This window comes from Pinus tabuliformis, chromosome 9 (genome assembly GCF_031772625.1).
Source record: "Pinus tabuliformis cultivar Carrire ecotype Pingquan chromosome 9, CPIR1, whole genome shotgun sequence".
Classification (NCBI taxonomy): Eukaryota; Viridiplantae; Streptophyta; class Pinopsida; order Pinales; family Pinaceae; genus Pinus; species Pinus tabuliformis.
The window spans coordinates 1,836,426,483-1,836,498,571 of record NC_142307.1 but is presented as its reverse complement, the minus strand read 5'-3'; the positions used below and the strand labels follow the sequence as shown (position 1 = coordinate 1,836,498,571).

At 34.0% G+C, this 72,089-nt stretch overlaps 1 protein-coding gene across 1 annotated transcript; it reads left to right on the top strand.

Moving 5' to 3' along the window:
- The first annotated feature begins 36,043 nt into the window (after positions 1-36,043).
- LOC149156140 (scopoletin glucosyltransferase-like) lies at positions 36,044-37,676 on the top strand. Its single transcript, XM_089437927.1, has one exon. It carries the CDS (start codon positions 36,133-36,135, stop codon positions 37,663-37,665), a length of 1,533 nt encoding a protein of 510 aa, XP_089294053.1. The 5' UTR covers positions 36,044-36,132; the 3' UTR covers positions 37,666-37,676.
- The last annotated feature ends 34,413 nt before the right edge of the window (positions 37,677-72,089 follow it).

Sequence of the window (72,089 nt, the reverse complement as noted above, 5' to 3'; positions counted from 1 at the left end):
ACTATTGTGCCTCAATGAGCGTTGGGTCCAACGCATCTCTGGGAAGCGACAGAGGTGGTGCAGTGCACCATCATTTCTGGGAAGGCAAACGTTCAGGCAGAGGTGCCAGGCAAACGTTCAGGCAGAGGCGTTATGGCCAGAGGAGTTACAAGGAATCTGGGACCTGCGCTCTGATACCATGTCAGGCCAGGGTAACTCCAGAATGGACAGAAGAAATATGATTGATTATTTCATTAGATAACTATCATTTATATACATAAATGGGACGGATTAGTTCATCTTCTTGATGACTATTCACGTTCCAGTTTACCCAACCGTTGAAGATTAGGTGTGAACACAATTTATGTAAGAAGGGAATTTTCCCAAAGGGGTTGTCACAAACCCTTCCTCCTTGGAGGAATACCGTCCTTAGTGTTCTAATCCTGAACACAATTCAAAAAAAGCTTAGTCCAACATGACCACTATGAGCTTTATAATGAATTTCACCTACAATTGCATTATATATCTATATATATATATATATATATATATATATACATATATATATATATATAGATATACATACATATATATATATATATATATATATATATATATATATATATATATATATATACATATATATATATACAAATTTCTCAGTCTGTAATTAATTAGACATGAAAATTTTCCCAATCAACCACTTTTTGTGGCTCCTTGGAGTTTTCTTGGTGCTTTTGTTGCGCATTCTGATATATACAAGTTGTTTCTTTTTTTCCTGCAACCAGCTCCATTCACCCAGACTGAGTAATTCCCATGATTTTCCTATAACATGGAATACAATATATTATGAGATCCACCATAAAGAAATTGTAAGGATTTACATTATAAGTCATGTCTTGTCCATCAATCTATCAAGGGAGTTCAAAGGGATTCCACCTCCACCATTTTCCAAAGTAGGAGAATCCAAAGGCATATGCCTCCACCCTCAATTAGTAGCAAGGGAATTCAGAGGCTTATGCCTCCATCCTTAATAAAAAATAAGTGAATTCTAGAGGTTGCTGCATCCACCATCAATAAACAATAAGGAAATTCCAGAGGTTGATGCCTCCAACCTCAATCAACAACAAGAGAATCCATAGGTTGATACCTCCACCCTAAATTCAACAAGGGAATCCATAGGCTCATACCTCTACCCTCAATCAGCAACAAGGGAATTCAGAAGTTGATACCTCAACCATTAATCAGAAACATGGGGATCCAAAGGTTGATACCTCCACCATCAAGGGAATCTAGAGGCTTATGCATCCACCCTCAAATCAACAAGGGACAGAGGACATGGGCCCAGGAAGTCCCATTCCTACTTGTCCCAACACATACAAAACACATATATACATACGTGGGGCATAATACAACACCTGGTACATAAAACATATACACATTTACAACATGACATGTACACTTGGAACATCACAACATGTACACAACATTGTAACCGACTGCAATCCCACAGTCTCATATAAATTAGGAATCCAAAGGATACAAGGCCTCCACCCAAACTAGGAATCTATAGGTCCTTTTTCCTTCACCTGAACATTTCCCCTTTTTTTTCATGTTTTTTCTATGTGCACCCACAACCCAAATCCCAGGTCCGTGGCTCCTTCAATTGTCCATGCTTATCCTAGATGTTGCATATCACAATGCTTTTGTTCTGTTGATATATCCTTCAACATTCCCTGCTCATAATGCAACATGGGCACAATATAAGAATCATATTCACATGATATTAAAATCATAATCAACCAGGGCTCCTTTTTCCCAATAGATTCCTCATATAACTAGAAATCATAAAAATTTCATTCATTCATATGTTAAATGCATAAGCATGATCAATCATTCTTTCACAAGAATGATCCAAATAGTAACATGTCCATCACAAAGGCATCATATACATTTATTCATTCATCAGCATGATCATGAACACAACACAATTACATGTGTCCATAAGGTCGAGGTCAAGATAACTTCCTTTATCCATACAGATCATGCACAACATTAAGAACATCAAATCCCAATTTGTCCAAGTAGGTTGTTACCAAAAATATGGTTATTTTACCTTTTCTTTATGTTACTATTAGCACTATCAGCTGATATCATTGTTGCTGCAATGACCAAAATTTTTGTGAACTTTGTATTTCTTGTTCAAGTTGTTCACACTTAGGAACATCATTCAATCAGATTTTTTGGAAACAAACTTTCCAACCCACTTTTTCAATAGTGTTCCATGTTTCATGAAACCCATTAAGTAACCTCACCAATTACCTAAACATGGAAATCACAATTTATGTCATTCATATTGTCATATTACTTTTTTTTAGGATAAATTGCTTGTCCTGCTATTGTGGTGGTTATCGACTAAAATCCTTTCGTACTAGCCAAAATAATCATTCCCTCACTATATCATAATAAAAGAGATGCATTATATAGATATATAGTCCGTGCAATTGAAATATTAGAGAGTTTCCCTTTACGACCCTTGTCATGGTTGTTCTACCACTTTCCATTTATTCCTATGGACTCAACCAGCCAAAATGGTTGTCATATTTTTCCTTCCTTCCTTCAATTTCCCTTTATTCATGTGTTAGGTTAATCCAAGACTTACATTTCATGTTGGGTTCCACTTATCTCTCCCCAATATCATTTAGTTTTCTTTTTCCCAAACATATTCCAAAGACACCCGAAAACATTGAAGGCAAGAATGAGAAGAAAATTAAGAGAAACATCATAAAAGCTCATAACAAAAATATAAAAACATAAATAAGGTTGCATGGCCATGCACAATCAACAATAAAAAAATGAAAATCAAACATAAAATCAATTGAAGAAAAAACATCAAATATTCAACAACCACAACCACTCAATCCCCATGAGTTCCAATGTTTTTAATGCTTCATGAATAAAAGCTTAGTCCCATCCTTCTTCAATATTTCATGGCAGCCCTTTTAAACTTGTAATTCCCCTCCAATTTCTCCCAGGAGGATTCCTTCGATACTTATCAGAGGGTCTTGAGGGAAAACCCCCTACTCTTCCCTCTCTTCCAGCATTAGAATTTGTTGTTTCAAGTTCTTGAGAGTTCTTGCAAGATATTTTCTTCTTGTTGTACCGATATTTTAAACACTGCCACTTACATTTATTTGTTAGGATTTTTAATGTGAATCACATATTAGTTGTTGCATGCCATGTTATATCAAGCATGCTATCCTGCAACTAGACATATATCTTGATATATTACTTAGTGACATGTCTCAAAATCTAGGACATGATTTAGGCATACTTTGTATTTCAGCATAATTTTAAAAAATTAGAATTTATATGCAAATGTATGTGTCGACTTGTTTACAATCATGTCTTCACGAGTTTAAAATCAATCCATATTCCATATCAATAGCATAATTAAAATCGTTTTCTTTACTAGAGCCCATATTATCGCATTTTAAAATCATCCTTCATTATCTTCATTTAGTCTCTTTACTGAGACCATCAACACTAATCAATACATCAATTTTTTCCTCAAACAACCATTACAGTAGATGTACACTCAACCTCTTTATCCAAGGCCAGTAATAACAAAGCATCTACAATCTCAAAGGTCAATTAAAGTCCATTTAACATATAAGCATTTGCCATTTTATAACTTATAACTTTTCACATTTATGAAATGTGTCATGTATATGCAAACAATCTCATAATTAATGTATCTATATAGCCATCCAATCACAGTGCTACACCCAACACCTACTTCCGCAGGAAAGTAATCAAAATTCCATTTACATTCACAATGACACAACCAACACAAGAAACCAACCATTAGGCACATCACTCTCTATCAGAACCATAAATCCTTTATATACAAAGTCTACACAAGACCTTTTCCTTTGAACTCATCAAGTTCAAGTGTTGAACATGGATTCTCTATCTCATATTGAGATAACAACCTTTACAAGTTTCAACCAACCATTTCCATATGTTACATCCCATTGGTTAAACAAGGAAGGCATTAACCACAAAGGACAAGCATTCGTAAGGAAAAACACAATAACTAAAATCATCATATAGAAGCATTCAACCTCTGTTGAGGTTCTTTTCCATATAAAAATTTGACGACGGGACTCTCACATCCCAATAAATATATACATATACATATATTTACATTTTATTAGAAATAAGCCATGTTATCATATTACAATCAACAAAGGCATTTCCCCATATCTCTCATATCACAGGAACATTCACATGCACACTTATTCCAAGTGTGTAAGAATACACAACTTAACCAGTAATGCTAGTACTCTTCAAACGATTATACTCAAAACCATGAAAGCATGAAAGCATTTCTATTATTAATGAATAATCAACATGCATGCATAATCACAACAACACACTGTCCCGACCTCCAGAATGCTTAATAAGAAAAACTTGCAATACCATTTAAATTTTCAATAAAATCAATCATTACGAGAACACCTTGCAATAAACAATACGAATCATGATCAAATGTTATAAATAACATGTAATCATATCCACATTCAGCTATAACACTCAAAGTTAGAGCTCCACCCTATCTCCAAAGATCCATGCTAGGTTGAATGCTTGTACTTACTACCTTTTTAATTTTGTAATAGGACACAAAATTATCCCCAAATGTTTATAGTTGAACCTTTTGTCTACGTTTATTATGCAATACAACCCATCCATTCCAAATGATGAACCTAGAAGCTCTTATACCACTTTGTAACATACCCTCTACTAACCCTTTCCCCAACTAAAATTATCTAGAGGCAATTGCTAAACTGACCCAACCTCCAATGTCCCATTATGGAAATGGGTTCTAAATTTTTTGATTGCCTCAAAACCTAAAACAAATGGCTTTGGTGTGTTCATCTCATTGAGACCTTTCGAATGACATAAAAGTTACTCCAATCTGACTCTCAGATCCAAAAATATGGCCATTTAAAATCTGACCTATCTAATAATGTCATGTCATGTAACCTGCCACATGGTGACCACATGGCTACCCTATTGATATGCCACATCATGCCAAGTGGCAACTCCCTACCTGCCCATGACCTTCCACACTCATAGGAACCCATATCCATGACTCACATGGCCCAAACTATAATATAACGTATATAACACATATTTCATTAAAATTGGAAAAAAAATGATTACAAGCTCATCATTAGATTAATTGTTTTGGTTATTTTGAAATTCTAAATCCACAATTTAGTTCCATATTTTGTGTGTGTGTGTGTGTGTGTGTGTGTGTATATATATATATTTGATTTCTGCGGGTGCGGGCCCTCTATGGTCACGTCACCCCGGGAATATAATCTCAGTGGGGTCCAATGTTGTTCCCCACTAAAACGACTAAGGATGACCGTCTAGGCTATATGGAAAGATACTTCTTGCACTAGCGCTTAGCCTCGCCCTTAACTAGTAGACGAAAGTGCTCATGCCACACCACACTTGTCCCCACTAAACAAGCCCACACGCCACATCATCCCAGGAATTAAATCTTAATTTTTCTACCAATTCCTCTACTCAAAGTCTCGGAGATTCAGTGTTTTGAGGTGATTTCACCGATCGTAAGTGTCAGGGTGACATCATCCTTTGTCACAATACATAATTGGGGGTCCCACCACAAGTTCCAAACCCTTGTACGCACATTTTTCATGTCATAAATAATTTGGGGTTTCCCTCCATTTCTTTGTACTTGGTGTCCAACCAGCCTCACCGCTACATCATCTCAGCGAATATATCCTATGTGGAATCAAACCATGCCTCCACTTAGAACTTCTAGGCAGATATCTTCCTGGCCTCATCTAATGGCCATGAGTGTTTTCCCATTAATGGCCTAGATTTCTCCTAACTAAGTGTTTGATCACCACACCTGATCACATGATCAAAGAGGGGTTAATTCATTCCTTTTGAAGTCCTACACTCCGAACTCAAAGAATCTAGCCCCGCAAACTTAGGTATAGTTAATGTGCTTTTAAGGGCCTTCGCTTAGACCTCCAACACATAGCCTTTAACATACAAGGGCATAATCCAACCCTTTCAGGTTGTCCCTCCTAAGCTTTGCTGAGACCAAGCCATGACCATGAGACTACTGTACACGCATGTTCATATATATATATAATCTCTTATGAGATTTTTAATTGAACACCTGCCAATCACAGCCATAGAAATGATCAATTTTGTTGTTAGCAAATAATAATAATACAAAGAGCATAAACAAGCACTAATATATATGAACCTTCAAGTATTACCCATCCCTCATCATTTTCATAGCATTCGACATGATTTATTCACATAGAAATTTTAACATTGCTCAATAGTAACATAGGCACTAAACTTGCACATTACCCTGTGCAAAAAACCTAAGCCCTTATAGGCTTATATAGTTAGAAACAAAACCTATTAGCATTCATTTTAAAAGGGTATATTCATTATATAGATTTACCCATCTCTTCAATGTTTAGGCATTCAGACCATATTTCTTATTCAAGCACTGACAAGGTTCACACATTCCTTGCATACAAGCAATTTAGACTAGGATTATACTCAATTTAACACAGGAATCTAGACCATTCCATATCCATTCCTTTAAAAACAACAATGTTTATTCAAATAGGAATAGTTCATTCCTTAACATTACATGCCATGATAAATCATCACATTAAACAAGTATAAATTATTCAAAACATGAGGGTTATAAGAAAACACTTATCTTTGATAGACTGAACCAGGAAATTTAGATTGAGACTTCAACTCTCCACCCAACCATAGACACACTACAACCAAGCCTTTCATGCAGTAGTCACCCCCGAGCCAGATTCCAGAGCTTAAGGATTAGTGCTTGAGATATTAACCAATTATGCCACCTGAAATAGGGACTCCAGACGACCATCCACCTCCACCCACCAGCTACCTCATGCATTCAATATCTCATAGGGAATCTAAAGTTCCACCACCTCCACCTTTCAGCTACTTTAATAATAACTGTGGTTCTACCAATATAGGTTGGAATAGGGAATCCAAAGGCTCACGACCTCCACCCCAAATTGAATGAGGGAATCCAAAGGCTCAACATTTCTACCCTCAACAATTCTTTTACACAATGGTTCCACCCAATCCTAAGAATCCAGAACCCACTGTAAAACCAGAAACAGGCAGAGGGGGCTAATGAACTCTCTCCTCACCATGAATTCAAGGAACAAGGCTCCACCCCAAGTTGTCAAGGGAATCTAGAGAAAACCATCTCCACCCTCCAGCCATACATGGAATCTAGAGACTATTGTCCTCACCCAAGAGATGACCTTACCACCTCCAAATGCTCAATTGAAGTATTACTCCCATCATTTCCTTATCATAGCGACACAGATATTTATGATCCTTTCCTCCTGCACTATGCTTTCTATTCTCTGTAGCACAATCTTACTTCTACCATCCTCTTCTTAAGAGTTTTTCCTCCTTTTTCTTCATATTATTTTTCAACAATGCTCCCCTGTGTTCTTTGTTGTTCTCTTCTCCATACACCATAATGATTTCTTTGTGAATGCCCCCTTCTGTGCCATGTCTGGAGTGTCATTCGGGAGAATTCTTGTCTCCATACCAGCATGTGAAGTGTGATGGTCTTCCCCATTATGCAGCTGCCACCGTTTTGGTTGCATGGGTGTACATTCTCTATCACCCCCCCTTTTGATTCTCGATCATAGTTGTTCTATGAGTTCACATGGTTGTGCGGAGGTCATTGTGCCATATCTCCCTTCCACGTCCTAGTTGGTTTAATTATAGCTATCCCATCTACCAATGTAGTCTATCACTCTTGAATTTTTCCCTCTCTACCTAGTGGATTTTTCCAAATCAAGGATGGCTCCTTGTCCTTCTTCTTCAACTAGATTAATGGCATAACTAGTCCATTTTATCACACACCTACCAGCCTTCAATGTCTATCATGAAATAGTCAAGCTTCCTACAAATCCCAATCCATATTCTACCTCAAACTTTGGAATCCATGTCCAAATTCTTAGGCCTTTTTATTTATAATCAAAATAGATGAAATATTTACAATGTATGTAAGAGGGGAATTTTCCCAAAGGGGTTGTCACAAAATGATTTTATAAGATTAAAATCTCCACCTATTACACACATGCCCCCTTGAACAAAGGGTTATAGACTGCATATATAATAAAGGAACATGTGTTTGTCGCTTATTAGATGGTGTCAATAGACATTAGACATAAAACCTTGTTCTTTTGTAGCTACTAGGTGAAATTCTGTAGTTAGGATACGAGGGGATACAAATATATATGCTAGGGTGACCTTATCCAAGTTACATAATATGGAAATTCCTTTATCATCTCTTGCGACATCAAAAGATATATATTGACAGTCTCTCCATATTTTATGGCTAGATCTATAATTGTTTCATGAGAAGATTTGGGTTCTTCCACACGACCATCATAAGTTGATCTTTGTTGATTTTATTCTTTAAGGAGACTTTTCTTACCCTGAAATTTGAGTCCCCTATATTCGAAGAGAGAGTATTCATGTGAATTTAGAGTAGTTGGAGAAAAATACCTTCGTGATAATCAAAATTTTACGAGAGTTTATGAGATTTTCTCCTAGCTCTTGCAATCTTTGGTTGTTGGATTTCCTTCCTCTCTTTTTTCTGGCTTGCATATATTGGAAGGGTCCTTGAAGAAGTGGGTATGTAGCCCATGTTTAGGAGTTTGAGATATTGATCCTTAGGGTTCCTAAAGTTATTGGTTATTTTCTTTAAGAAGTGTTCTCTAGATCAACTACACCTAAGGTTCTATAATAGAGAGTGGATCTTTACCATGCCATGATTTTGATAATTATAATAGATGTGGATCATCCAATTCCATTTCCTTTGGTGAATCTTGAGTTTCAGTGGCTAGGTCCTCCCCCATGAGCATTTTCAATTGCTCTATTTTCTATTGGAAATTATCAATCCATGTCTTTATCTTTTTGGGAAGAGGATCTTCATATTGATTATTCTTATTTATCTTAGGCTAGATTAGATCTTGTTCATTATTCTCTATAGATTGAGAGGAGTTTCAAAGTGTTTTTTAGGTGCAACATTGACTATTGATTCATATTGAATGAAGTACGAACGTTTCTCTTTTGAGTGCCAACTCAAGTGAAGCCATCTCAATTAGTTTATTGAGTTTGTGACTATGGTGTTAAATTGGGCATGAGAGGGAAATCTCAAAAAAATATTTTTGTATTCATGGCATCTTTGAAATCTAAATAGAATTTCCTTGTAATATATATATATATATATATATATATATATATATATATATATATTACTTCCACACTGAATCTTGATAATAAATATCAATTTAGGTCTAGATCTAGTAACTAAATCTAGAACAAAACAAACATGAACAAGAAACTTTCCCTAGGTTTTATTGTAATCAAGTAATCAATGAAAAGGAGAGTGGGATGATCTCATACATTTTTATGAAGGTTATCCTCACTAGTTTTTTGTTGTAGCTTCTAGTCTCGTCCTCAATGCTCAAAGGAAAGACCAAAAAATAACACAAACAAACAAATCATCAAAACACATATAATCCAAAAATTAATTGATCAAAACCCATGTATACGATCAAGGAAGTATAAACCAAATATTTTCAAACAAAGAGACAAAGATTTTTGGGAAAAAAACATTTAATTGTATTATAATGAAGAAAAGGTTACAACCTGAAGCCAACTTGATGTTGTAAACTGCTTTCTAGTTTTTCTCTATTCCAATGCCTTGCCTTCAAAAGTCTAAAGATAAAAGATTTGATATTTCAGCATAGCTTCACCAAATCCAAAATATTTTATGATATTTTCTAACTAGCCCTCTCAATGGGAGATGGTTGTTCTTGTAGGCATGGGAAAGGATAGGAGGTGGACAAGGGATGAAGGTTGAGATCCAAAAAGGTAGGGATGCGAGTCAGATTCACACCACTCAAAGAAGATTCCATCCACAAGGATTCTATTCTAGAAGTTTCTCATACCTTTTGAAATTTACCTTGGTTAAAAAAATCTCACACCTTTTGAACAGGAAAAGTATGATAATATTGCATCACAGCAGGTATGCAACTTATGAAAACCTTGCAGTGTCACAACTTATCATGGTCTAACCTGTGGTATCGTTTTAAATTAGGGTCTTTTAAAGGTATTTTCACAAGATTATTATCTTCCATATAATGTTTCTTATTCCAACTTCTTCAGGGATTAATGGAAATTATGCTCTGAATAGTGAAGGATAGGGGTACGAAATCAATTGCCATGAATGCCACAAAATAATGTGTAACAAGAAGGAGATGGAAAATATCCATATAGACACAAATTTCGGCATATTAAGCGTAACGACACATCATAGAAACATCTAAAATTTTAACAAACAATCCCGGGCCATTACTTATACCTTTAAGGATATCTTCCTCCCATAATTCCTTTGGAAAGGAGGATAGCCATAAACATATTGGTGTTTATTTGAATTCTTCGTTGCTGAGGCTAAATTGTTCCATCCAAAAGTCTAAAAGTAAACTAGCTAAAGTAAAGGAACTAGGGAAATTTTCAAAAATTTGATTATGACATTCAAGATTAGAAAAAATTATAGTAAAGAAATCCTTTTTCCCTTAATTCCATATCAATATGGCCCTTAGGTTTTCATTGGTTTTGATCCAACATATAAGGGTTTTTCCTAATGTCCAAATACCTAAACATTTCCCAATCAATGCATGTTCATGCATATATTGAATATATTCTAACATTTTAGAGGACTTAACTTCAAACTTTGGATCTTTTTCAACAATTATGAAGGTAGAAATTTGCATTTTGGTGTTGTCATGTCGCGCATACTTGGGGATTCAATATTGAAGTGTTTTTGGAACCAAACATGGTTGAGTGTGCATTATGGTGAGGGATATGTCAAAAATTTTCACATGTTATGAATTCACCATAAGAGATGCCATAAATCCCTCCCCTTGTTATGATAATATGTAGGTTCACATGGTTAATAGTCAAAACATTTAAAGAACTATAAAACCCTAGCTTTCTCTTATGAGTTGATATTGCTTTCATTAGAAGTTAGCATCCTTTAATCAAATACAATTCCTAATATTGAAATATATTAGCTAACACGTATAATAAAATATTTTATTTAAGGCATGCATTAGTATCCTTCATATTGGGTTGCACTATCAATTATTATAGATCCATTTAACTATATATCTACTAAGCGCTAATAGGGATGATAAATCTCAAGATGCAAACCTATTTTTGAGTGAAAATTTTGAGGAAAGGTTTTCAGCTTGAGAGATTTGATTTCTCTAGGCCCTTGGAATCTTGGTGCTTGGTATATTTGGAGTTAATATGGATCTATTCTAGTTTTTAATAATACTATTTATATTATATACCAATACATATCCATCTGAACTCCATATCTACAAAACACCAAGAGGGATCAAATCTCTCAAGATGTAAACCTCATTTTTAGTGTAAAACTTATGAAAATGTGTGCACATCAAGAGATTTGATTCCTCTCATCACTTGGTAAATCATCATTATTTAAATTTACTTTAATGTAATATGCATATAATTATATTTTTTTATGAAATTTTTTGTAATTCTATTAATAAAAATATAAATTGAAATATAACAAATTAAATTGAATCAACTTATTATTTTCATTAATAATTTTATTACTGGTTACTTTTTATTTCTTTTTAATTAAGATGACAGCATCATCATCATCATCATTATTATTAATGAGGTGGCATCATCATCACCATTATTATTATTATTATTATTATTATTATTATGATGGTGACATCATCATCACCATTATTGTTGTTGTTGTTGTTGTTGTTGTTGTTGTTATTATTATGATTTTACTACAACATCTCATCTAATTAGTCATTATATCATCTCCCCTATTTTATCATGGTTACAAGCATAAATAATCATTATTTAAGTTTGCTTTAATCTCATATACATATTATGAATTTTTTGAAATATTTTTCTATAATTTCATTAATAAAAAACAAAATTGCAATATGACAAATTGAATTGAAGGGACTTATTATTTTTTAAATTGAATTCATATAATGTTTTATTATTATAATATTTAACTTGATTTAATGTTTTCTTATAACATCTCACTTAACACAACAAAATTGCAATATGACAAATTGAATTGAGGAGACTTATTATTTTTTAAATTGAATTCATATTATGTTTTATTATTATTTTATTTAACTTGGTTTAATGTTTTCTTATAACATCCCACTTAACACTTTTTTTGCCGGGAATGAAAGTACATGAAAACTTGAGCACTTTTCTATATTTCATGGATGGTAAATTAGGTAAACTATCCACCCCAATTACGGGGTTTTCCCCAAGGGAATTGAAGAGAGTTGATCAATGACAACTAGCACCAATATAAAAAACTTCACGTTTGGCTCCAAACCACTTAATCTAACCCTTGGGGCTAACCTCTCATCTAACACTTCAACAAAACATCCCATCATACTTGAGTTATAGGACACCTATCCACGTTTTATGTATAACATATTTGAAAATAAAATATTTCATAAAACTTTTAATAATGTGTAAATAAAGATTTATAATTATTTTTGTGCTTTGTATGAAATTGAGAAAGAGAGTTAAGATAGTCTTAGTTAAAAGATTTTAATAGTGTATAACATAATATAAAGATCAATATAATTTATTTATATCCATTTTATACATAAAATAATTGAAAATAAAATTTTGGAAATGGAATATTTGTTATAATTAAAACATTTAAATAATATCTAAATAAGGATTTATAATTTTTGTGATGCTCGCCATTAATTTGAGAAATAAAGTTCAGATAATGTTGATTAAAACATTATATTAATACGTGACCCAACCATCTTCCATGGATGCGAGGAAAGAGAAAATGCATAACTGTAATTGAAATAGTGAACCCACGTCCATGGCTATGCATGCTAAGAGAGAGAAAATGTATAACAGGATTTTCATGAGGGAAATTTTGATGTAAAAATGGGTTTCAAAATGAGAAATGTATTATTAAAATCAATTTTAAAATAACCAATGGGATTCAAGATTATGATGTCATCTCTTGGGTAAATATTTTTTTGAGTAAAATAAAAAAATACTTTTTTTAATTGTATTTTCTACTAATCTCCTTATAGATTTACTCAAATTTCTGTGGTTACTTGGATACAAAATTATATTCAACATCGAAGAAGGATTGTCTTTGCATACCTTTGAGTATACCCAATTGAGAGTTAAAAAATGTTTTTTTTAATTGGACGTTGAATTTAATTTCGGATTCCATGAATTCCACACTTGAAATTTGAGTAAACCTATAAAGATATAAATTGAAAATACTTATTTTTCTTTTTAAATTCATAATTTTCCATATTATTTTATTATTTTCATTCAAAGACCCATTGTAGAACTCAAAATTTTACAATAAATTATTGATGTTGATTATGGTATTCAATTTAAATTTAAATGCAATCATAGCCATTAATAAAATAACTAAATGCAATCATAACCATTAATAAAATAAGTAATTGAAGTAATGTGAAATTTGTGAAAACTAAAAGATGTAAAGTTCAATTCCGCTGATTGTGGCCCAATTTACATAGAAAAGAAAAAGGAAAAAAATCCATAAAATTAACTCTAACTTCTTGTTAACACTAGATAAAGGTTGCGACATCCCATACTTAGATTTACAAAAGTTTTACAGACGCAAGTGGCTTGGCTGGTTGGGATAAGATGAAATATTATACCCCTTACTATGCAGAGTTAACCATTTATCTAGAATCACCTCATTATTCTAATTTCCTAGCAACTTAAAATGCTTAGTAATAAGAATAGAATTAGCTGGTTAGGATAAGATGAAATATTATACCCTTACTATGCCGAGCTAACCATCCATCTCGAATCACCTCCATTCTAATTTCCTAGCGGCTTACAATACTTGGATATAAGAATGAGCTTCTTGAGACAAGATGAAATATTATACCCTTATTATACAAAGTTAACCATCTATCTCGGGATAATCTCCATTCTAATTTCCTAACAACTTAAAATGCTTATTAATAAGAATTGGATTGTTGCTATAACATGAAATATTATACCCCTTAAAATGCTTATTAATAAGAATTGGCTAGTTGAGATAACATGAAATATTATACCCCTTACTATGCCGAGCTAACCATCCATCTCGAGTCACCTCCGTTCTAATTTCCTAGCAGCTTAAAATGCTTGGTAATAAAAAAATTTACCATAAAATCCCGCGCAATGAGTTTTTAACCATATACTCAGCCATGACATGTTTTAACACTGCCTCTAAATACCAAGTTGACTCAAAACGATTTTATGTGTTGAAATTTTAGCTCTTACGTGTCGAAATTTTTGTGTGTTAGCAGTTTTAGCTTTTTCGATTTTTATATTTTGTATAGCAAGAAAGACTGAGAAGGACCAAGCAATGAAATACAAATGGAAACTGTTTTAATACGATGTAATAAATCAATGTAATTGATTTTATATTAAATAATGTGATAAGGAAACCAATCGTAACGATTATAGAGGTGCCCGTTTTTATAAGCAACGGTTGTGCAAAAAGCAAAAACTTCATTAAAAAAAAATAAATGAAACGTGGCAGTTGGTTTTTAAAGAAACAAGTGTCCGAAGATACAATAACTTCCTTAAAAAAATGAATGCACTGAAACATGAACGTTTAAGTTAGACAGTGACGGAATGAGAATGAGATGAAGAATCTTGGACTGCTGTCACATCGATAAATTGTCGAATAATTTCGGACCAAGTTGCAGGTTTGAACGTTTTTGCATTTTCAATAGCAAAACGGCATCGAGTGGAATTTTCATGTTATTTATTTGTTTGCGACATATTTTTTTACTAAAGAGATAGACTGTGTATGTTTTTATAAATTTAGCGGTCAAATCACTGTATCGAAGTGGGTTCTACAAACAAAAGAATCACATTCACCAATTTGGTGTCTTTGGCTGTAACCTTAAAAATAGATATTATTATTATTATTATTGATGGACACAAAAATAAATTTACAAGGGAACTTAAATTACACTTCTAGATTTTTTTTGAGAAGGTGCAAAAACCCATCAAACTCAGTGGACAAACCAGCAGTGAGGACAGTCATCTCTGGCTGCTATCCCTGACCTGTAATAACCTGCTGGTGGTCCGTAAAGGCGCAGGCTATCACTCAGGCTATCACTCCTGCCAAATGCCTCTGGGTCTTGGGCCGTTAACCTGTTTACTTACGTCCGAGGAAGACGAGCTCTTAGCCAAGTAAATACAGTTTTCCGGCATACTCCAACGCCTTTACACTTCTAAACTTACATGTCACAAATTTCCTTACAAACTAAAATATCTACCTAAAATACCCCATCCCGAGGTTGCCACCATTAAGCGAGCTCTAGACTTATAAAGTCAGCCTTCTCTTTTATGTTTATTTAAAATGCGGATTTAAAAATCAAGGAAAGATCAAGAAGTAAATTTGTATTGTTAGAATCTATGTAATATTTTGCGGGTTTACCAATAACCTAAAAATCAAGATGTAAATTTTAGTACTTAGATTTTAGGTATTTTTTCATGATCGACAACAGTTGGGCTTCTCTTTTTAGATTTATTTTAAAAGTGGTTTGCCACTTCTGGAAAGATATGGGTGTAATTTTTATAGTTACATTTTATATATTAATGTTTTTATTTATATTCAACCAGTGTTGTGTCATTGTCTTTTAAAAGGAGATAAAAGGGTTAGTTTACGAGTATATTTTTAAATAAATAACATTAACTTTTATTTTTAAATGGCATTAAAAAAATCAAACTATATAACAAAAAGAAAATTGAAATATTTTAAAAAACAATTGTATATAACTAATTATCATATATATAAAAGGTTAGGAAGATATTTAGTTGTTAATATATAATATTATTATATTTATTTATATGGGTTTAGTTTCCACTAGGTTATTGGTTCAAATCTTATAGGGTAGTTGAACAATCACAGGGGATTCTAAACTTGACCAAGCACATGTCATTGGTGGGCATATCGTTCTTCAATCCAACTTTGGGGTTAGTCACACTCATCTTTCTATTTTTGAGGTCCTTTTACTATATTTCTTTTCAATATTTCTAATTTACTAGCATTGATTGTGTAATAAGCCTTCAATTTTTTCACCAAATAAACTATAGGAAAATAAAATTTTAATATATCATAAGGATAAAATAAAAAATGTTTCTGTAATGTTTTAGATTAATAAATATGTAATTATTTATAATTAGATTTTACAGTGCAAATTCATGTGGAGAGAGAAAGATTGCTCGATTTGAAACAATTATGGGTAATTAGCAATAGGAACAATTAATTAATTAATTACAAGGGGGTTTTGAATGTTTGTTCATAAATAATCTAATCTTAAATAAATTTAAAGGTTCAATATTCAAATAAATTTAAAAAATGAATTGATAATAAAATAATAAATTAGAAATAAGGGTGGGTAAGACTGAGAAAGGAAAAGTCATAAATAATTATTAAATAACTAAATAAACTAAAAACTATACATACAAAATTCATATATGCAAATAAGAAATGACATGCCACACAACTATTTCACATGCCCAAACCACTTTATATTCACATAATCCATATATGCAAATAAGAAATGACATGCCACACAACTATTTCACATGCCCCGACCACTTAATATTCACATAGCTCTGAGAACATGGAGATCTTTTGTACTTGGTCCAATTGGTACATGTCTACTCCATATCTTCTATGTAAATTCCAGGGTTTTGTTTCCTTCATAAATTGCATATGTTTTCTCCATAAATTTTGTACTCGTTTGATTAACACTTTCATAAGTAAACATATCACCATATCATTTCAACTAAACAAACTAAAAACTACATGTACAAAATTCATTTATGCTAAAGAGAAGTGACATGCCACCAGGTGGCTCTTGTCCTTTAAGATTTACTTAGGTTTTTAGAATATTAAGTTTTCGTATTCATTTTATGTGAATTGGATATTTACTACACAATTATATTTAAGCCTTTTTTTTCATTTTATGTGAATTGGATGTTTACTACACACTTCTATTCAGAGAGGGAGGGAGAAGGTGAATTAACATAAGTGACATAAGTGAATTTTTACTTATTAAAACACTTCTGAATTATAAGAAAATAATTATATATGAAATATATAGCTATAGAACATGGAACACAAGATTTATGTATAAACCCTTGTGGGAGAAACCATAAATGAATAATAAAAATTTGAATAAAAAATAAAATAAAATTTAAAAATTAAAATATATATATATATATATATATATATATATATATATATATATATATATAATTTTTTTAAGTATAAGCTTCTAGAGACATAAATATTCATTGATGTAAATATTTATAGGCACCAACCTATTGGAGACAATAATCCCTACCACTACCAATATTCATAGTCATTAACCTACAGGAGACATCAATCTCAACTTCTACTAATATTTATAAGCACCAACATATTGCACTGAGTTTGCTTGCTACTTTTTTATTCACCAAGTCTACTCATTGTTCTACCTTCACCAAGTCCACTTGCTGCTTCTTCCTTCACCATGTCTACTTCAAAAAAATGGCATTTTCCCAATAACAAACTTGTACAACATGCCAAATATCCAATTTTGCAAATATGATTATGAAATTTTTACCAGAGGCACTTCTATATGCCTCCTTCTATTTCTCTAAATTTCATAGTCTAAAAAGTCTCAGAAAAGAAGTTACAACAAAAATTCCAATCTGAACTATTGCAAACTAATTTTAGGATCATCCGAAAACCCAACCTCCAAAGAGCATATCTCTGAATGTATAGCAAACAAAAGTCTGAAATTTTTACCACAAATATTTAGTGATCTAGCTTTTATCTCCTCAATTTTTCATAGTCTAAAACATTTCAAAAAATAAGTTATAGAGAAAATGTGAAACTAACATTTTTTAAGTTGATTTCAAGACTATTCAGAAACCTTGACTTCCATGGGGAATATCTCCAAAAGTATAGAGAAACAAAGTCTAAATTTGTTATCATAAGTACCTATATATCTCTCCTCTACATTCTCAAGATTACGTAGTCTTAAGCATCTTAGAAATTAGGTTATAGAAAATATATCTCTCCTCTACATTCTCAATATTACGTAGTCTTAAGCATCTTAGAAAATAGGTTATAGAAAAAATTATAAACTAAAATGTTTGAAGCAGATTTTAGGAGAATTTAAAAACCCTAACTTCCATAGGGAATATCTACTAAATTATAGTGAACCAAAGTTTGAAATTTTTACCACATGTACCTAGAGATCTTTCATTTGTCTCTTTAATATTTTATATTATGAAAAATCTTAGAAAAAAATTTAAAGAAAAAAATCCGAACTAACCTATTTGATGAATATTTTAGGAGCATTCAGGAACCTTAAATTCCTCATAACATATCTCTGAAATTATAGAAAACCAATGCCTAAATTGTTTACTACATGTAAGCTAATATCTTACCTTTATGTCCTCAAAATTTCTTGGTGAGAAACATATAAAAAAAAAGGTTGTAGTGAAAATTCCAAGATGATTGATTCACTTAACCAATCACAATTTGGCTCCACCTTTAAAATCCCAACAATATTCCTTGATTTATCTTATGCACCTCAGATATATTATTTCTTAATTTATCCTCAAATTCACTCATCTATGCTTTATTTCTAATATTTTTATGTTCACTTATGGGGTTGACTTGAAAGAATGGTTGGATTGGCCTATACTTTCTAGCTAGGCTAACCTAATAGAATATTTCATATCTTGTCATTCCAATGGATTTAGAGGGAATTCCATATACCATTTGAAAGGTATAAAATTAAAATTTTCAACTATATATCTTATGTTTTCATTTGAACTTGGTATTTAGAGTAAAAATGCCTTCAACGATAAGATATAGAAATTGGGCATCAAAAAAATCAATATTTGAACAATATTTTCAACAATATTCACCTTCAAATATTTATATGGGTCATTTGTAGTCTCCCCTTGTCTTTGACATAAAAAAAAACAATATTTCCACAAATATCCACATTTTCCCCTTAGACAATTATGTGACAATACAATAGTACCCCCCCTGGCTGTAAGTCTCCTTGAATCTGCAATTCTTCCTCTATCTACAAATTTGGCCCCTTTGACATTAATTGAAAACGGATGCTTCCATTAAGTTTGTGCTTCTATTTATTGATGAGATGAGAATGATATCACTCCCACTTTTCTCTAAGATATTTAAATCTTTATATGGGAAGGGTTCTGGTAAAAATATTTGCAACATATTCCTTAATGGAAATGTATACCAAATTGAAAATTTTATTGGCTACATGTTCTTTTAGGAAGTTGTAATTGATGGGAATATGCTTCATCCCTTAATGTATAACATGATAGTTTGAAATGTTAATCGCACTTGTGTTTCCACAACTAATTGATATTGGATTATCATGTTCTACCTTGATATCCCTTAGTGTCTAGTTTATCGAAATAACTTGTGTGAAACATGTTTTTCCTACAATATATTCAACTTTTATTGTGGATAGAGAGATTGAATTTTGCTTCTTTCTCAACCATAATACTAGATAGTTGCCTAGAAATATTGATCCTTGTACTTTTCTTGTCATCAATATTTCATGCCCAATATGCATATGTATATGTTATTAGTGTGACATCTTTACTTTTTGAATACCACAAGCAAAATTCCAATGTTTCGTTCATATATTTGAATATTTGTTTTATTTCTTGTACATGTGTCTCCTTTGGTGCAAATTGACATATTGCAACTAATGCTATTTTTTTCTTGATGTCTAATCTTGATGTTGTCACATAAAGTATGTTTTCAATCATTGACCTATATAGTGTTTGATTTGCTAATGGTAATTCATCATCTTTGCTAAATTTACAACCTCTTACTATGGGTGTACTTATAGGTTCATGGTATTCCATTCCAAATTTCTTCAACATCTCATTGATGTATTTGATTTGAGAAATGAATTTTCCTTTTCTATATTGAGAAATATGCAAACCTAGAAATAATGACAATTCTATAGGCATGGAGAGGTCAAACTATTTATGCATTTCTTTTACAAAATTTTGGATTATTCTTTTAGAATTATTTCCAAAAATGATAACATCAAAACAAGCAACAACTGTTAATAGATTTTCATTCCTTGTTTTGATTTAAAGATTGTTGTCTACATCTCCTCTTTTGAAACCTTATTTTTGTAAGTATTTTTCAAGTCTTGAATCCCAAACTCTAGGAGCTTGACTTAGTCCATAGAGTTCTTTATTTGGTTTGCATACATGATCTTCATTTGTTGACAATTAAAATCCTTCTATCTATTCAATATATACTTCTTCTTCTAGATTTCCATCTAGAAAAGTTGATTTCACATCCTTTTGATGGACTTTTAAGTTCTTTAAACATGAAAATGCCAAAAACATTTTGATTGCTTTCAATCTTGCAACTGGAGAAAATGTTTCTTCAAACATCATATCCTCAACTTGAGCATACCCTTTACAGACCAATCTTACCTTATTTCTTACTACTTGTCCATCTTCATTCAACTTGTTTCTGAAGACTAATTTTGTGTCAAACACATTCTTTCCATGTCTCATTCTTTTGAATCTGATTCAATTTTTCTTCCATATCATTCACTCAGTGATTATCTTCACTAGCTTGTGTAAAATTCTTCAACTCTATTTTGGATAGCAAACAAAATCCTATTGGTTTTGGTGATCTTATTAATCCTCTTCTAGTATGGATTCCTATATCTATATCACCATGAATCTGATCTTTTGGATAACAATTTTGGACAAGGCTAGATGGTGTTTTTAGATATTGGTATTAAATTTATTATTTTTTTCGTTCTTTTCTTCTTCCTCTTCTTTTTCATTTTCTCATTCTCTATAAATTTTATCTTCTAGATTTCCATTTGTTTGTGACTTTCTTTATGAGGTATTGCTTCATCCACTCTTACATCAATACTTTTTACCACCTTGTGAAATCTTTTGTTGTGACATTTGTAGACATTGCTTCTAGATGCATAGCCAAGAAAGATACCTTCACATGTTCTAAATTCAAACTTTGCTAAACTATCTTCATTAATATTTATATATAAATTTCTCCTAAATAATCTGAAGTATTTGAATCTAGCTTGTTTACATTTCCATGGTTCATAAGGTGTCTTAATTTTTTTTCACTCTAATTTGTGTTCTATTCTATATGTAAATTGTTGTGTTGGCCTCTTATCCTATAAGGTGTCTAGTAGTTTGGCTTCATTCAATATCTTTCTAGCCATTTCTCATACAAGTATGTTCTTCCTTTCTACAACTCCATTTTTCTATGGAGTCCTTGTTGTCAAAAAATGTCTCTTGATTCCATGATTCTCACAGAATTCATTAAATTCATTAGAGGTAAACTCACCTCCTTTGTTTGATATTTAATAACTTTAATTTCAAATTAGTCTCATCTTCAACTAGAACTTTAAAAGCTTTAAATCTCTCAAATGCTTCAATGTTTTCTTTATGAAATGTAACCCATGTCATTTTTATGTAATTAGCAATAAACAACATAAAATAACCATCAAATATTAAAGTTTGTTTGCTTGCTCGTGTGCGAATATATGTGTGTACAAGTTCCAATGGCTTTGATGTTGAGTACTCCTTTGTTTGTAAACTAATTCTCATATTCTTCCTACACTGACATGGCTTACAAAGAGTGGCCTTAGGTTTTAAGATCCTTTGAATATCTCTTACTACTTATGTCTTGCTAAGTCTTACTAGATTTTCAAAGTTTATACAACCCATCCTTTTATGGCATAACCAACTTTCATCTACTTGTCCAATACATATTTTTTCTCCTTTGACTTCATCAAGGATGTATCATTGCTCAAGGTTACGTTTTCATTTTCAATTAATTTTCCTAAACCTACTTTCCTTGTCTCACATCCAATCGAATTAAATTGAGGTTCTAACGTTGATCACACATTTGACTAACAATTAGAATATTTTCTTTTAACCTTTCAACATATAATACATTTCATGCTTTTGTCTTTTGATCAGACTAACCATACATTTTCCAACTATCCTTGCAAAGGAATTATCCCCAAAGGTAATGCTACCTAATTTTTCTTCCTTTAGGGTGAGAAATTTGTTTTGATCCCCTATCATGTGTTTTGAACATCCACTATCAATGCATCATTGGCTTCCTTTTTTTTAAGCATACAGTGCAAGTCCAAATTCTTCCTTCTTTTGTTCTTCATGCTTCTTTTTTCACACCTTTCTGTAGTCTTCTCTATGCCTGGTAAGAACATAGTCTTCCTTATTTTGTTTAGGATACTTTATTATATTCCTTCTATAGTAAAGTACTATGTGCTCATATTTTTTGCACTTATAATGTTCAATATTGTAATTAAGTAGGGGAGAAAATAACTTGTATTTTTTAATCAACAAAGCCATGAGAATTTCTATTTTTGTTGCTCAAATAATCATCCGTTGAGGTCTTATATGATCATGTATTTCTATCTCTCACATAATCACTTCTTACATATGCTAAAAAATCTATTGCTTTATGACCAAAATTATTGCAAGAAAAATAATAGCCAATGAAGATATTTTGGTACTAGGTTGTGAAATGCCTTCTTGTTGGAATAACTCATCTGAAATCATCATTATTTTTATTTTGATAAGAACCATGTTTCTATTGGTCCTTATTTCTTTTCTCGACGTTTATTTCATTGTTGATAGATTATTTGAAAATATTAGCATAGCTTTTAGTTTTTTCTTCATTCTCCTTTTATGATGGTTTGGTGACCTCAATGCCTGCTTGTCCCTCTAGGGATGTTTGTTTTTCATTGTGGATAATACTTGTCTTGATGAATGGTGACCTTAGGTAACTAAGAAAATTATCTAAGATTTCAATTTATTTCCTAAATCCAAACTTCTATTCAATTGATGAGTTGTTTTATATAGTATTTTTCTTAAGGAAATGATTTCAACTTCTAACTTCTAGCAAATTTCTTCCTTCTCTTTCAGTTAGTGTTTCACAACTTTTGATATATATTTTTACCTCTTCTAGTGGAGTCTTCAAGATGATAATTATTTTTACTATTACATCAACATCATGATCCTTCTTTTCATATTTATGTAATTTTTGGTTCTACTTTTTATTCTTTTCACTGAGCCTATCTATTTCTTCTAAGGCACTAACAATTTTTGCTTCAAGATTCATTTCTCCATCAATGTATTCTTCTTCTTAATATGGTCTTTTTTATTGTCTTGAATTTCTTTATCAGTGGACTTTGTATCCATGGTTATAAAGAGGAATTATTCTTTTTCAATATCAAAAACATATCAATCACTTTCTTCAGACAAGCTACAATCATATCTATAGTAAAAAAAATTCTTGTTAGATTATTTTCTTATTTTGTGTCTTTAAAGTTTTATTTTATTGTTATGTTCTTATTTATCATCACAATATTCCATTTTTTCATATGGACATTTAGGAGAAAAATATCCTACTCTACCATGATTAAAACATTTGAAGGGTATCTTACCTTTGTATTTGTTGGATCCTCTTTCTAGCTTTCTCACAAACTTTTCTTCTTTTGTATTTAATTCATTACTGAAAAAATCGTAGGATTTGTGTCCTTTTGCCTTCTTTGATGCTTTGAAATATGCTTCCATCTATACTGACTTTTATTTTCATGTCCTCATTTCATATGCAATGAGAATCCCATGCAATTCATCCATTATTAGTTTCTCCAAATGCTTTATTCCTTCAACAACAGAGACCATGACATCAAATCTTAAGGAAAGTGACCTTGAAAACTTTTGTACAATCATTGATTATTTAACCTTCTCACCAATTCCTATGATGATGTTGACAATTTCATCCACATAGAGGAAATATGATGCAACATTTTCTTTAAATTTCATTTTAAAATTATTAAACATTCTTCTATGAGTTTGGAGCTTTCCCTTATTCACCTTGTCATTACCTTCATGGATGTTTTGAAGTTTGTCCCAAATTTCTTTTTTCGATTTAAAATGCATTACCCCAACAAATTCTTATTTTGATAAACCACACAAAATTTAACATTCATGGCTTTTGCATTATGTTCACTAACCTTCTTCCTAGTTGTATCTATTGGAGGAGTTTACAGGGTTGTATAACTAGTCACAATTAATTGCTAAATATCAAACCCAAGATCCATTGGATAATTCTACATCCTTATACTCCATAATGCATAGTTTGTTTCCATAAAAAATGGGGTTATTTTTGTGGAAAAAAATTCTTCATTAGCCATGTGTGCTCCTAAAATCTACCTACCAACAGTTAGATTATTTTTGAAGAAACAATGTTTGATACTAATTTTTTAGCACAGACTCATATTAAAAGGGGGTGTGAATTTTTACTTATTCAAACATTCACGAAAACAATCACATATGAGATCTATTAGTTATAGAATATGAAACATAAGATTTACGTGGAAACTATTTTGGAAGAAAACCACAAAATGTCTTTCTAGGATTTTTTGTAGTCACAAACCTACTGGAGACACCAATCCCAACTTCTAGAAATATTCATAGACAATAGCCTATTGGAGACACCAATCGCCATGGATGAAAATATTAATAGGAACCAACTAACTAGAGACACCAATCCCCACTAATACAAATATTCATAGACACAAACCTAATGCATTAAGTCTGCATGCTAATTCTACCTTCACTAGGTCTACTCATTGCTTCTTCCTTCACCAAGTTTTCTTCTCCCGTAACTTCTTGTTTTTGGCCTCTTCTCAAGAATAAACATGTATATCATGCCATATATCCAATTTCACAAATTTTATTATGAGTTTCTTACCTAAAGTACTTCTGCATGTCTCCTTAGATCTCTAAATATTTCATAGGCTAATAATTCCTAGAAATAAGTTACAAAACCAATTCCAAACTAACCTATATGAAATTGATTTTAGGATCATTCAAAAACTGCAACTTCCACAATGAATATCTCCAAAGGAATAGTGAATCAATGTCTCTTAGAGATCTCACCTTTGTCTCTTTAATATTTCCTAGTTTTAAACATCTAAAAAAATAATTTATAGCAAAAATACCAAGTTGGACTATTTGAAGTTGATTTCAGAACTATTAAGAAACCCTAACTTCCACAAGGCATATCTTCAAAACTATAGCAAACTCGAAAGTATGAAATGTTTACCATAAATAAATATAGATCTTGTCTTTGTCTCCTCAAGATTTCATAGTATGAAACATCTCAGAAAATAAGCTATAGCAAAAATGCAAAACTAGCTTGTTTGAAGCAGATTTAAAAGCTTTCAAAAACCCTAAATTCCATTGGGCATATCTTCAAAATTATATTGAGCCAAAGTCTGAAACTTTTACTATAGATATTTAAGAATATTTTCTTTGTGTACTTAAGGATTCATAATCTAAAACATCTTAAAAAATAAGTTAGTGAAAATTCCAAACTACCCTGTTTGAAGTAGATTTCAAGAAAATTTAGGAACCCTAACTTCTTCAAAGCATATCTCCAAGATTATAGTGAACCAATGCCTAAACTTTTTACCACATATACATGATTATCTCACCTCTATCTACACAAAATTTCATGGTCTAAAACATCTCATAAGAAAACTATAGTGAAAATTCCATGATGACTTGTTCAATCCTCAAATCACATTTTTGTTCCACCTTTAAAGCCGCATTAGTATTCACCATTTTTTTTGCACACCTCAGATCTATTATTGCTTGAGCTATATTCAAATGCACTCATCTATCATTTATTCATATTGTTTCTTCATTTACTTATAGGAACAACTTGCTTGAGCTATATTCAAATCCACTCATTTATCATTTATTCATATTGTTTCTTCATTACTTATAGGAACAACTTGTAGAACTCGCTGGATTGACTTTTACTTTCTAGCTAGACCAACTTGACATAATTTTCATATATCTTCATTCCTATGGAGTTAGAGAAACTCTCATATATTGTTTGAAAGGCCTTAGAATAAGATTTTCAACCATATATCCTATCCTCCCAATTGAGCTAGGTCATAAGAGTACATAAGGCATTCAAACATACTGTATCTAAGTTAAAAAAACAAAAACAAAAATAGGCATTGAAACAATATGTCCAATAATCTTTATCTTGCATATTAGTAATCTCACTTATCTTGCATATTAGTAATCTCACTTATCTTTGACGTCAATAACACTAATATTTTCAACATTTAATTAATGTATTAATTTTAATTTAATATGAATATTTTATGTTTCCATTTTTATTATATTTTCAATTTTTTTTAAATATAGCAAAAATTTATTACAATTATAAATTTAAATTATACGTAAATTATTAAATTATTTAAAAGTATTAAAAAAATTATATGAAAAAAACATTAACTTTAAATGTCTCTTATATATTTAAAAAAAAAATTAAGTAAAATTTCATAAAAAAAATTAATAGTTTTTTTTAACGGAATTAAATAAACTACTCATATACAACTTGAAGAATCTAAAGAGAAATCGTAAATGGAAGAAAACTAATCATGTGATTAAGCACAATTATCATCTAGTTTTGAAAAATATAGGGTTTAATATTATTATTTTTAGTTCATAGTCTCTTGAGGTTTTATTATTGTTAGTATTCAGAGCTAAACTAGACACCAAATTGTTTGTGGGACAAGGTACTCATTTCTGTCCAACGATTTGATTGCTAAATCTGCGAAGGCATATATACTCTACTTCCCTCTGGTTTTGAACTTATGGCCTCTTAGGAGGAAACACGTGCTCTTAACCATCAAGCCGACTCAAGATATATAAATAGCTTAGATTTATCATTCCTTTATTGAGTTTATTAATCTTATTATTTGTATTAGATAGTTTAATATTATTCTCTTGGATTTATAATATCAATCTCTTATATTTATTAAGTGTAAAATTTATCTTTGTAAGATTCAATAATATTACCTTGGTTTACAATAATAATATTACTTACTATAAACTTATTATTATTGTATTATTAATATATTTGTTAATATAGATATTGATATTAAATCTATATTCAATAATGTATATATTACCCACATTTAATAATATAATTACGTCGTAAGGCGTTCCCCTCTGAAATCCATTCCCCTTTTTGCCTACTTGTCATCCTTGGACGCCATACGATTAGATGTTAGACGATTACAAAAACTTCAACCGTTGATCAAAACAGTTACAAATTTGTTGGAAATAGTTACAAATTGGTTACGGAGTGGTATGCATTGGTTACTTCTAACGATTAGCGAAATTCCTTTTTAAACTAAATGCTTTGCGCCTTCCATTCAGCATTGTGGTTGGTCCTCTCATCTTCAATATGAATTCATTCAATTCTTTTACTTGTTATATATGGCTTACATGCGCGCTGTGTCTAGTATTTTCTTTAGGCTAACATGTAACTGATTATTTATATGATTGCAGAAGGAAGACAAAAGCGGGGTTTTGAAATGGTTGCCTGTCCATGTCAATAATGTTGATCATGTTATAGTCTCGTTTATCGAGCCAGCCGACAATTGCAGTCTGGATTTTGTGAAGAAATATGTAGCTAATTTGGCGACAGCCCCTCCCCTGGATCCCTCCAGGCCGCTCTAGCAGATTCATTTTCTGCGCGTTAGATCAGAGGATGCAGAGTCTAGCGTCGTCTTTAGAATACATCATTCTTTATGGGATGGAATGTCTCTCATTTCACCTTTCTTAGCCTGTACCAGAAAGGCCACTGATCCTCTCTCCCTTCCCACAATCCCACGCAAAACTCCAAAATCTAACACAAGGCCGATTAACAATGAAAGCCGGAGAATACTGAATGTGCGGCCTTTGATCATGACCGGGCGAATTGAATACCAAGGATACACCGTATAAGGAGAATAAAAGTTGTGTGTTTCCCAACGAAAACAAGAACAACGCATTAATGTTTAATATATGCTAAGGTCACATTGTATGTTTATGACAATTGATTTTGATATGAATAAATCGGTTAGGGACTATGGTAATAATAATGTCTTAGGATTCTAATATTCTATTTGTATGTACACAAATGGGACTATGGTAAAACAAGGTAAAAGTATTGTATTTAAATTTTTTAAAGTAGGGTTTTTACTTCCTCGTTCAAACGTTTCAAAAATATTCAAAATAATATTTAAAAAATATTAAATTAAATCAAATATGACATTAATATCACTAGAAAATAATTTGAGTTAATTTTTTTTTTAAATACAGAAATATAAAAATATTCTAAAATGTGATAATTCTCAAATTTTATAAGTATGGAAATTTTAAGGGTTAATATTTGTATGAAATTTTATATATGGTTGACTACCCATCTAATTTGCACTTCAATTCCTCATATTAGAGCATAGTTTAGCGATGTCTTCACTTGTGAAATGTTCATTATTTTAGTTTATTAAATAATGGCATTTAATTTCTATGTGCATTACAAAGAAATTCTATATATGGTTGACTACCCATCTAATTTGCCCTTCAATTCCCCATATTAGAGCATAGTGGGAAAAAATGAATTATTACTTGAAGTTAAAATATAAATTAGAAATTTTTAAATATTACTTTGCATAAAAATATCAATTTTTACCAACTACCCATCTAATTTGCACCTCAATTCCCCATATTAGAGCATAGTTTAGTGATGGTCTTGAGTTGTGAAAGGAACTCCCATCATCCCACATCATTATTTCTTTTCATATGCTCGATTGACTTGTGAAAGGAACCCACATCATTATTTATTTTTTATATGCTTGATTTTTGGACGTTAAAACCAATTGATCCATTATTCAAATTATGATATTTGACTGATTATCCATCAAAAAATTCTCGTAGTAACATTGAGGCCAAAGAGAAATATGCACTATGACAAATTGCCAAATTGTTTAAAAGAAAGCACACACAATTAAAATATGTCAAGTTCTACACATAAACATGTCAGTATCATAGCATTCAAATTTTAATTTTAATTTCCATGGAGCTTTCTACACATTCGAAAAGATTGAGATATAGTTGCATATTTCAAGTGAATAACATTCAAACTGTAGTTTTAATTACCATGGAGCTTTCTACACATTTGAAAAGATTGAGCTATAGTTTTTTTTTAATATGGGCCATCAAAAAGTTAACAACCCCTTAAAAAACACCAATTAACAATGAAAACACTTACAATGTGATCCATATGAGCATGGGAGCTGAAGAGGATGTCTTGGTGTTGAAGAGGATGTTGGAATCTCAGGGAAACATAACATATGATAAAAAGGAAACACCAGTGAAGAAACAAAATCGCATAAAATTTTGACTTAATAGCCCAATGAAATCCACATTCCCTCTTATTACAAATAATTGATTTTCTTTTATTTTCAATTAAATTTTTGTTTCTAAGTATTCATATCTAGTTGATATTGAAATAAATTACTCCACAAATATTCCAATACTTTATAGAGATTCACCTTGAAATAATTTTGAAAAGTATGAGAAATAGACATCCTCCCAGTATTAAAAAGTGAAAATATTATTTTAGATCTGCTATGCTAGGTGTAAACCTTCTATTTGGAGTGTGGAATTAGAGAGAATGTTTGCAGCTCTTGGAATTTGATTCTTAAATCTGGAGTTAGGTGGATCTAGGTATATGCTTGAAATTAATGTAAATATTACTAGAATCCATCCATCTTAGGCACTAATCTAACATCAACAAAGAGGGACCAAATTGCTTTAGCTGTAAACTTATTTTAAAATATTTTTGAATGCTATACAAATTACATAAGACTAGCATTTGGCATTTTATCAACTCACATTAAAATGTTCTTTCTATTATTAATAAATTTTTAAGTAACATTAATTCATATTAAAATTGAGATATTTTATTATATACAATATTACAATATTTTCTTTTGATTTTTGTTAAAATATTTTTAAAAAGCATAAGTTTTAAAGTCATATATATTTCTTTTACTAACTAATTATTTTACTTGAAATTATAATAGATCAAAAAAAAATCCTTTTTCTTATAATTAACCTTGTTGTTTTACTTGATTAATATTTTATTTTACTTTTTTAAGAAAAATACATCTCAATTCCGAGCATAGACATGCCTATATATAGCTTTCAAACTATGTTCTAGAATGAGCTTTTTAGCTCAATTAAATTTTTTTTACTCACTATATTTAAATATGCCATCATGTTGTGCTTCAAAATGCACTTATGCAGTTAATTTTCCTTTCTTATCTGAATGCAGTTATGAAGTTAATTTTCCTCGCTTATCTGAACCCGTCTGATTTCATCCCGTAGACCCAATTGTATTTTCTAGTTGTTCTTTTAATTGGATTTCTTCTTCTAGAAACTTTATGACATAATTGATCCTTATCTTTCCCTCGAGCTGAATTACAGTGTTAGTTTCTTCTGAATTGAGGTTATTATCATGCATATTTTTTATCTTCTCAATTAAAGCTATGAGATCACCATCATGCATCAACCTTCCACTACTGGACTGCTCGGCATCTGGTAGCGCCAGTTCAGTATTCCAATACTCATCTAGTCCTCCCATTGAATCAGAGTGTCGGTCTCGTAGAGTAATAAAGGCGAAAAACATGGTGCAGGGCTGTTTGCAGAAAATGGATTTACCTGGCCATGGTGTCTTTGTCAAAGTTGAAAATGGTGTCTTTGCCAAAGTTGCCAGAGATGATAGTAGAGAAATATTAATAAGTTGGAAAAAAATAATATTATACATTGGTTGTATATCAAATTCTCTAAATTTAAATTTCTAGATGACTGGTACATGGTTTTAGGAATATATTTATCAGAAATACTTTTGGTTTAAAATAAATAAATAAATTATATTGAACACAAATACTTATTAAAAAAGTACCTATCATCAAGACGCCCATTTCCCAATTGTTGCAAAGATGACAGCTAATAGTATCAAACATTTAATGATTTCAGAGCTCATAACATAAGAATTGTTACATGAATAGTGGTATTAAATATATTCTTGTTTTCAACATACTGGAAAACCCTAACATACAAATTAAATTAAATATATTCTTGTTGTCAACATACTGGAAAACCTTAACATACAAATTATTGCACAAATAATTTTTCATGGTAACTAATCGTGATTCAAATAAAATTCAATGGTGCCTATTTTTGGCGTTCAAAAACTCTCAAACCTTCACAGTAATTTTACTGATAATGAATCACAAACAGAATTGAGGTATTTTAATAAAATTAATAGAATTTTTAATTAAAATTATAAAACATGTTTGAGATATTTTAATAAAATTGATAGAATTTTTAATTAAGATTACAAAACTATGTGATATCAACTATCTACATAGATTCCCACAAAAATGTCCCATAACACTGTCAAACAACTAAATCCATACTCAACACTCGATCAGCTGATGTTGTTCATCCTCAATCAACATGAGAAATACTAGGAAAATGAGAAATGCATTCAACGATCTTGTGTCTTCATGCTAATTCTTTACATAGACATTCATTCCTTCAAACGCTGTTAAGTCCTTAATCTCATCTTTACCCAACGGATTTTAGTATCACTAAGATTTTCGTGTTGCAACTAGTTTCTTTAATATCATTTGTCCTTAAATGTAGAGGATTTTAATATTTTAAAATCTAGTTAAGTCCTTAATCTCATCTTTACCCAACGGATTTTAGTATCACTAAGATTTTCGTGTTGTATAGGCAACCAGTTTCTTTAATATCATTTATCTTGAAATGTAGAGGATTTTAATATTTTAAAATCTTTAAATGTAATAGAATATTAAATTTTAAAAATATTTAAATATTTTATTTAAAAATAATAACATCTTGAATTTTTAAGATATTCTCGAATTTTATTTAAAATATTAGAGTAACGGTTACTTGTTCTTCAAATAATCCCTTCGATGTCAGATGTGCTTATTGCGATCCTTAATAATCCCTTCAAATGCCAAACGTCAGGGCACATGGTTGTGTCAGTAGGATAATCTCCGTTATGTAACGGCAACGTCTAACCAGCCATACATAGAGTATTTAATGTCCGGGGATATGCACGCAGCTTAGCCCGATAACACGCGAAAGCCCAAAAATTATTTAATGCCGAAACTCCCCGCTCCCGTGTTATCGCGTTAACCTGCGTGCATATCCCCGGGCATTAAATACCCTATGTATGGCTAGTTAGGGGTAGCCGTTACGTAAAAATTATAGTGGTTTTGTCAGTAACATAAACAAACAAATATTCAACTCTCTTGGATTTTGGATTTAAATATTTTTAAATGTAATAGAAATTAAATTGCAAGAATATTTTAAAATTTAATTAAAAAATTAAAAATAATGGTTCAAATATATTTCAATTGTATTATGAAGTTGATGTATTTTATTTTATATCACAATTTTTTTTATAGTATTTTTACTTAATTAAGTTAGAATTTAAATTGAAATAGGTAATTTTATAAAATCTATTTTCAATTTTAGATTTATCTTTAAATGTAATAGAGACTAAATTGCAAGAATATTTTAAAATTTAATTAAAAAATTAAATATAAAATCTATTTTCAATTTTCTTGCATTTTAGATTTAAGTATTGTTAAATGTAATAGAAATTAAGTTGCAAGAATATTTTAAAATTTAATTAAAAAAATAAAAATATTTGTTGAAATATATTTTAATTGTATTATGTAGTGGATGTATTTCATTTCATATGATAATTTTTTTTATACTAGTTTACTTAATTAAGTTAGAATTTGAAATTGAATTAGGTAATTTTATAAAATTGATCTTAATAATAAATGTGGTTTAAGAGCGTAAGTATATATATATATATATTTGAATGCATAAATAGATTCAACAACTTGAAAACTTCATTTGAACATTTAGATTGTAGAGAATACATTTTAATAATTATTTGTTGTATTTTAGATAAAATTAATCAAAACTATCTATGCAAAAGGATGAAAATGAAAAATAGTAAAATTGCTTTAAACTTTCCAACCACAACATTTTTTGAAACCATATAAATATACATATATGAAATTAAAATATTTTACTTAAAATAACAATTAAAATATTTTAGTTATGGATGTTGTCTACTTTATGGTTTTTTTTGTTATTAACATATTCTAAATAAATCCTAATTTTACTTAATGTTACATATTAAAAAAAAAATATTTATAACTTATATTGAATTTTTTTATTATTAAATTTATTCATATTTTCAAATGAGACATATTAATTTTTACTCCGTAAGGCGTTTCCCTCTGAAATCAACTCCCCTTATTGTCTACCTGTCACCCTTAGATACCGTTAGATTATATGTTAGACGATTGAGAAAGGTTGAACCGTTCGATCACAAAAAAGTAGTTACGAATTGTTGCAGGTAGGTAGGTATTCGATTCGCATAGGTAAAGACCTGTCTGCGAACTCAGGCAACCAACTCTTCAATCTGGTTGTCGAGAAGGGAAAACTGAAGGAAGAGGAAGCAAAAACTATTTTCAGCAGTTGATTAGCGCGGTCAATTTCTGCCACAGCTGGGGTTCATATCACCGGAAGTCGGAGAACCAGTTTTTAGATGAAAATGGCGATATGAAGGTCACTGACTTTAGCCTCAGTGCGTTGTGGGAGCAGTTCATACAGGATGACCTTCTCCACACAGCGTATGGTGTGTTGTCATACGTTTCACCGCAGGTGATTACCAAGAAGGGATACGACGCAACCAAGGCCAACATCTGGTCCTGTAGAGTTCGTGCTCCTGGCGGGCTACCTGCCTTTCCAGATGCAAATCTGATAGTGATGTATAAGAAGATCTGAAGGGGGATTTCAAATGCCTGACCTGGTTTTCCTCTGAAGTCTGACGTTTGGTTATCTGGCTGCTAGACCCTAACCCTATGCTTAGATCTGAACCATTACACTTCAGAACCTTCTACAATCTTTAGACATGCCCAATTTTTCTAGATAGATATTTCATAACAACTATTTCATGAAAGTATAAATATTTAGCATGGAGAAAACTCAGCATAGAAGGTTTGAATGGATTGCTTGCCAGGGTGAATTCACGTGCACCAGGAATTTGTTTCTTCTGCAGTGACCTTATTTCTGACTTACCACCGATTATTGAGCATTATGTAAAGAATGTGGGGTCTCTGCTTGAAGTTCTTGTCATTGTCACCATAAGAAGGGTTCCAGTCAAGATAGTGCTTTTGTCAGAGATATTTATGGTTGGAAAACTAGAGCCAAAGGGTGTATATAAATGCATAGCCCAATATGGTTACAAAGATGCCCCAAACATGGAAGGATTTGAATTTATCAACCAAGTTGTTGAAAGCATAAAAGATTATCTCAAGCTTAGAGGAACTCATTCCTCCTCACATGACAGAAGTTATGCAAGCAAAAATATAGTGGCAGAAAGTAACTACTTTGTAGATGAAAAGGACATTTAATTTTTGCTCTCATGATGGTAAATCAAATTATACAACAAATAAAATCATATTTATAGTCAGTGGAATATTTTGTGATAGCTAGCAACCTTCTGTGCCCTCTTTAAAAGTGACAATTCATTCCTAAATATGTAACATATGGAAAAACAAAATCTCCAAAAAAAAAAAAAAAAAAAACAAAAAAACAAAAAACAAAAACTTAAAATAATGTACAAAAACATGTTCACATAAACAACAACTACTACATGAATAATGAATAACCTCTATATGACATTAACTATAACTCATTATCATCCACCCTTGCTTTCAAGAATGTCCATTCACATGTTGCTATTTCTCTACACACTACTATTACTTATCCATATTCAAAACACACATAACTAATAGTTTCAAGTGTAACTCAATATCATCCACCCTTGCTTTCAACAATGTCCATTCACATGTCACTATTCTTCTACACACTATTATTTACAAAATATCTATATTCAACATACACATAACTAACAATTTCAATTGCAACTCATTATCATCCACCCTTGCATTCAACAATGCCCATTCACATGTCCCTATTCTTCCACACTCTATGCCTTAAAGCGTTTCCTTTACACCATCAAATACAAATGCTAATTATAATTTTTTATTTTAATTTTAAGAAAATATAAATACCCAGATCATTATCATTTCCAATCTTCACTGGAAATAACCATCCGGATCCATATTTTTGACATTTTTGATATTGTGAGACACTCCTTATTTGACGACTGTTTAAACTTTGAACCGTAAAACCACGACACTGAAGAAAAACATTAAAAAAAAAAGGACATGATATTAGAGCAACAAATCAAGATTTAACCTCAATTTCTTCCGCTAGATTCCGTCACCGGAATCTCCAAAAAATAGCATTATAGACAACTCCTTATAACAAATCAATTTTTTTGAAAGATGCTGGCAGGTAAAGATCACGATATTTGATTTTGTCTTAATATTTTATTGGACGAAAAGTCTTTGTATTGAGGATGTGCTGCCTCCTCATTCGGTAATTTAAATAAGATGAAACGCAGCTTACGAAAGTGGGTTCCTGTATTTAAATAAGAAGAAACGCAGCTTACAAAAGTTATCCATTTTATCTCCAGAAGCATCGTTACAACTCGTGTCGTCTTCATAAGCATCATGATGACACGTATCATTATCATGGCTTGGCTCTACATCCAGCTGTGAGATTCTCTGTACCTACATTCAATATATATATATATACAACTCGGTCAACCAGTCACTCCACACAGATTTTATTCCGCGGGTGAAACCTCTTATTCTCTTTTTTTCTCAATAGCCCACTCTTACCCTTAAACAACCACCTCTCTCCTCTAAATCCTCTGTGCTTCTCATTCCATTTCGGTGGAATTTATCAGTCTTGTGATTCCAGTTTTTCGAGTTGATAAAAATGGCGCCGAGCATGGAGAAGGAGACTGGAATGAGGGACGTCTCTAATAAACATGTGATGATGCTGCCGTCTCTGGGTCACGGCCACCTAATTCCCTTCATGCACCTCGCCAGGAAACTAGCCACCCGGGGCTTCACGGTCACCTTCGTTGTCACATTTCATCACAAGGCTTCACTGCTAAAGAAGGTGGAGGCCGCGCGGGAGACAGGGCTGGACATCCACTTGGTAGAAATGGAGGTCCCCGGAGACGACCTGGCGCTTGGGAAAGTCAATAGCAACAGCACGCGATTGGATGAGCTGCCCCCTTTAATCGCCGCCAACGAGCGCCTGCAGGGCCCCTTCGAACGCTTCTTGGAACGATTTCTGAGCGGAGAAACAAACGGATCCGTCGCTGCTCCGCCCCGGTGCCTCATTGCAGATTTCCTCCTCGGCTGGGCATCTGCCGTGGCAAAAAAATTCGAGATCCCTCGAGTCTGCTTCGACACGTCAGGCATGTTCGCACAGTCCATGTGGCACATTTTGTGGGACGTATTGCCACGTAATCTCCCACGTACCCTTTCGGGTCGATACATTGTTAGAGGGCTTCCCAAGGAAGTGCGGCTGAGCCGCCTCCAGATTCTTCCAGAGCTGAGCGAGGCAACGACCGAGAGCGCGAGTCGTTCATTTTGGATCCGGCAGAGACACGGCAACCTGCAAAGCTGGAGGATCATCGCCAACACCTTCTACGAGGTGGAGGCAGAGTCCGCGGAGCATTTTCAGAGAGCTAACGGCACTCTGCGAACAATAGGCCCTCTGCTTCCACCCGAGGCTTTCCAAAACCAACCCCGTAGAATCGCCTCCGCGCTCGAAACGGGAAACACGAAATCTGACGATTGCTTGGACTGGCTCGACACACAGGCGGACCAGTCTGTGCTTTACATTTCTTTTGGCAGCGAGAATTCTATTTCGAGCGCTCAGACTGAGGAACTGGCAATGGGTTTAGAAGCGAGCGGTGTGAAGTTCATTTGGGTTCTGCGAACACCGTCTGACTCCGGATCGAAGGCGTTCTCGTCCGCCCTGGATTTCCTGCCCGACGGCTTCCACGGTCGTATGGCGGAGAAGAAGCAGGGGTTTATTGTTGTTGGGTGGGCGCCGCAATTGAGCATTCTGGCACATCCCGCTACTGCTGGCTTTGTCTCCCACTGCGGATGGAACGCCGTGCTGGAGACCATCGCGACGGGTGTTCCCGTGATCGCGTGGCCGCTCTTCGCAGAGCAGCACTTCAACTCTAAATTTGTGGTGGAGGAGATCCAGATTGCGCTGGAAGCACCGCAGAGAGTCGAAGAGAATTGGGTGGTCAGCAGAGAGGACGTGGAAAGAATCGTGAAAATGTTAATGGTGGAAGAAGATGGCAGGGAATTGAGAAGGAGAGTAAGGGAATTGAAAGTGGCCGCCAGATCAGCTGTGGCGGTGGGAGGGTCTTCTTACAACAATTTCGATGTCTTTGTCTCCGAAATCATGTCTTTGCCACAGCGGTGGAAATTAATTGAATGAGGAGAAGAATATTCCAATATGTGAAGGGTGCAGGACAAATAATTGAATGGGACAAGAATAGTCCAACATGTGATGCGTGAAAGTTTAATTGGATAGTATGCGATTTAGTTAATTGCGTATTGATGTTGTTTATGATTCATGGATGAATTTATGGGTGTGTAAACTTGACACTCTTGGTCTCCCAAAGTCCACATTCTATTATGGTATTCTCATCTTATCTAAAACATTGAATTTAGCTTTGTTATTAGTCGATGATATTTTTGCATCCTCCTCGATAGATTGTAAATTTCAAATTTCCATATCATTTATTAATGATATATTTTTTTTAAGTATTTCATTAATATATTTTTATGTATTTCATTATTCAACAGGGTTAATTTAATGTTTGTTTTATTGTAGTTTTCACAATGGTTTACTGTATTTTTCACATAAATATAGCACAATTATATAAATTTTATATAATTTATATAAATTAAATGGATATATTTTTTAAGTATATGATTATTCAATAAGTTTAATGAGAATTATATAAATTAAATGGATATATTTTTTATAAGCATATGATTATTATTATATAGATTAAATGGATATATATTTTTAAGTATACCATTATTTTTATATAAATTAAATGGATATATTTTTTTTAAGTATACCATTATTTTATTTTTTTTTGTAAACTAAGGCAAGATTCTATTACTTCAAATAAGAGGAATATACAACCAGAGGCAGGTCACAACCCGCCCTTAAGGGAAACCGGGTGTCCACCGATAGTTTTTAACAGCCATCCACAAAAAATACATATCCAGTCTATCTAACCATACAAAAATTCCAGCTATTGGTCCTACAAGCAAACTGTTTCGCCTTTGAGACATTACCATTCAAGATTACAAAAAAGTCAAAAAGAAAACGATAAAAACCTCGTTGCAGCAGTTTCCATATCCTACTTATTCAGGGTGTCTGGCTTGGGTCCGCTTTCTGTCTTGATCTCCATTCCGTTTGCTTTAAACAGCTGCAGAATTTTGTCCATCTTTCTATCCTGCATAATCAGAGTCATCTGGATGTTCTTTAGTTCCCTTTTGAAGGTGGGGAAACCTTGAGCCAATTCCACCATCTCTATGGCTACCTGTTCCATGGCTTTAGCCAATAGTCGCTTCATACCCCAGTAAGCATGCAAAGACTGCTTGTACAGCGACATTCTCCCTCTTGTGTGCCCTGGATCAGGGATAAACCTCTCCCAGTCCTCCATTTCAGGGTCTGAAGCTTCCTGCATAGCCTCCTCTTCTAAGTGATCTATAATTCTTCTAATGTGGGGGTTTGTCTCTTGAATATATGCGTCCTCTGCTTCATGCAATTTCTTCCTCATGTCTCGCTTCCCTCTTTTCCTGCCTCTGCTTTCACTAGCTAATCCTTCCTCAACGTCGGTTCTGTGGGTCCTGCTCCCTCTACCACCTCCTCCACCATTCCTTCCTCTACCCCTCTGTTTCCCACGTCCTCTCGTTCGTCTGCTTCTTCCGCGCCTTCCACCCGCTTCCTCTTCATTACCCTCCTGGTCCTCAAGCTTCTCTTCCGAATCCTCCGTTTCATTGCTACTGCACCTCCACTTACCTACTTTCCCACCTGTTGCCCGACGCGGTTCCTCCTCTGCCAAGTAGTCTCTTATATCAAACTCCTGCTCTGATTCATCCGTGATATCCAGATAAATCCGCGGTAAGGATTCCTCTGCAACACTCTTTCCTTTCATATCTACCTCTGCAAGACCCTTTCCTTTCTGATCTACAGGCATCCCCTTGCTCCGCGTCCAGCGTCCTTCTCCCTGCTCTTGATTCACAGCCATGCTTGGTGTCGTAGACTGCTGCATACTCATATCTCGCTTCCTCTGTTTACAGCAATTCACCCCGAATTTCTTCCTTCTCTCCGCTCGATCGCATGCAAACCATAATAACTCTCTAATCCGCCACCCTTTCTTCTTAAAGCTTCGTTTCCGCCTGTCGACTTCATTAACACTTGCCTCATTTGCTGGGTCATGATGTGAGACGTACCCAGTCTCTCTGACGCAGCTACCTCTCGTCCTCGAAAGCTTACCCATATTCGTCCTTGGGACGAACATTCCACCCATATCTTGATTAAACTCGCCGCCCCTATTATTATACCATTATTATTATATAAATTAAATGGATATATTTGTTAAGTATATGATTAATCAACAAATTTAATGTTTTATTGTAATTTTTACATAAATATAGCACAATTATATAAGTTTAATAGTTATTGTAATTAAGTTTAACTAGTTATCACAACAAGAGGAAGTGCAGGAGGGATAGCAATTTTGTGGAGTCCAACAGAGGTAACTGTAGACTACTGGATAGGCATGAAATGTATCCTCAAAGGGCGGTTCTGCCTCATAGGAAATAAAAAAAATGGTTCTTGCTCTCTATTGTTTATGGACTGCACATTCCAGTAGAAAAGGAAATCTTCCTTCAGAAGATAAACATTTTAAGACAAATGCATGAGGAAAAGTTATGGTTATTAGCAAGTGATTTCAACCTGATAACATCGTTGGAGGAGAAAAAAGGAGGAATAAGAAGGGAGGAGGCAGAAATGGAGAAATTTAGGGATATCCAATAAGAATTACACCTGGTGAATATCCCAACAATCAATGGTAAATATACGTGGAACAATAGAAGGGGAGGAAACAGGCAAATTGCATCTCATCTTGACAGATTCCTGGCAACAGAAAATCTTATAAGCAAAGATGTTTACTATGAGGCATCTATCCTACCATGCTTGGGCTCGGATCATTGGCCTATTAAACTAGAAGTGGAAATGAAACAAGGACATTCAAATAGACCCTTCAGGTTCGAAGCCTTCTGGGTAAGAGAACCGACCTTCATTGAGAAAATGAAGGAATGGTGGAAAGGGAGCGAGAAAGAATGTAGAAATTTAATGCATACTTTCCAAATCCATCTCAAAGAGCTAAAGGGTAAAATTAAAAATTGGAACAAGGAAGAGTTCGACAACATTCAACAGGAGCAGGAATTGATCCAGGCTAAGATGAGGAAAGTAAAACATCAGAACATTAATGAAGGTGGAACTGAATCTCTAGTGGAGGAGGAAGGATAGCTGATAAATAAATTGGAGGAAAGGAGACAACAAGAAGAAATATTGTGGAAGCAGAAATCAAGAATCCAATGGTTAAAGGAAGGGGAAAGGAACTCTAGGTTCTTTCATAAAGCCATGATCCAACACAGGCAGCAAAATAGGATATTCTCCCTAGTCGATCAACAAGGTAACTGGCTTACTCAAAAGGAAGACATGGAGAATTTGTTAGTTCAACATTTTCAAAGGCTACTAACGGAACCCAATCTAGACAGGGGGGAGAATATAAACAAAATCACTCGTCCCATTCCCCACCCGGTGAGCAGGGATTAGAAAATGGCCCTTCTAAGGGAAATCTCTAAGTTAGAGGTAGAAAAAGTCATCAAAGGTCTAGCAAAAAACAAAGCACCATGCCCAGACGAGTTCATCGCTGAATTCTTTCAGGCTACGTGGTCATTCATGGGGGACGATATTGTGAAACTAGTGGAGGAGCCCCGACACAATAAATGAATGCATCCGGCCCTAAATGCAACCTTTTTGGTCCTCATCCCTAAAATGGAACACTTAGAAGAACTGCAAGGTTTCAAACCTATAGCGCTCTGTAATGTAATTTACAAAATCATGGCTACAATCATGGTGAATCACCTCAAACCTATCCTACCTGGTCTAATCTCTCAAGAACATATAGGTTTTGTTAAAGGGAGACAAATACTGGATGGTATTATGATGGCACAAGAGGCAATCCACTCATTAAAGACCAAAAAAACCAAAGGGATGCTGGTAAAATTAGACTTATCAAAAGCCTATGACCGCCTGAGCTGGAATTACCTACAGGGAATTTTGAAGGCGTTTGGCTTTGATGCAAGATGGATAAGTTAGATAATGTCGATGATATCGACCCCAGTTTTTTCAATCCTCCTCAATGGGATGCCCATAGAGGCATTCAATGCAACCCGTGGGCTCAGGCAAGGTGACCCGATATCCCCGTTCCTATTCATACTGGTTGCGGAAGGACTAGGAAGGTATGTAAAAGAGAAAGTTCAAAGGGAACAATATACAGGCCTCAGAATGTGGGGGAATGATTTACCGTTAACTCACCAATAGTTTGTAGACGACATAATGATGTACGAACAAGCAACCATCAGAGAACCTAGAGGGTTGATGGAGATCCTAACTGACTTCATGAGTGCCTCGAGGACGGAGATAAATAAGGAAAAGTCTGATATCTTTTTCTTTAATTCGACAGCCCCATCATAAGTTTTCTAGCAAGAATAATGAGATTCCACACTGGTAATCTCCCCTCCAAATACCTAGGAATACAGCTACGTGACCAACAAACTAGAGTGGAAAACTGGAAGGCCTTGTTGGCAAAGGTCCAAGAGAGAATGCAGAATTGGACATTAAGATCACTGAATATGCTGAGTCATGTTATACTACTGAGATCAGTGCTCCAAGTGATCCCGATTTACCAATTATCTAGCCAAGCAACACCTAAAATAGTTTGCCAAAGGATCATTGACATCTTCAAAAATTTCCTGTGGTAGGCTAGAACATAAAAAAAATAGGCCCTACTATCATGGAATTGGCTCAGAAAACCCCTCAAAGATGGTGGATTAGGTCTCAGAGACCCGTACATTCTCAATCAGGTCATGGGGGCAAAGCTCTCGAGGAGATGGATCCAAGGAGGAGCATATCTATGGAAGGAAATATGGGGGAGAAGGTATGGAATGTCGAGCTCGATTGAAGGATGGTTAAGAGTCCAAAATAATATTAAGGGATCGGCCATATGGAACTTAGCCTCAGAAAATAGAGATCTGATAAGAACCCATAGCTTCTGGGAAATAAGGGGAGGAGACAAAGAAAAATTCTGGGAAGAGGCATGGCAACAAAGAGAAAAACTCAAAAACAGACCTGAGCTAGGAGTAGTATGTCAATATACCAATAATCCTATAGACCAGACAGTAAAAAACTTTTGGAGTTTGGACCCAGGAGAATACTAGAGAAAATGGAAACAGAAACAAGATTGGCCAGATGCTCCAGAAACCACCCAATGGGAGGTTTATGAGAAAGAGATGGAAACTCGGAAAATTGCAATAGTGGAAGGGCCAAACATAATAAGATGGGGGTATAAAATCAAAGGGATGTTTACGATTAAAGAGGGCTATCATCTGCAAGCAACACACCACCTGCAACAGGGGACATAGATATGGGACAAAATCTGGCAAGAAAAGTCATGGCCGAAAATCGCTTTCTTCATGTGGATATTCTGACATGGGCGAGCACTTACTTGGGACCAACTTCAGAAAAAAGGTCTACAGGGACCCTCGATCTACAATATTTGTGCCAAACAAGCAGAAACAATGGAACACCTGACCAATGCCTATAGATACAGTGAAAACCTGTGGAGAAACCATGAACAACTCTTTGGAGTCAATGATAGGAACCAACTTAGTATGAAAGCAACAATGGAAAATTGGTGGAAAAAGCCTTACCAAAACCCCATTCTGAATCGTGCCTAAAGAATATCCTTAGGCTTCATATTATGGGCTATCTGGAAGGAAATAAATTGAAGGATTTTCAAAGAAGAAAAAATATCATAAGTAGAACGATGGAAAATGATACTCCAAAACATAAGAGAAACAATCCTTGCTAAGAAATGGTATGTAGAGGACTGGGAAACAAATCCATAGGAAGAACGAATAATGTGGGACTAAGATTGAAGCCAAGCATGCTAAACCCCACTATGTGGAAACAACATCCCCCCCATTGTGAGAGTGCGGACAGTCTCACACGTCCCAAGAAAGAATTCATTAAACTCAACTTTGATGGAGCTGTGAAAGGGAATCGAGGGGCTGCATAGACTGGAGGAGTGTTTAGAGATGACAAAGGGAATACGATTTTCCTGTTTTCCATGGACTGTGGCATTGCGAGCAACAATGAAGTAGAGCTCCAAGCATTGAAGTAGGGATTGGAAATCACAGTAAGGGAAAGGTTTCAGAGGCTGGAGGTGGAAGGAGACTCTAAGCTGGCAATAGACATGATGAAAAAACTCCAGCAAGGAACATCATGGGAGAAAATAAGCCAAATCTGGAGGACGGCAAGGCTCGTCCAAAAGGTTGGTAATCTAATTCAACAGATTGGCTACATTATCCCGACACATGTCCAAAGGACTGATAACGTGGCAGTAGATAATCTTGCCAACTAGGGGTGCAGGCAGGCAGATAGAAACCTGGGTATAAGGGGAGAAGAGTTAAGACAAATGGAAGAGATGAGAAGGCTAGAGGAGATTCTAGAAAATGACAAGGAAAAGGGAGAAAACCCTCAATGGGGGTGTGGCAGGGAAGAAGGGAAGACGACGAACGAGGTGGGCCAGACGGAATGGGAGGTAGTGGCACCGGAAGCCAACCTCCTGGGTCCAAACACAGATGGGGTATTAGGAGGTGGGAGGACGTGATGGCAGGTGAGGCAACACGCCGAACAAGGCAAGGCATAGGATGGTAACGAGATAGTACAGGTGTGGATGAGGATGGAAGAGAGCGACAAAGGCTTGGAGTCAAGCAAGAGGGCAGGCAAACCAACGACGACAAGTGGCACAGAGTCAGAAGGAAACCCATGACAGGAGCAATCGGCGATACGAGTGAAGTAATGGAAGGGTCAGGGGAACCTCATTCTGAGGAAATCGAATGAAAGATTAGACGACGGGAAGAGGAAGAGGGCAAGTGGGGAGACGGTCAGAAGTTAGATGGGGCAGCTGGACAAATTAGATAGAGGCAAAGGGAAGATGGGAGAGAAGGTAGCTGCATGCAAAGGGAGAAGGAGAAAGAACGTGCAACGAAAGGTGGTGGACACAGGCTAGAGGACGTCGAGAGGATAACGAGCTTTGTTGCAAAGCATTGGTATGTTTTTTCGGTTTCCTTTCTCGCTTGCATCGCAGAAATGAATGTTACAGAGGAAGTCGGGGAGTGGGCTCAGGGAAGGAAACACTTAGAACGAGTTGAGCCCTGGGTTGTTTGGGATTCTAGCCCAGTCAAATGGAGAGTCTATGCCTGGAATGCTAATGGAGGGAGGGGGCTCAGGAATTATATAGTGTATCTCTGGGTAGATGGGATTCGAGGGAATGAGCCCTGAGGGTATGACCATTGGGAAGTCCACAATGGAGAGTATAGGAAGCATGTCACTCCAACCAGGTGGTACCTGAGGAATGGAAAGGAAGAAATAACTAGTAAAGGTAGGAAGCCCAAAACCATTATGGGCAATTCAGTAAGGTTGTGGCTAGCCCGGATCGATTTGAGCCCAAACCTGGCTAACGGCTATGGGCCTGATGGGATAACCAGGGCTAAAATTCAGGCGTGGGCACCTGAGTGGAGAGAGTCCTGGACCGAAACCTCAAACACGAACCTGAATGCTGATAAGGAAACCCAAAATTGACCCTTGTAGATATGCAACTGCTGACCCACATGGTCCTGTTGGCTGGGGAGGGAATAAGCAGAGCAGAGAGGAATTGGGAGGTCGAAGCCTGCTAGCCCCAGAGAAGGTATGGGGGAAATAGGGGGAGAAAGAGGGCAACCCCAAGTCTTCAGACCCAAAGAGAGTGGACAAGCCTAGGGCAGAGAAAATTAAGACCATTACATGTAAACAAAATCTGATTGATAAAGAAATTTCTTTTGTTAATGTTTTAGGTACTAAAAAAAACAGGGTGCAACACCATCTGGAGGTCCAGATCCTATATCGTGCTCCAGTAAGCAAGTCGGTTCTGGCGAACTGCTCGGGAAAAGAAAAACAACGTAGGAACAAAGACAGTATGGAAAAAGAAGGAAAAGAGGCGGGTAAAAGAGGAACCAGAGGAATAGGGAAGGTAGGGAAAAGGACAAAGGCAAGGGAAGCAACCTCCAGCAGAGGTTCTAACAAAAGAGGCAGAAGGACTGGGAAGGAGCACATGCAGACCCTCATAAACGCGTATATGGCTAGAAATCCACCAAAGGTAAGAGCTCAAATTGCAGAGTGGGAGAGGGAACTGAATGACAATATAACCAATCAGGATATAGAGACAGAAGAATGGGAAGCCATGGTGAAAGATTCGGGGAACACCAGAGGGAGACACACATTGTTTCAGCAAACAATCTAGCAATATTGGGTTATGAAGAACATAGTGGCTTGAGAAATGACACTATACAAGGAACAAGAGGAGTAGGAGGAGGCCCGGAAAAAAGAGGAAGCCCGAACAATGGAACCCAGTATGAAGGATCTTCATAGAGAAATTGTTGTTGTCCAGATTCAAGTGTACAGAAACAATCTCGCACTGAACAGGATAGAGCAAAGCTTACAGGACATGAAGAGGAGCGAAATCCCGGGGTCCAGCGCGAAAGCCCCAGCCCCGGTGGACTCATCTAACGAATGAAACAGGTCCTGAAACATATTTTTGTTTTATGCCAGATAACCTTTACTTTTTTAAGCTGAAATTTATAGTAGATAGAACTGCAAATGTTGCTTGGATGGTGTTGAAAACTTTATTCAAATTTTGGACAACATTTAATGCAGACAGGTGGCCAACAGACCTGGTTTCTTGCGGGCAGGTTGAGGCCACCTACAAATTTTGTTAAAAACACTTCTATGGTCTGGAAATAATAATAAAGAAAGTACTACCAAACTTACAAAAAAAAATGTAATTTTCACATAAATACAATTATATAAGTTGTATGGTAAGTCGTCGTTTAATAGTTATTGTAAATTTCACATAAATATAGCATAATTATATAAATTAAATGGTCAGTAAATATTAATAAACATTAATCTATAAAAAAAAAAACATAAAAAGACTTTATAATACATTTTACATTTAAAAAAAAACACTAAATTATTTTATTATTATTATTATTATTATTATTATTATTATTATTAATACATCTCACATTTCCAAAAAGAAAACACTAAATTGTAAATTATTATTTATGTAATTATTATAGTTTATATGTTATTGGAAACAAGTTTGTATAGCTAGCGTTTTTTGTGGCTTAGTTTAATTATTGAACTTTGAAAAGTATAAAATAACTTACACATTTGAACAAGGGTTACATTGTAGATATTCTTGCTTAGTTTAAGTATAGTTAAGTTAGTGTCAAAAACATACATGAATGGGCAAACAAAAGGTTTTTCAGTAGTCCTACAACATTGCTAATGACCTAGGACTAGGAATAGTACCTCTAACAACTAGAGTGGTGTGGATAAAAAATAATACATGTAACAACTAGGGTAGTGTGGAAAAATTAACAATAACTAGAAACAAATAATATTGATTCACTAGTATTGGACAAAATCTATTGGTAAAATATATTTTTAATATAAAAATATATAATATTTAAATGATAATTAAAAATAAATATAAAAAATCTATAATATTTATATGATAAATAAAAATAAATACATAATAATGATGACAGCTTCCAAAAAATAATCCCAAAAAAATTAGTTGAAAAGTGGGAGTGTAGTCAAAAGATAAGTATGAACAATCTATGTTATAGAACAAAATTGTATACGTCTACTTCTCAAGGAAAATGTGATAAGCTAGATATAAATAAGATGTTAATCTATGTTAAAGAATGAAATTGAATAGGTCTATTTATGAAGGAAAATGTGATTAGTTAGATATAAATAAGATGTTAATCTATGTTATAGAAGGAAATTGTACAGGTCTACCTTTGAAGGAAAATGTGATAAGTTAGATATAAATAAGATATATAAACATTTTGTTGACTAAATAAGCTATATAAGTATTATCCAATAAATATTTGTTTGGATAAGATATATAAACATCTTGTTGACTAAATAAGATAGATAAATATTTATTTGATTTTAGTGATGTAATGAATATAAAGAATTTATAAAATGTTTGTGTATTAAATATAAATTAAATGGTTGATAAGTATTATTGGGTATTAATTTATACTAAGTATCAAAATATTTTTTTCATAATATATTTCACATGGTTAATATTAAAAAATAATATAAATTAATTAAAGTGATTCTATTTTATATTAGTATACTCATCAATAATTATAGAAAATTAATATGTAGATATATTTTTAATTAAAAACAAGTAATAAAAATAACATAATAAATTAACTCTAAATAATAAGTGTTCAATGACAATTATGGGCATAATATATATTTTTAATTTAATAAAAAACAAAAACCACATGACTACATTTGAAATAAATCTCAATACTCTATTTTGAATATTACACAAATATTTGATACAAATTAAATAATATCATTTTTCTAATAATTGTTAAAAACCTTATTTAAAAAATAAACACATAAGTTATATAAGTATTATCCAATAAATGCCTGTTTGGATAAGATATATAAATATCTTGTTCACTAAATAAGATAAATAAATATTGTTTGATTTTAGTGATGTAATGAATATAAAGAATTTTTAAAAGTTTATGTATTAAATATAAATTAAATGGTTGATAAGTATTAAAACGTATAATATGCAAGTAATTTAATTTTTTTTAGAAGTAAAAAATATGTATACGTCTAATCAAGTTTCCAAATGTTATAAGTATATTTTCCTTATGAAAATTTATAAATATTCCATGAGATGAATTTAATAATTAATGTTAAAGAAGATTCTTTATCAATGTCTTTTCTATCTATATTCTATTAAAAAAAAAAACAAATCAAATTTATAATTTAAAAATAAATAAATTTAATAATTATATTATGCATTCTAATTTATAATCTAATAATAATTATTATTATTATTATTATTATTATTATATTATGCATTAAAATATTTTTTCAAGAGTTAAGAACTTAGGATTAGAATGATTTAATAATTATATTATACATGAAATTGAAATTTATAACTAGGATTTACTGTGGCAATTTTTCATCCACCGAACCAACCCAATACCCAATAGGGTATATTGAGATAAAAGGGTTAGAGTGTTAGAAAATCATAAACTTAAGCAGCGATTCTGCATGCGGAGTAAACTTAAAGAATCATTAAATCTTAATACCCAGGGATACGAGTTACCTCCAGCCATTGGTGATGTTTTGATGAAGGCCACAGTCCACTTTCTTGCTTCTTCTTCAGCACTCCAGCTTCAATCCAAACAAAAGAAAAAGAACACAATAATTCCGAAGGCACTTCCAAGCTCTGCTATCTCAGCTAGATGGTGTAAAACTGAAGGAGTTTGAGAGATGAGCTTGGGGACCAAACAGATGAACATATAGCTAAGCTTCCATCAAGCTTCTCATAGCTATGTGTTAGATGTCCACAAATCAAGGCAGAGAACTCGAATCAAAGTGATGGACCACTTTAGTAGCTCCTAACTACAAAATTAGTAATTGCAGTTTCCTTTTCTTAACTTAAGGAAACTACTGCAGTTGGTTTCCATAAGTTAAGGAAAGACTGCAACTCCATAATTGTAGGCAGCAATTGTGCAAAACTTAATGGAGCTAACATTCTCCCACTTGGTCCATACTTCCAAACTTAATGTCTCAACTTAAAAACCATTGATAATCTGTATTAAGTAATAGATACATGAATGATGGCGATAAGTCCTCTAATAACGAGTATTATCTTCCATGTATTACTATGCATTTATTCTTATTATAATTTATGTGGCAACAATTTCTTAATGAATAAACCTTATGTTTATTCTTAGTCCTTCTTAAATGAATTTTCTCAAATCAACTTAAGGTGCACATAAATATGAGAAAAAACATCACAATAATTAAGAATTTCATTAAAATAACATTGTCCATACAATGAAAAACTATATAATGGAACCAAGTCCCATATTCAATACATGATCCTTGAATTTAAACGGTGGCATGCCCTTAGTCAAAGGATCAGCGATCATTAACTCAGTGCTAACGTGCTTAATGACCACTTTCTTTTCTTTAACACGTTCCCTTATAGCTAAATACTTAATGTCGATGTGTTTATTTCGACTCCCACTTTTATTGTTTTTAGCCATAAAATAGCAGCTGAATTATCACAATATATTCTCAATGGCTTAGATATAGAATCCATAATTCTAAGCCCAGAAATGAAATTCCTAAGCCATACACCATGTAAAGTAGCCTCAAAACAGAAGACGAACTCGGCTTCCATAGTGGAAGTGGCAATCAAGGTCTGCTTGGCACTCTTCCATGATACAGCTCCACCGGCCATCATAAAAATGTATCCTGATGTTGATTTGCGTGAATCAACACATCCAGCGAAGTCAGAATCTGAGTAGCCAATTACTTCCAAGTTGTCCGTCCGTCTATACATAAGCATGTAGTCTTTGGTTCCTTGAAGGTACCTCATTACTTTCTTTGCAGCTCTCCAGTGGTCTAAACCTGGATCACTCTGATATCGTTCCAACATTCTCACAACAAATGCAATGTCAGGTCTTGTGCAGACTTGAGCATACATTAGGCTTCTGACAGCAGAAGCATATGGAATGTTCTTCATTTGTTCCCTTTCAAATTCGTTCTTCGGGCATTGGTTCAAATTGAACATATCACCCTTCACAATGGGAGCTACACTTGGTCAACAATCCTTCATCCGAAATCTCTATAAAATTTTATTAATATAGGTTTCCTGGGACAGACCCAAGATGCCTCGAAATCTGTCTCTATGGATCTTAATGCCAATGACATAAGATGCCTCACCCATATCCTTCATATCAAGATTTTTAGAGAGGAATTGTTTCACCTCATGTAGCAAACCCTTATCATTGGTTGCTAGCAAAAGGTCATCCACATATAAAACAAGAAAACAAATTTTACTCCCACTAACCTTCAGGTATATACATTGATCCAAAATGTTTTCTACAAAACCAAAAGAAGAAATTACATTATGGAATTTCAAATACCATTGGCGGGATGCTTGTTTTAAACCATATAATGACTTCTTGAGCTTGAAAACCAATTGCTCACCATCACTAGAGGGGAATCCTTCAGGTTGTTTCATGTAAACCTCTTCCTCTAGATCTCCATTAATTCTATCTATGGAGATATGACCTAGTCTCCGGTGCCATAATTTAGAGGAATCTTCATTAATAACACATCTTTTAGTGCCAGTGTGAACATGCATTGAGTCATATGTGACATTGTTTTGTAAATTAATGCAGTAAAGCCCATTAGACAAAATACCATTCCCAACATAATCAGATTTATAGAATAGACTGAAAGTTTTTTTTTTTTGAAAAGTTTAAGGAATATCCAAAAGGTACAAGCCTTGAAACTAAAATCAAGTTTCTAGAAAAACTTGGAACATAAAAGGTCTTTTCTAATTCCAAAACAAAACCACTACTTAAAGTTAAATAACATGTTCCTATAGCTTCCACATGCGAGCCCATCTTGTTTCCTGATAAGATGCTTTGCTCAGTTCCCACTGGCTTCCTTAGGTTTTGCAAACCTTGCAAGGAATTCGAAATGTGAATTGTTGATCCAGAATCAATTCACCATGTGTTAATATTAACGTTACCCATATTAGATTCATAACAAACAAATGAGATTATTTCCTTAAGTTCGGGAATGTCACAACGAATTTCAGAGAAATTTGCAGGTTGTACTGCTGCATCAAAATAAAGAATCACATGCTTATGCTAAAATTGAGGCTTAATAACTTTCATGTTTTACCAATGTAAATCATGCTAAAAAGAATTGAATCAAATGACATAAAAATTGCCTGTGGGCTAAATTTTTAATTCAAACAGATTCAATAAAACTTTATGATAAAACTTATTAATTCATAACTCCTGTGGGTAGGTTGTGAAATTTTATCCTAATTAATTACATAAATATAATGAAGATTCCTGTGGGATAAAATTTATTATATTCAGTGTAAAGAATTGAATCAAATGACATGAAAATTGCCTGTGGGCTAAATTTTCAATTCAAACAGATTCAATAAGACTTTATGATAAAACTTATTAATTCATAACTCCTGTGGGTAGGTTATGAAATTTTATCCTAATTAATTACATAAATATAATAAAGATTCCTGTGGGATAAAATTTATTATATTCAGTGTAAAGAATTGAATCAAATGACATGAAAATTGCCTGTGGGCTAAATTTTCAATTCAAACAGATTCAATAAAACTTTATGATAAAACTTATTAATTCATAACTCCTGTGGGTAGGTTATGAAATTTTATCCTAATTAATTACATAAATATAATAAAGATTCTTGTGGGATAAAATTTATTATATTCAGTGTAATTAATTACAATTTAATGTTTAAATAATCCTTATGTGATCCAACCAAACAAAATATATAATTTTATTTAATTAAAGATGTTGTGGCTATTCTCTAATTAATTAAAATTATATGGATCACTAGACATTATTTTGCTGCATAAACAAAACTTAACCACAGAGAAAAATAATGTTTACTGAAAGGAGTAAGTCAAAATAACATTTTAATAAACTCCATATAACTGTAATAATTTTCCAGCAAAATCAAAATCAAGGTTAAAGTAGTCAGCATTACCGAAAATGACTACAAATTGATTGTTCAATTTATAAACTTAACCCGGAGATTCACTGAAGCAGCGTTTATCTACTTTGCACTTGCATAGCAAATGCAGTTCGAAGGCTAGCTGGCTTGACTTCAGACTCCGTCCTTAAGTTTATAAAACAACAAAAATTGACCAGCAACTCACTTTCCAAATTGGGATAATTTTACAACATCATAAACTGAAATTCATTAAAGAAAATGCCAAAAATAGTGCCGAATGTAATCTCTTATATTTGCACGATATTATAACTATGACACACAAATGGCCTTACCAAAAAAAAAAAAAAATCACGTTTAAACTATAAATTGGAAATCCAACGATTCCAAAATATCGGCTGCTCTTTTATATATGCCAAAATAGCGCTTAAAATGGCTGCTACTATCCTTGGCGGCAATATCTCTAACTCTAGATATTATATCTGCAAATGCAGAGCATATGTCTCTTCTTGGAGTTAACCTCTCCATCTCCACTCAAGAAATACACAGGCTGCTGTAACACCGTTTTACACCGCTCTAATTAACTTAAATGCAGATAAAGAAAAAACTGAGTAATATTAGGCACATTAAACACAAACACAAAAGCTAAATCGCGGGGCTAAATTTGCTCAAACACCGATACGGAGCTCTTTTACTCACCTTCTATCATTTGTTGGGTACAGTTTTCTCTCCTTCACCGAATATATTCTTTCAAAATTGTTTGGCTGTTTGAAAGAGTACAATCCCCTGCATCAAATAGGAATACTTCTCTACTTATCCACTAAAATTACACCCATGAATCAACATCAATCCCGATCGACAATAGCGGGTGGGCAACCAACTTCAGTGAACAAATGTTGCGATACTCAAAACTGAAGACAGGGGATTTCATGGGTAGAGAGCGTGAATAACAAACACGAAGAACTTTCACATGACTTTGAAGCTAGGGATGACTTTCGGAAAGATTTCATGCTTCAAGATACAGAAATCAATATGTCGTCGTTGAAATTGAAATTTATAACTAGGATTTACTGTGGCAATTTTTCATCCACCGAACCAACCCAATACCCAATAGGGTATATTGAGATAAAAGGGTTAGAGGTGAGGCAACCAACCCAGTGCCTAAATCAATAAGTGGAAAGGCATCAAGGAAGCAATGGGCAAGAAATGTGGATTGTGTCTGAGTCAACAGGTGGATGTAATGAGAAAAAATATAATTTAAAATATATTAATTTATGTATATTAAAATTTAAATAATGTTAAATAGTAATAATTTTAAATAAATGTTTTTTAGGGTTAATCATACTATTAGGATTTGGTTGATTTTTGGAACTAATTAATGTGATGTGGTTTATTCTACATTAATTGATTTGAAATGTTGACCAAATCTTAATAATGTGATTAATCCGAAAAATATCTATCTACATCTTAAATCTAACAATTTTTGTTTATTAAAATATTTTATACATAATTTTTTTTAATATATAAATAATACTAAAAATGAACCGGAACCATTTTGTTTTTTTTATTAAAATATTTTATACATAATGTTTTTTAATATATAAATAATGTTAAAAAACGAATAGCAACCATTTTGTTTATTTAAAATAATTTATGTAGTTTTTCTTAATATGTAAATAATGTTGAGAAACGAATAGCAATCATTTTGTTTATTAAAAGGTTTTATGTATACTTCTTTTTAATAGGGAAAACAAAATTGAGTATTTTATAAACGTTATGGGAACATTTTATAGGATTTGGAAATACGATCTTTCTGAAATGTTGCATGTCAATAAGGAGGTTTGGTCATAGCAAATTATATATTATTTTTTTTAAATATATTAAAATATTTTAAATGTTTCATTTGTTTGGATAATGAAGTACATTAAATAGTTCAAATATCAACTTGTTTATTGTGCAAATTTAAATATTATTATTATAATTTTTAAAATTAATTTAAAAAAATAATAAATTATTATTATTTTCTTTTTTCAAATTTATTTTGAAATATCCGCTGTAATACGAAACTTATTAATAAATATTCTAAATTATCAACTTGTTTATTGTGCGAATTTAAATATTATTATTATAATTTTTAAAATTAATTTAAAAAAATAATAAATTAATATTATTTTTTATTTTCAAAATTATTTTGAAACATGGATGGCAATACTAACACTTATTAATAAATATTCTAAATTTTTTATATTAATTTATTAGTTTAAATTTAAAAAAAAAAAAAATTCCCTTATTAATTTTAATATTATTTAAAATTTATTCTAATTTTCTTCAATATAGAAATTCTATCTTGTAATAATCATATTTATTATTATTATATTTATTATAGATATAATTTTTTTATTAATATAATTAATTATATTTAAAATAATTTTAAGTAAAAAAATTATTACAATTATATAAATTAAATTGTCATTATAGATATTACACTGGTATTTATTCGTGATAGTCATCGAAATATTGAGGATAAGCAGGTGTCATCATCTTTTATCTCTGCATGTCATGGTTTTCTCTAAAAGTAATATCCCACTATCATGAATTTCTATTCCTAGGATTATGAATTCCTATTATGCTTTTCAAGGGGATTTTTTTTGTGGCCTGATCTCTCACAACATGACATTTAGAGACAAAATTAACATTAAAGAAGGTCAAATTTGGGAGGCTTTGCTCTAAGGACCTGAGATTTGGGGAAATTCACTTCAAGGTGGCCCACCCTAAATTATCATGTCTTTATAGGCTTGGAAATGTTGCAATAGGTTTAATGGAAGCAAGGTACAATTTGATTTTTTTTTTTTTTTTTTCATATTTATTTATTTATTTTGTCCTTTGGATTGGATTCTTCATTGCTACTTTCCACCTTAACTACAATGGCCTGTGAATTGACAAAACACCAGTAAACCAATTAATACGTTCTTGTAGCCCTTTGAATTTGTGAGCGAATTGACAAAACACCAGTAAACCAATTAATACGTTCTTGTAGCCCTTTGAATTTGTGAGCAAACCCCGGGACGTTGTGAAATAGAATCGGTCCCTGGGATCGATTCTTCGGGATGCATACAGTGCCTCTGGGAAAATGTATGCTTCAGTTCTTAATATCCTTCCATAGGATTTTCGGCACATTCATAGCAGAAATGACACCAATTTAGATTAATCCATAGCCAGCCAAAACAGCAATTCCAACCCATGCATTCTCTTGTGATTTCGTCGTGATTGTTTAGATTTCCAGAATGCTTGCATCTTATGTGCTTTGTATGATTTTACAATTATCGTTATTAGAATTATGATTGTTGCAATGATGATTTCAACAGTCGACATATAATCTATTATATAGAGGTAGTCAGTCTCCATGAATTTGGACTCCCCAAGGTGCAGTTGGAAACTTCCAACAGCGTGCCTTCTAATCTGTTAGCCATTATTTCTTAGGTTAAGTTCAAAGATAGAGAATCGAGCCATTTCAACTTTTCATTTGTTAGCCATTATTTTTTAGGTTGAGTTCAAAGATAGAGAATCGTGGTTGGGCCGCCAAGCAAATGTAAAAATTTGAGATGGTGTAAGAGGAATGTATTGAATTTCTGCAATTAGTGGTCAATGGTTGTAAATGATAAATCTATGAAAACGTTTCACTAGAAATTCATCAAAATAGAATATAAATGACAGATACAGTGTTAGAAAAAACGAGCACGCAATAACTGGTTAGAAATTGACCCAAATTGAAGCACAATAGCCGCTTGAGAAGCAAATTCGAAAAACAAGACCTACTCTGGATTTATTCTTAAATTCCATGGAAGTTTTGGTAAGGGTCAATGTTAAGTTGTTTTAATGTAATTTTTGGTAAGAGCGGAAGGTTAAGATGTTAAAGATTTTAATGTTAAAATGGATTTAAAGAAATTTTAAATTAGAATATTTAAATAAATTTAATAATTAGAAATTATAATTTTTAAAAATTTATATTTTAATTTTTAGTCAAAATATTTATCTAAATTTATTATAAGTAAAAATAAATAATTATATATATATATATATATATATATATATATATATAAATAAAAGATTTCAACTTATTTTTATTTAATTTTATTTAAAAAAATCACTTAAAAAACTAAAACTTATACGAATACTTACACTTAATAAAAAAGAAAAAACTAAAAATTAGTTAAACTAGTACAACCACATTAAAATTATCAATGTGGTTGATATAGCCAAAGACTTCATAAATAATGTCTTACTAATGCACACATTTACATGATTAACCATGTAAAAAAGGTTATGGGTCAATTTTAACTTAAGAAAAAAAAGGAATTATAAATGAATGTTATAACTAATAATGAAGAACTTATCGTGAAGGAACTTATTAAAATTGGAATAATCTCAAATCCCTAGGAAATTAGTGGGTGTGGAGCCATGTGGCATGAATCTAATTTTTTTAATTTATTAAAAGTAATGGACCATTTTGCTATATAAAATTTGCTTATATATAAATGAATGTTATAAATAATAATAAGGAACTTATCTTCATTGAGGAACTTATTAGAATTGGAATAATTTCAAATCCCTAGGAAATTGGTACTCAAGGGGCCACCTAACAAGCTTTAAGACTAAGCATATGTTGGATTTCTTTGAGAATCAATCTAGATTCTCAATTAAAAAAAAAGTCAATAAATCTTCATCCACCTTAAATTGAGATAAAAAAACCTTAGACCAAAAAAATATTTTATATTAATATTTTTCTAATTTTGTTATTTCATTTAATTTACACTTAACATGTTTTCAATTATATATAAAAATATTAACCATAAAAATAAAAAATATAAATTAATTTTGAATTAATTTTGAAAAGTATTTTTATGTTTACTCTATTCATCTCTAAAAATTCTAATGTACTTTGTATCTTTATTATGTAATAAGTAGTTGTTTTAACGTGCATTTCCGTATTGTTCAATGTTCACCAAAGTCTAATCCAATATGTTAATATATACGTAACATCACTATCATAAGTAATAGCATTGCATTATGAAATTTAACAATGACAAGGCAATTAGAACATATCAATATGACTTTATCAATGATAAAGCATTTAACATTGTTATATAATATTAATCATAATGATATCTAACCTACAAAGATAAATATATTAAATCATCATTAAAAATTATCGATATTACACAATTATTATAAAAATATTCATACTTCATGTAATATCATGCTTAATATTTAAAATATGAATACATCAAATTAAATGTATATCATATCAACCATACCATCATAGAAATTAATTAGGTAAATCATCACACTAGAATTACCAATGTTAAATTCTAATTTGATTCACCAAGATAATAATGCACATTACACTCTAAACAATTTGTTAAGTGTTTAGCTTTATTATACTCATTCAATCATAAAAGGAAGCATCAATTAGGAACACCGACACCTATTAGTCAAAGAAAACATCCACACTTGAGTTTTATTGCAAAGACATCCTACACTATAAAAATAAAAAAGACCTTATATCAATTAATTATGTCATTCTTATGATAACATATTAAAATAAACCATTAAAAATATAATCGTCGTTAAAATATTAAAACATAATCAGCATATTGCACTTTATTCTCATTACAAGTAAATATCAAGTAATGGGATCATCCAAAAACAAAGTCAAACTATCAACCACACACAGTATCTAGCCCAGGGTAAATGAGACAAAGGGTATGAATCTCAAACATAAAGTAGTCATATTTTTAATAATAATCAATGAAAAGAATTCATCATATGTTACCAAATGTGTAATTCATTGAAAACTAATCATGTAGGAAAACTCAACCATTATCCATAGAAAATGATACTCATAATAATGACCAGTAATAATCAACGAAAAAGTAATCATCCATAATCATCATAACAATGACTAGTCATAATCAATAAAGAAATAAGCATCCATAATAATAATTATGGATGTTATCTTGACAAAGTAAGCCAAAAGTTTTATTTTGTTCTTAATGTTTCTCAAATATAATTGAAGACCTATTATCTTGAAAGTAGGAAAAATGTTATTCTTAACGTTTCTCATATTGAAAATAAATATGATATTTTTAATATATTAAATAAATTATTTTTTAAAGATTTTATTATTTAATCATTTTAATTTTTATTGCAATAGTAAATATGGAAACATTTCACAATATTTCTCATATTTTTTAAAAATAAATATGAAATTATTATTATTAAAAAAGCCATAGAAAATATGTAAACATTTCACGATACATCTTATATTTTTAAGAAAAATATTAAGTTATTATTATTATTATTATTATATAAATTAAATACATATACATTTATAATAAAATTTCTAACTATGGAAATTCACTTCGAGTTTATTATTATAGAGTTTTTAATCTATAAAAAGATTTTGTTACAATTTCATGAATCAATACATGATTTATAGATTTATGTTCACGATATTGATATTGATGTCAAGTTAAGTTAATTGTTAATGTTCATAAATGATATTAATGTCACTAAGCACATTTGTGAGAATTCATGTTGAACGGAAAGTGTACATAAATATTGAATGATGAATACAAAAGGATGAAAGTGATGTGAAGTGAAAAAGCTATGCTAATCAATGGTGAAGGCTAAACATTGAGACAAAAGCAGAAATACATATATTTATTTGAACATAAAATGTAGATAATCTAGATCTGATTTGTCTCTTGTAATTGTTACTGAATGAGTTGTTAGTTCAACTCTATTTTATATTACAAATAATTTTCAGAACTAAAAATGAAAAGACAAGCTTGTGAGCAGTTTTGGAAGTTGTTGACGGTGTTGGACCCGCCAACAAAGGGGATCTCCCTGATGTGAAGTCCCAACTAGACCTCACACCATTTGGTGTAGGAGTCTCATTCAGTATGAAGGCCCGGTTTCCATATACTTAAAGATTTTCCTTGGCTCTAGCTATCATCACATGAGAGTGTTACACTGGTATATTCAAACAACAAGGTATGTGTGCCTGTTTTTAATGTAACCGTGTCAAGGTTCTCTTACTACAAAGGGGGAGAATAAAGTGAGCCTTTAAATGAGAGGCACCCAGGAAGAGACACACAAAAACCAAAAAGGGTTTGTCTAGCATCCAACAGAATAGTCCACAGTGGATGTGGAAGCCATTAAAACCGAGGTGAAGGAGACAACACATACACCACCCAGTGGAGTAGTCCACATTGATGTGACAGTTATAACCAGAAAACAAAGATGGTTTGTCGAGTATCCCGCAAAGTAGTCCACAAGGATGTGACAACGATGATAGCCAATACACAAAGGTGGTTTGTCTAGTATCTCATGGAGTAGTCCACAGGGATGAGACAACAATGATAAGCAATACAACATATATTCAACAATGTAAGTACTAAAACAACCAAAGTAGTTCAACCATCTTATTATAGGTTAAAGAAACATGCGTTAAAAATGTTTAAAGAGTAGTCTTACAAACATATACAAAACATGCATGAAAACGTGTTGGCCTTAATAGGCTTCTGAATTAAGCAAAATTCCCAAGACACATTTTTACACCATACATCACTACCCCCAGTAGTGGGACATTGTAGCCACTCCTCACTCCTCAAAGAACAAACTACAAACTCTCAAGGCTATGTGGGAGGAGCCAAGGTGAAAATTCCTTGCTCATACAACGGGAGGGATATATATAGGCAAGCGTGATGATTGACCCTTGTGACTCTTGGACTACTCTCACGACTATTCAACTTCCCATGACTTTTCAACTGACATGAATCTTCGACTTCTATGTGTGTCCATTGGACTTCACTTTACATTACATTCAATTACAATGGATATGGTCCATAATGGTGATGTGGCCGAGACATCTCATGACACAACTCGACATGACACTGCTGACATGTACTGGCTGACTGTGGTGTCCATGTCAAGTTGTTGCGTTACTGAGTGATGGATGTACTCTTGGTGTGCTTTGTCTTTTCCTCCACATGGCATAGTGTTGCAGGGTCTTCAATGGTCTTGGTCTTGCTTGATGGTTCAATGCATGTGTTCCTTTCTCTTGTTGCTTGATATGCATGGTATGTTCATCCAATTACAAGCAAGTCCTTTAGCATGTGCGCTCCTTCTTCGTCTCATTCGTCATCTCACCATGGTCCATCAGTGTACCTATTCTTGCAATTCACTCATGATAGGATAACATCAAATCTAAAACCTCCTAGTCTAGCATGATGTTTTGTTCTCATGTTTTGGGTGACAAGGAGGGAGGAAAAATCACTGAGACAACACAAGGCACAGCTCAAGCTAGAATGAGTAATTCCAACCTACACTGTCGAGAAAATCTCCACAGTGACCACTCGGAGGTAGAATTGCGGAGTGAAAGTCACTAGTGTCAGTTGTAAGGTGGGACCTTGCGGGGGGACACCCCCGCGTAGTTTCCAAAGGGAAGATACATCGGGGTTGCATAGGGACATCTGGAAAGTTCTGTGTAGTTTCCAGAGGGAAGAAAGAACAGGACTACAGAGGGACTGATGCGAAGTTCTGCACAATTTCTAGAAGGAAGACATAACAGGGTTACAGAGGGACCTACTGAGCATGACTGCGCAATTTCTGGGAATAGTGCAGAATAGGAAGCAGGGGAACTGCTAGACATGTCTGCACAATTTATAAAGGCAGTGCAGACAAAGGAAGGGTCAGCTGGCTAGTTCTGCAAAATTTCTGAGAATAGTGCAAAGCAAGGTAGCTAATTAGGAGCTCAAAATTTGTCAGAATTTTAAAGTGTCATAATTTTGATAAAATTAGCTTCAGACTGAAGAGCTCGTCATTCTGAATCCAATGGTGCAAACGACACTCAAATTTGAGCTCGTATGCAGAAGTTAGAGCCGGTCAAAGTTCAAGGTTGACTTGATGACATGATAAGATTGGGATGATGTGGCAAAGGTTCTAGCCAATTGGGAGGTGCTAAGTGGGAGCCCACCATTGGCCCTTGCAAATCGCAAATCCGAGATGTAGACAAGTTGGGTTAAAGAATCGGCCCTTGACAAAGGAAGGTTTGCCATGCGATATCGACCGAAGTTGCGATGCGGTCTAATCACAACCGCATATCGATGAAAGGTGGACGAGTATGAAGAATCAGTCCCTAGCGCAAGGTAGGTTGCGATGCGATCGCTATTTCACATCGCAGGTTTATGGTAATCGACTACTGGAGTAGTTGGGTTGCGATGCAATATATCGCAATCACATATCGCACCTAGTACCTACCAATATATACATGCACCACTGCCAATAACGCTGATTGCGATGAGCGATAGACTATAGGACGCGAGATGCTACAGTTTATAATCCGGCGGGTCCGCCTTATCGCTAGATCGCATGTTCATGCATTAAGTCTTGTGTAATGTGTAATACCCCTAGCACGCCAATTGCGATATCCGACAGACTGTGGGACTGTCACCGTAACTGTCGGACCTAACCGCAAGTGTGACCACTTAGCCCTTAACTATGAGATTGGCGAGATTGATTGAAAAACGGCTAGTTTTTTTTTTGAATAAGGAATTTAACTGGCAGTAAGCCAGATTTGGAGGAGAAAATTGTGGGGAGACTGGCAGAAGTCATAACTAAGGCAATTTTCGACCAAATTGGATGCAAAACGAGGCTAGATAGCCACTTTTGGGCATTCTAAACTCATTTGAATAGGTTTCAAGATCAAAGGAGCACTTTTGGTTAGGATTTATGTAAATTGAATCCTATGGGTGCCCTGGTCAACCAGAGTGTTGATTCATTTTATGGAGGAGTTCCAAGATGGAGATAACCTTGTAGGGGTATTCTAGCCTCCATATGTTTTCTACAATAGCCATTACAATAGTGTTGTAGTTGTATTCCTTCTTTTCTCTATATGTGTATGGAGAAATGGACTTGTTTAAGTGCTTCAAGTGGATTGTTGTACTTGTTTATGCTCTTGTAAGTTAGATTATGGGGTCTTGATTTGTGAGCCCTTAGCTTGTTGATTGTTTCATGACTAACTGTAGGTTTTCATATGTTTAGAGTGAGGATTATTTGCAGAAGAATGTTTCCTTGAATGGGAAACAAGCCACTCTTTTTGTTAGCACATTTATGTACTCTTTATCTAAAGAATTTTGAGCATAATGAGAAGGGGTCAAGCCTTTAGAGCTGATCCAAGGAGATGTAGCCCAGGAGGGGTGAACTCCTTTATCAATGGCTGATATATTATTGTTTGATGCATGCTTCCATTAAGTGTTTTGGTTTCATGTTTTAAGTTTTCTTCATGAAACTATCTTTAGTAAAAACACATAAAATTCATGCTTTACTTGCTATTTTGGAGTACAACCTCAAGCACATTTTTATATTCTGATGAGGACAATTAGCATAACATTACTAATATGCCTCAATTCAGATCAGGTTGGTATCAGAGCTATGGTTTTTTTACTTTGTGCAAGGAGGAATTTATTGATGTTTGCAAGTAAATGTGTTTTGAAGCTCATTGAGGAGAAGGTTTTGGAAATCAGAGTAAGATTGTTTCAATCTCTACCACTAAGTTCTACCTCAAACTGGAGTAGAAGCTTAAAAAAAAAGCATGTCCCAAGGAGGAGAGACTGCAAAAATGTCATAGGATATGAAGGCTTTCAAAAAGACTTTCTTAGACATGGTAGAAATGGTGAAAGTCCTCTATGAAGAGAGGAATACCAATTTGCAAGGTGAAGGATCTAGACCTCCAAGAGGAGAATGTTCTCTAAGGGAAGAAGGTAACAAGAATGGTGATAAACCGCCATATTTTCCATAATCTTCATGTTTTTCTACAATTATTATCCAAGATGCTAGTGTAGAAAGTACTTTAGAGAAGGCAGATGGACAAGTTTGTAACTTCAGTCCACATGATGTGGAAAATGAGGTCCATTCAGCACCCAAGTTCGAGGAGCTGAAAGGAGAGAGGCGAATAGTCCAAGAGGACACATCTTGAATTAAATGGGAAGTCGAAAACATCTTTGTATGCCAATCAAAGGATGCAGAAAATGGTACGAATTTGCATGCTTCTTCCTTATGTGAAAGTATTGATGTAAATTCATTTGCAGCATTTGAAAAACACAGTAAAGGCATTGGATCCAAACTCTTGACCAAGATGGGTTACAAGGGAGGAGGCCTTGACATAAACCAACAGGGCATCAAAGGTCCAATTGCAGCCAAGGAGAGTCCTAAATACGAAGGCTTAGGCTATGTCACAAAAGAAGAATGGTCTTCTAGCGATAGCTCATGGGTATCATGTTCCTTTTTCTCTAAGGGAGGACACAAGGAGACAACATGTTGGAGTTTGCACCCAGAACTGGTTCCCGTGTGATTCCTTAAACGTAAGGAGGACGTAAAAGGGAAAACGTCTCCAAAGAGAGATGAAAGCATCGAGGAAGAAATGAAACTCAGTTCTTCAAGCCACGCAAGTTCCTCATGCAAGCAGCGTAAGCCAAATGATAGCAGAAAGAGGTATAACCGTTATGTTAATTCAAATGTTGTTAATTCGAATGCTATCAAATCAAATGCTTTTCCTGGTGGAATACAAAACACGGATTTTAATAACGTGTTAAGAAAAATGTTTCCATGCACCTTTTGCCTTTCATATAACCATTATGTAGATAAGTGTGAGAAAATGAAAGAAATAATTGAGAAGATGTCTATGTCTATTGGAAGTGAGACCGAAAGGAGAAAATCTCATCCAAAGATAAAGCCAAGTCAGTCGAGAGGATCTCAAAATAACTTATGTACTCACTGCAATATTAGTGGGCATTGGGTCGAGAAATGTTGGAAATTGTTTCCACATCTTTATCCTGGTAAGGACAAGTAGATCATGCAAGAACCAGAAGAGGAAGCGATGACAGAAAAAGTGGCACAAGATGCGACCGTCCCCGAAACAACTTCAGAAGAAGAGAAAGTTCAAATAGAGGGTTCATTCACTTGGTTGGGTAAGAAATGGGCGGACTATTTGTCTAGCTGAAGTCTATAAATTTATGTTTTTCACTAATTGCATATCCCCATAGTTGGGTAATTTGTAAAAGTGATGTTCATAAATAAATCACTTATATGTAACAATGTTTTTCTTTAAGCATTACAATGCTAGTTTGGCTTGTTGATAGTCAATTTGAATGGAGAAATTTGGGAGTCAAGTTCATTCCATTTTGTAAAATGCTTTCTTGAAAACATTTTGTAAAAATCATTTTAAGATTGTTGTATGAGTAGTTGCAGCACATTTAGTATGTTCCAAATGTGTGTAGCACTCAAGTTATACGAGTATTCACTATGTGAAGCTTATTTTGGGTTCATTTGACAAAGTCTTTTAGGATCTTATCCTTGATAAGGATTTTGCAGATAATATTCTTGGAATTCTTCTTGGGAAGGATGTTGTTGTGGATGGCCATAGTGACATGGATAGGTCGAGAAGAACATAAGACTTGAATGTTTTATCACATAGTGAAACATGTAATTGGCAAGATATTGTACTATAGATTTGCAAGGGATGCATGTGTCAGCTCATCGCTTATGGCTCCAAAGAACAAAGGTGAAGGAGAAGGAATGATGACATGAAGGATACTTACAGTGCAGACAAGTATAGAGTAGTTGCAGATTATTTAATTCTTTTGGAGACCAAAAGATTTTTAGTGGGGAAGAGTGATCAAGAGCTCAAAATTTGTCAAAATTTCAAAGTGTTAGAATTTTGATAAAATTAGCTTCATACTCAAGAGCTCATCATTCTGAATCCAATGGTGTGAACGACACTCAAATCTAAGCTCGTATGCAGATGTTAAACCAGTCAAAGTTTAGGGTTAACTTGATGACATGGCAGGATTAGGATGATGTGGCAAAGGTTCTAGTCAATCGGGGAGGCACCAAGTGGCAACCCTCCATTGACCCTCACAAATCTCAAATCGCAGCGGTATATAGGTCGGGTTAAAGAATCAGCCCCTGGCAAGGGAAGGTTTGTGATGCGATCACAATCGCAGATCAAATGTTTATGGTAATCAGCCCCCAGAGTAGTCAGGTTGCGATGCGATATATTGCAATCGCATATCGCACCTGGTACCTGCCAAAATATATGTGCACCATTGCTAATAATTCTGATTGTGATGAGTGATAGACTATCGGACGCAAGATTTTATTATGCTGCAGCTTGTAATCCAATGGGTCTGCCTTATTGCGAGATTGCATGTTCATGCGTTAAGTCTTGTGTAATGTGTAATACACATAGCACGCCGATTGCAATATCCGATAGACTGCAGGACCTTCGTTGTAACCACCGGACCTAACTGCAAGTGTGACCACTTGCCCCTTAACTGTGATATTAGTGGGATTGATGGTGGAACTGTTGTTTGCGGCAGAACTGCTTGTTTTGTCTATGGATAATGAATTTAAATAGCAGTAAGCCAGATTTGGAGGAGAAAACTGTGGGGAGACTAACAGAACTCATAACTAAGGAATTTTTTTACCAAATTGGATGCAAAAAGAGGCTAGATAGCAATTTTTGGGCATTCCAAACTCATTGGAACAGGTTTCAGGGTCAAAGTAGCACTTCTAGATATGATTTCCATAAAGTGAAGCCTATGGGTCCCTTGGTCAACTAGAATGTTGATTCAATTTATGGGGGAGTTCCAAGATGGATATAACCTTATAGGGTTATTCCAGTCTCCATATGTTTTCTATAGCAGCCATTACTATAGTGCCGTAGTTGTATTTATTCTTTGCTCTATCTGTGTATGGATAAAGAGACTTGTTTAAGTGATTCAAGTGGATTTTTGTACGTGTTTAGGCTCTTGGAAGTTAGAGTATGGGGTCTTGATTTGAGAGCCCTTAGCTTGCTGATTGTTTCATGACTAACTGTAGGTTGTCATATGTTTAGAGTGAGAATTATTTGCAGAAGAATGTTACCTTGAAAGGGAAACAAGCCACTCTTTTTGTCAACACATTTATGTACTCTTTATCTGAAGAATTTTGAGCATAATGATAAGGGGTCAAGCCTTTAGAGTTGATCCAAGGAGATATAGCCCAAAAGGGGTGAACTCCTTTATCAATGGTTGGTGTATTATTGTTTGATGCATGCTTCCATTTAGTGTTTTGGTTTCATGTTTTACGTTTTCTTCATGAAACTATCTTAAGTAAAAAAAAAAACATAAAATTCAAGCTTTCCTTGCTATTTTTTAGTACAACCTCAAGCACATTTTTATATTTTGATGAGGGGAATTAGCATAGAATTACTAATATCCCCCAATTCATATCAGTAGCAAAGGACTAGATGGGCATGTCTGTGTAGTTTTGGAGAACAATGCAGACCTAGGTCTCAAAGCAGTGCAGGCTCCGAATAGGCAAGAAGGAGGCATGATGATTTTGCTTGAGAAATGTGCGGTTTAGTTTGGTCATGGAGGTAGTCTATGCACAATTCTGGGAGAAAGTTAGGCTGCTCACCTCCGCAATTGCGCAATGCAGCTGACCTGGAGGACAACCTCATGCACTGTGCAGTTCCAGGCAGCAAAGCAAGGTCACTAAGCACTGAGACTGCATAGTGCAGCTCAGTTGGGGTTCGGTGGAAGAGGGTTATCCGGTCGGATAGATTTTCAGGAAAATGGCTAAGTTTTGAAAGAAAGTGAACTTATGCAGACTTGACATTATCATAATACACTTAGCATGCTTGACGACGAGACAACATAAACCACCATGACAACAAGACAAAACATGCCCTCAGTGACACTGTCTTAGAGCTAAGAGCAATAAGCCTGACATTTGTGATAGACCTTCAGACGACCGTGACGACACTTGCACAACATTGCTTATAACTTTTTGTGTGAGTACAACAAGTGTTTAGATAGCGAGGACAACCCAAATACACAAAGACAAACCTTTCAAACTTAGCAGAACAAGATCGCAACCACGGAAAAGCAATCAACATGTTGAAAGACAATCGTTGGTCAAACAAGAAAAAATTGAAAAGACTTCACAAGAGCTCATGGGGTGAGCTCGAGTATTTACAACCATCAAAGGAAAAACCAAGGAAGATTCCGAAATTTGGATGCAAGCCAAAATTTTGGAGGGTGTTGCAACCACTACAACACTTGGTGACACACTAGTTGAATACCAACTTCTCTATTTTTGTTTATTTTTAGCGCAATGTCTTGGCCTTTCAGGGAGTATGGATTCATTATGCAGATCACTTTTTCTTCCCCATTTACCCCTTGGATAGACACGGTTCACCTTGTACCGACTCATTTGAACACAACTCAAAATTCAGCTAGATAACAATGTTTCAAATAGGGGAGGGTAATTTGGTTCGCAAGCTTAAGATTTTTAGAGTATAGTTTTTCATCTCTGGTGTTGATCCGCTACTCACAGGCCTGGACAGTACCTGGGTGGAGTCACGCAGGAACACAAACATTTCTTCAATGCCAGTAAGCCTGAACAGTACCTCGGTGGAGTTTCCTACTTCTCCTCTCTGCACAAGAAGCCTTTCTCTTCTTTCCCCTTTGTTATTTTTGAAAGAGAAATGTGCATAGGCACTTATTTATTTTTGGGGTGGAAGAGGGATCCTGAATTATTGAGAGCAGGAGAGGTTGTTCAAACAAAGAAGCATACAAATATCTCTGATTTAGATTTGCTCGTTTAGATTTTCCCCTTCTCTCTTTTTCAGAAATTTTTGTGACGATAGGAGAGTTGTAACGCGAATCTGAAATTCCAGTGCCTAGATCGGGGTCTATCACATGGGAAGATGCAGAATGGTCGAATCGGAGTCCAAAAATTCCGAGAAAGGGGAGAAAGTTCTATTAGAAGGGGCCCCAAATTTGATGGGGGAAGAGAAATATGGATCATCACTAGGTGGCTCTTTGATAGATTGTGATATTAACTGAGGAGCGGGGTGCTTCATTGTTTGATTTAATAGCATGGGCAGGGGATTTTTGATTGCAAGGGAAGAGGATTTGATAACAGGGTTGTGGTGTGTAATATAGGAGAATGACGAGTCACAACTGGGAGGGAAGAGGATTGGTTTGATGAGGTTGATTTGAAGTATTTGATGGAGGATAGAAAGGAGGATTACTTCTCTTAACATGAAGTTTGGTGGAGCGTTTCTGATCAAATGATTTTCTCTCTACATCAAAAGATAATTTTGATGTTCGAGGGAACTTGTTATGTCTTTCTGGACATTTAGACCTAAGATGTCTTGTCCCATGGCAACATAAACATCAAAATGGAATGGCCCAATAATAGACAATTTGTTTGCGCGAATAGGGACCCCAATATAAATCAATTTCTACTGGAAGCCCCCCTATCATCGATCTTTTAACCAGGACCCAAGTCGTGTGTTTATCAATGCCTCTCAGGCATCCCTCATACAGGTAATAGAATTTACCAATTACATTGGCCATATCTGTTATAGCTTTTCTAGTCCAAAGTTCGAGGGGGAGACTTGAGAGTTTTACCTAGAAGATATTCTGCCTTCGCAGGTCCATGGTTAGATCAAATCCAAAAGATCACTGGCTCATTAGGCTCGAAATCAACCTTAAATGGTCTCCTAAGAACCAACCTTTTAGGTTCAAAGGGTTCTGGCTCCAACGTCAGGACTTCCTCCCCAAAGTTGAGAATTGGTGGAATGAAATCCAGGTCCAGGGAGAAGAATGTCCAGTGTATACCAATTGCTTTAAGTTTATCATGATATATATGGTTGGATGTGCAACATATATTTCACATATTTAATATGATTATGTCATTAATTCTGATGCAGCCAAATTTTTCATACTGAGAGTGTAAATCTTACTTTTAAAATGTAAATCTTACTGTAACAAACTTTCTATCTGTTAGCCATTATTTTTTAGGTTAAGTTCAAAGATAGAGAATCAAGCCATTTCAACTATTCATTTGTTAGCCATTATTTTTTTAGCTTGAGTTCAAAGATAGAGAATTGTGCTTGCGCCACCAAGCAAATGTAAAAATTTGAGATGGTCTAAGAGGAATGTATTGAATTTCTTCAATTAGTTATGATAAAGTTATGAAAAAGGTTTTACTATGTTTTCGTGCAAAAGACAAGAGAGTTTCTTGGATCTTAATTAATAAGGAATACTGTGGCGGTTTTCTTGATCACATTAACCTCCATTGGGGTGACATCAATCTCCATCAGAGGCTGGAGTTTTGGGGGGTGTCTTTTGACTTCTCGTTGTGCCATAGAACAAGACATCTACTGGACCAGTGCCCATTCCATCTGGGTGACCACCTACAGGGAAGGAAAATCCTCAACAAATCAAAGCTAGCATACTCCGTGAAGGAACAGGCCGAAAATATTGGTCAAAGGATGGTGTCATACCAGAAAGCGACACATCCAGGTAATTCTCACTGTAATTTTCCCAATTTAACTCCTTTTGTAGGCTCTAGGGGTATCTCTCCTATACCTGTTCCATCTTCGCCTTACAGCCCTCGAAAGTCTGCGTCACCATACTTGGGTTGTCCAGCTCACCCTAGCTCCCCCCCCCCCCCAACCTGAACCTATCCCATGCCAGGAAATTCCTGCCCCTTTACCATTCACTCACCCTTTCAACAATATTCCCTCATCATCGCACATCACCTACGTACCCTCACCTACACCTTCCCCTACTATGGCCTCTCGTATAATAAAAGGCAAAGAACCTTGCCTTTCTGTTACCCCTCCAAACTCTCCCACTACAACTTCTCCAAACTCGGTAGATTTTCTCCTAAAAAAAAGACTCTGGACCTGCAAACCCTCACCATTCATAAACCATTTACACCTGCCTCCCCACACATCAGCCCAACATCGGCTGGTAATATAACTGTCAGGTGGAAGCAGAATCGGGGCAGCAGGCATTTCCGTGGAAGGAACTCCAGTATTTCTCACACCACATCGATGGATCGCTTCCTTATTGACATTCCTATTACAGATCTTTCTTCCCATGGGACTCTTAGAGCAAGGCAGCCCGTTGATCCCTCTCCATGACTCGCATTATTTCTATTAATATCAGGGGGCTAGGAGCTGACCCAAAATTCATAGCTCTCAAAGACTTGTTCCTTTCCTTATATCCAAATCTCATCCTCATTCAAGAAACGATGCATAAGCATTCTGAAGCTGTCTCATATTTTCGGAAAATGTTTCCGAGCTGGCACATCACAGCAACTGATTCCACTGGCCTCTCTGGGGGTCTGGTTGCTTTATGGGATCCATCCTGGGTCTCGGTCAAGGCTTTCAGATGTTTTGCTGGCATTTTGCTTGAAGCCAGTTTTCGCGGCACACCCAGATTCATCCACATTCTTAATGTATATGCCCCTTACAAGGACCGTCTCGTTTTCTGGAATCGGTTTCTCTCGTCTGAGATAATGGAACTGGACTCCTTAATGATTGTGGGAGATTTAAACTGTACTTTAAGCAGTGATGAAGTATGGGGTTGCGGTAGGAAGGTGGATCCTCTGGCCGGCCTTCTACAAGACGCCCTACTCACTTATAATTTTGTAGACGTCTGTCCTACAAAAATAGCCCCCACATGGGATAATGGAAGATCTGGTTCTGCTTATTTGGCCAAACGACTGGATCATTTCTTAGTTCATGAAAAGTTGTTGGAACGTCTGGGTCTTTTAGGTATGGAAATCATTAACAATTTCACATCAGATCACAGGCCCATCTCACTGCAATGGAGGAACACTGGAATCCGAAAGGGCTTTCCTTTCAAATTCAATAGAACTTGGCTGGATGACCCAGAGTTCAATGAACTTGTTCAGGAAACTTGGGAATGTCGCACTTCTCTCACTAGCTCCTCCCCTTCACAGCATCTCCTTGACAATTTAGTTTCCCTTCAGAAAGTAGTAAAGCCCTAGCAAATTCGGAAGCAAAAATCAAATAGAAAAGCCCTAGAAGACATTCAGATGGAACTGGATAGGATTGCCTCAAGGATGACAGCTCAATGCCTTCCCTTAAAGTTTCATCTCCACATAAAAGAACTGGAAATTAGGAAAAAAAAATTACTGTCTATTGAAGAAGCCACATGGAGATTAAAAAGCAGGGCTATATGGCTAAGTGAAGGAGATCGTAATACAAAATTCTTTCACCGATATGCAAACCATCGGTGGAACATTAACACAATCTGGGAGATTAGGGACGAGGAGGGGAAAACTTTTCAAACTCAGGAAGATATTTGCAATGCGGTTGTACAACACTTCTAGGAATCCTTCAGTAGAAATGAGAACATAATGGCTGAAGATATCATCTAGGGAATTGAACCATATCCTACAATGTTCAGAGATGAACAGAATGAAGAACTATACAGACCTGTTTCCGAAGAAGAACTTTTGAAAGTAATGAAATCTTTTAAGAAAGATAAATGTCCAGGTCCGGATGGATGGACGATTGAATTCTTCCTTCACTTTTTTGATCTAGTAAAGAAGGATCTTCTGAGTATGGTTGAGGAATCCAGAATTTTGGGTAAAATTCACCAATATATATCATCAACCTACATTGCCCTTATTCCAAAGAAAAAAATGCCAATTCCTTCTCGGATTTTAGACCGATATCCTTGTGCAACTCAATCTATAAAATTATCTCTAAGATCATTGTTGGCATAATATGAGGTACTCTCTCGCATTATATCTCACAGGAACAACATGGATTCCTAAAAGATAGACTTATTCATGATGTTGTTGCAAACACACAAGAAAGTTTGCATTCGATCCACACAAAAAAACTTGAAGCAGCCATCTTTCAAATTGATTTAAAGAAGGCATATGATTGCCTGGATTAGGGATTTTTAAGATGTGTTCTCACC

Excerpts from the sequence above, each read along its gene's own strand:
- LOC149156140 (XM_089437927.1), top strand. The coding sequence starts at position 36,133 with ATGGCGCCGAGCATGGAGAAGGAGACTGGAATGAGGGACGTCTCTAAT.